General features: G+C 51.8%; 1 protein-coding gene and 2 long non-coding RNA genes across 4 annotated transcripts; 2 read left to right on the forward strand and 1 right to left on the reverse strand.

Moving 5' to 3' along the window:
• Positions 1–4,307: 4,307 nt before the first annotated feature.
• Positions 4,308–6,747, reverse strand: LOC148217886 (uncharacterized). The gene is made up of 2 exons (XR_015800670.1): positions 6,537–6,747; positions 4,308–4,691 (listed from the first exon to the last, which is right to left on the reverse strand). It is a non-coding gene; the product is annotated as an uncharacterized LOC148217886 (long non-coding RNA).
• Positions 6,748–6,887: 140 nt separating this feature from the next.
• On the forward strand, positions 6,888–10,454 carry LOC148217887 (class I histocompatibility antigen, F10 alpha chain-like). 2 transcript variants are annotated; one of them, XM_088158374.1, is made up of 8 exons: positions 6,888–7,045; positions 7,886–8,149; positions 8,476–8,751; positions 8,970–9,242; positions 9,328–9,432; positions 9,531–9,566; positions 9,692–9,724; positions 10,202–10,454. In XM_088158374.1, exons 1-8 carry the CDS (start codon positions 6,970–6,972, stop codon positions 10,213–10,215), a joined length of 1,077 nt encoding a protein of 358 aa, XP_088014500.1. In that variant the 5' UTR covers positions 6,888–6,969; the 3' UTR covers positions 10,216–10,454. The 2 variants fall into 2 exon arrangements, with proteins under 2 accessions (XP_088014500.1, XP_088014501.1); XM_088158375.1 differs by having other exon boundaries at positions 9,538–9,566.
• Positions 10,455–15,607: 5,153 nt separating this feature from the next.
• On the forward strand, positions 15,608–21,246 carry LOC148217888 (uncharacterized). Its single transcript, XR_015800671.1, has 3 exons — positions 15,608–17,750; positions 18,767–18,883; positions 20,629–21,246. It is a non-coding gene; the product is annotated as an uncharacterized LOC148217888 (long non-coding RNA).
• The last annotated feature ends 49,190 nt before the right edge of the window (positions 21,247–70,436 follow it).

Raw genomic sequence — 70,436 nt, forward strand, 5'->3', positions numbered from 1 at the left:
GCCATGACATGGGCACGAGATGGCCGTAAGATGAGAGTGACCATGACACAACCACGGCCCTGACCAAGAGATGATTTGGACCAAGAGATGACCATGGGTTGGCCATGGCAAAACCATGGCTTTGAGGTGACCCTGATGTGGTCGTGGCCATGAGATGACCATGAGGTGACCATGACATGATCATGAGATGACCATTACAGTGAGATGACCACAAGCATAAGATGATGGTGATCAGGAAAGGACCATGACTACAAGATGGCCATGACCATGAGATGACCACAAGATGACCTTGACACCACTATGGCCATGAAATACTGAAGGCTGTGAGATGACCATAACAGGATCTTGACCTAGAGGTGGCCATGAGATGACCCCAACACACCATGGCTGTGTGCTGATCAAGACCATGAGATGATCATGACACAACCATGGCTGCGAGATGATTGTGACCATGAGGTGACTGTGAGGTGACCATTAGGTGACCATGACCATGAGGTAATGGTGATGACCATAACTGTAGGAAATAAGGAACGCCTTAGAGAATAAGGGCCTCTTCTATTTTTGTTAAATCCTGTTCACTATGTTCACTTTTATCCACCAAGAGGCACTCTGGGAAGGGCTCAGCTGCGGGTCAGATGGCCAGAGAGTGGGGTGGTGGTCACCTCGTGTGTGAGGCAGTGATGGGCTGGGGAGATGCGTGGACACCACATGATCAGAGAGCTGACTGGGTCAAGGGACACATCAACAGTGACACTGCAGTGACAGGCAGCCAATGTGGGCTTGTTTCAGTAAAGTTTGGGTTAAATTTCAGTTATGTTTGAATGACACAACATAAATGATGGGCCACCTAACCGGGGAAGGACAATTTAGCCAACCTGAGGAGCAAGCAGCAGCAGTCCCCAGGCAAGTATTCAATGAAGTTAAAAATTTTTGTTAAAAGCATTGGTCCATGTAGCAGATGGCAGCAATCCTAACTCAGAGTATACTAATATTAGGCAAGAGCCAGGAGAGACATACATGGAATTTATAGACCAGTTAAAACAAGCATTGGAAAAACAAATCCCTGATGATAGGACCAGCAACAAACTGTTAGAGACATTGGCAGTAGCTCATGGTAACTCTGAGTGTCCAAAGGTGTTGCACGCCCTGCCACGAGAAACACCACTGATGATCCTCCAGATGATCGAGGCGTGCAATCGTCTCGGGATGAATGTGGCAGCAGGACAGGCCCAGGCCATGGGGCAAGGAGTTGCAAAAGCCCTGGTGGCTGTGCAGTTTCCTTTTAAAGCCCACAATCACAGTACCAACCCACATACTTTGCATTTCTGAAAAGACTGTCCACAGAGAAAAGGGAGATACGCAGTTCCTGGTCAAAACGAACCCCCGGCTAAACAATTTTCTTTTAAAGGCAATTTCCCCAGGCTGCCATCAAAAAAACTTGCACTGGAGCATGAGCCGGCCTCGTGCTGTAACAGAAATCCACAAGCTGATGATGCTGATGACCACCAGTGTTAGTAAAAGAGCCTGAAACAAATCAAATTTTAGGACCATTTCAATTAATAATTGGGGGAAGGGATACAGTTGTGTCTCCACAGATAGAGGACCTCGGTGGATACCAGCCAAAACCATCAAACCTTACCTACAGCCAATAAAGGACGACCCACCAGAAAATTCCAGTACTCACAACTCCTAACAGCAAGTCTTTAGCGAACATAACACACCAGGAGACTTTATGATTATCTGTTCCCACCCCAAATAACCCCTCTTCAACATGGCTGGTAGGTCTGGCAATAGATGAGTGGCCAGTAAATAAAAAGGCCATCTGTAATATGCAAAGGAACAGTCCCATTGGTAAGCTGAAATACAATCCTGTAGATTTTTGAGATTCGTGGCCTCGCAGCCTTCCACATGCACCATTAGAGGCTCAAGAATTGGAACTGTTTGGCTCAGCTCGAATGGATTACTGCTTTACCTTTCATTATAGAAAAAGAGTTCAATTGGTAACATCTAATGGTGCTAAGCCCCAAATTGTAAAACCAGATGAACCAGCACTGTGGGATGTTTCTCCCCACCATCCAAGGTATAAAAATGAGAGCCTATGGTGCAATTATACCTCATGACATCCATCTAAATCGATGCCCCTTTGCAATTACCACCAGGCACGTTTCTTATTTGTGGGGACAGAGCATGGCCTGCCATTCCATCTCGTATTAAAGGCAGCCCATGTAGCCTTGGTAGGCTTGCTTTACTAACTCCCAATGTCACAACACTAATTGGCAATGACAAAAATAGGGAAATAAACCGCTTTGCACATCAGTTCCAATTCGACTGTACCAGTGAAATAGAATTTTGGAATAGAGGACAGAGGATTGTTGTCTCTGCTTTTGTACCGTGGGTAGGTGCTGCACAAGCAATAACGCAATTAGGAAAATTAGGATGTTGGTTATGTAAATAAACCAATGCTACTTCTATCTCTAAATGATCTTTTAACAGATGTTGACAGCCTAAGACACACAACGTTACAAAACAGAGCTGCCATAGATTTCTTGCTGTTGGCACACGGATGCCAAGACCTCGAAGGCATGTGCTGCATGAACCTTTCAGACCATAGTGAGTCTATACACAAAAGTATTCAAGTCCTCAAAGATGGGAGTCAAAAAGTTAAGAATTTATGATGACAAAGACTGGTTTGATGGACTCTTTAAAAGTTGGGAAATCAAGGGGTAGGTGTTGTCTATAATGAATACGGGGTTACTTATCTTCATAATTGTTGTCATTATACTGTGAGTTGTTCCTTGTCTGTTAGGATGTTTTTACAGAGTTTTACAAAAATCTTTCTGTTCTATTTTTACAGTTAAACAGAAAGGGGGAGATGTGGGAGTCAGCCTGACCAGTATCCCAGGACAGGCAACCATCACCAAAGAAAAATTATATCCCAACCCTAAACTTTGGGAGGCATTTGTTTAAGTTGTGGTGACCTCAGAAGAATGTTATGAAGAGTTATGGGATTGCCTATGTTAATACCTCATGCATATTCCTAACCCTCATTTCCCAGTTAATTATCACCTCTCCCAGTTCCAGAATGTTCTCCCTTCCTTGTATCCCCATTGGCCCTCAGCTGATGCAATGTTCCACCCAACCTACCCCATTGGATCCTACCTGCCCTTACTCCACCTCTGCCCCACTTTCCCCTTTCCCCATTGGACCCTAAGCTCAACTCTACCCCCTCCCTTACCCCATATTTACACCTTGGACCTCCCTGTATCTTTGTCTTCAACCCCAGGCTCCTAAAGTGACCTTGTCCTCTCAGTTGTTGTATTTGGATTTTTGGGCCTCATCCCACATTTACTTTCATTATTAATAAATTTTTTTATGTTTCTGAGTTGTGGTTGTTGTTCCGTTCTTCTTTAATTTTTGCCACTTCTGCCCTGATATCCGCAAAGCCTAAAAAGGATTGTTGGGGACCACCCTCGACCCCTGATATGAGATGACCATGACAGAACTGTGGCCATGAGATGACCATGACCATGAGATGACCACGACACAACCATCACCCTGAGATGACTATTACAGTGAGACGACAATGGACATGAGATGATGGGGATCAGGAGATGACCAAGAACAAGAAATAACCATGATGCAACCATGACTGTGAACGAGATGATGGAGATCAGGAGATGACCATGAGGTGACCACTGCTATGAAATAATTGTGGCCACAGGATGACCATGACCATGAGATGATGGCGATAAGCAGATGACCATGACCATGAGATGACCATGACCATGAGGTGACCATTACTGAGAGTTGACCATGAAGATGAGATGATGGATATCAGGAAATAAATGACCATGACTGTGATGATGACATGACTGTGACTGTGAGATGACCAAGAGACGGCCATGACTATGAGAGGACTGTGACCATGAGATGATGATGACACAGCCATGTGGTGCCCAGGATCATGTAGTGACCATGAGATGACCATGACACAACCATGGCCATGAGGTGATCAAGAAATGTCCATGACTGTGACCATGACATGATGATGACTGTGAGATGACCATGGGCATGAGGTATTGTGACCAAGAGATGACCACGGCATGCCCATGACCATAACATGATCCTGGCCATGAGGCGACCATGAGCATGAGATGATGGTGATTGGGAGATGACCATAAGATGACCATGAGTGACCACGTGATGAACATGAGCTGACCACGATCTGGCAATGGTCTGGATCTCCCCAGATCCCATCACTCCTCTCACCTCCCAATTGTTATAAATGAGAGACAAAAGTCTCGATATTCAGCAAAATTTAGATTGCTTTATTTGATATAGACAGATCAAACAGCGTGGGAACGTGAGGGGTCACCGCCCACTCCACGCTCCATCCAACCTTGGTTTACAGCCTCTTCTTATACTATGGTTTCTCATTATAATCATGAATTTTGGTTTTTTTTCTGTCATAATTTTGCCAAGTAAGCAGTGGTGGTCGAATAAACATCTGTATCCAAACTCACAAAGCCTCTGGGCGATAGTCAGTCTCACAGATAAACATCTGGTCTTTGTAGACAACCACCAGGGAAATCTGGAAGTCTGGTCCTTGAGATAGGCAGCAGTGATCAAACAAAGGCAGGAAGGACTATCCGGAAGTGTGATTTTGCAAGCTGGCAGCAGATATAACTTATCTGGGAAACATAACACAACACAACATAACGTAACATGGTGATTTAAAACAGAACGATTTAATCATATATTTTCCTTTATCTAGCGTCCATGCTTCACTTCAGACCTTAGTATTCTGGTTTATACGAACCCCAAGACTTTTGTGATTAACACGAATCTTTTATCAATTACCACAACGGGAACCCCTGAACCCCCATTTTTGGCACGGGGACAGCCCTGTACTCCTTTCCCCTGCACCCCCTTATCCGAGACTGGGATTCCCCCGCACCCCCGTCAGTGCTCTGAGACACCCCTGTACTCCCATTCCCGGCCATGCTGCCCTTCCGAGACCCCAGATGCGCCCTCTTCCTCGGCTTTTGGACCCCCAGATCTCCAAAATTTCTGCGTCTCCCCAGTTCTCCATTCCCGGCGCTTCCTGGAAGGGCGTTTCAGAGGGTCCCCCGGGGTCCCGGGGGGTCCCAGGGGATCTCAGAGGAGATCCAGTGGGAACAGATGAATTCCCTGGAATTCCCCTTTCCTCCCGTCTCGATTTCCCTTCGCCCATCCTGTGTCCCCGGGATCCGCCCGCCTCTCCCAGCCCCAGCTCCCTCTTTCCCGTGACTCAGGGACCCCCTGGACCCCCATTCCTGCCTTTCCCAGCTCTCAAACTCCACTTTTCTCAAAACCGAGGACCCCTGGACCCCTTTCCTGGGCACAGTGACCCGCTGGAGCCCCCATCCCGCCTCTCCCAGTCCTTTCCTTGAACCTTGGAACCTTCCTGAATCTACCAGTTCTGCTCCTGACTCTTGAACGCCCCCAGACCCCCCAGTCTCTGCGTCCACCCCAGTTCTCCACCCTCTGCTCGTCCTGCGGGGGGTCCTGGGAGGTCCCGGAGGGGATTCAGAGGAATTCCCAGGGTTTCCTCTGTCCCCTCCCCCTCCTCGCGTTCCCCGATCACTTTCGCGTCTCCCGAGCTGCGGCTTCGGGATCCGCCCGGGGACCGGTGACCGCCCCCGGCACCGGGACCCCCCTGAAACCCCGTTGCTGGGAACAGGGACCCCCCTGCACTTCCAATTCCGGACGAACTCCCCTTCCTGGGCACAGAGACCCCCTTGAACGTTCATTTCGGGGCACCGAGACCCCCTGTACCCCCTTGCCCAGTCGAAAAATACCCTGAACCCCCTTACCTGGAACGTGGAACCCCCTGAAGCCCCATTCTCGTGCACGGAAACCCCCCCGAAACCCCATTTCCTGGGAACCGGGACCCCCTGAACCCCGAGTTACCGGCATGGGAACTCCTAGAAAATCCCATTTCTGGGCACGAGAACTTCCCTGAATCTTCATTTCGGAGGAACTGAGACCACCTTCCCCAGTTCCGGGACCCCCTGAACCCCCATATTCAGGACCGGAACTCCCCTGAACCCCCAATTCCCGCGCACCAGAACCCCCTGTATCCCCTTATCCAGCACCGGCACCCAACTGAACCCCTTCATCCAGCACCAATGTCCCCCCGCACCCCTTTCCCGACCCTCTCCCTCTCGGAGACCCCAGTCCCCCTTTTCCTCGACTCCGGGAGCCCCTGGACCCCCATTCCTGCCTTTCCCAGCCCCCACTCTCTATTTTCCTCAACCCGTGCCCCCCCTTTCCTGGGCACAGGGACCCTCTGGACCCCCCATTGCCCTCAACCCCCTTTCCTTGATCCTGGGACCCCCTGAACCCCCATTACTGGGCATGAGGACACCCCCTGCACCCCATTATTCGATACTGGGACCCCCTCCTGGATCCCCGTCACGTCTACTGGGACCCCCTGCACCCCCTTCTCGGGCATTTCGCCCTTCCCAGACCCCGGACCCTCCCTTTTCCTTCACCTTTGTACCCCTGGATCTCTCAAATTTCCGTGTCCCTCCAGTTCTCCACTCCCAGAGCTTTCTTAAGGAGGGTTTCAGGGAGTTGCAGGTAGTTCTCAAAGGGCCGCCGGGGGATCGCAGCGGGGATCAGAGGGATCCAGAGGAATTCTCTGGGATTCCGCCGACCCCTCTCCCCACCGCGCTCCCTCGGTCTCTGTCGCTTCTGCGCCCCAACCTGCGAGACCGGGATCTACCCGGCGACTGATGACGTCACTGAGAGATACTGCTGCCATTGGCGGACAGGAACATGCGGCGCCAATGGCGGGGCCGGAGGCCGCCCTGGGGGCGGGGCCAGTGCTGGGGCGAAGCCGGGCGGGGGGAGCCGAGGGGAGCCGGGGGGAGCCGGGCGGGGGGAGCCGGGCGGAGCCGGGCGTGCCCGCAGCGGAGCAGCGCGATGGCTCCAGCGCTGGGTCTGGGGCCGCTTTTGGGGCTCCTGGGGCTCCTCTGGGACCCGGGGGGAGCGACGAAAGGTGAGTGGGACCCCTAAAACCGCGACCGCTCTGAACTTCCATTTCCGGGCTAAACCGTAAAACTTCATTCCTGGACTCGGGAACCTCCCATAGCCACATTTTGGGTTTTGTGACTCCCCCTTCCCCGGCACCGGGACCGCCCTGAACCCCCTCATCAGGCACCGGGACCGCCCTGAACCCCCATTCCTGGGCACTGGGACACCCCTGAATCTCCATTTCAAGGCCTGGGACACCCTGCACCTCCTTTTCGGGCATCCCCCTTTCCCAGACCTCAGTCTCGCCCTTCACCTTTGCCTCGGACCTCCCAACTTTCGTGTCTCCCCCGTTTTCCACTCCCGCCGCTATTTGAAACGGGGTCCCAGAGGGTCCCGGCCGCCCCAGGGGTCTCAGGGGATTCGCAGCGCGAATCCAATAAGATCCAGATGAACTCCCTGGAATTCGGCCTTTCCTTCCGTCCCCTCCCCCACCGCACTTCCTCGGTGTCTTTCCTGTCTCCCAGGCTGCGCCTCCAAGATCCGCTCGCCTCTCCCAGCCCCAGATTCCCCATTCCCCTGAACCAGGGACCCCCTGGACCCCCATTCCTGCCTTTCCCATCTCCGAAACCCCCCCTTTCCCTCAACACCGGGGACTCCTGAGCCCCGTTTCCAGGGCACAGGAATCCCCTGGAACTCCCATCCCACCTCTCACAGTCCTTGTATCCCCCTTTCCTTGATAGTGGGAGTCCCCTGAGCCACCATTCCTGGACACTGGGACCCCATGCACCCCCTTCCCGTCTCTCCCAGTTACCCTTTCATTGATCCATGACCCCCTCAATCCCCTCAAATCTCTGTGTCCCCCCAGTTCTTCACTCCCTGTATTACTTGGATGTGGCGGTGTCAGAGCCCAGCCCAGGGATCCCTCAGTTCATGATGATTGGATACCTGGATGGGATCCCCTTCGTGCGCTATGACAGCGAGCGGGGCCGGATGGAGCCGCTGACGCAGTGGATAAAGGATAGAGTCGGGCCGGGATATTGGGATAGGGAGACCCAGATCTGCGTGGGGAACCAGAACATGGATGCCAGGAACCTGGATATACTGCGGGACCGGTACAACCAGAGCAGGGGTGAGTGGGGGGGATCTGTGGGGCTGGGATAGGATCTGTGGGGTTGGGGTGGCATCCATGGGGCTGGGGTGGGTTTCCATGAGGCTAAGATGGGGATCCATAGGGCTGGAATGGGATTTATGAGGCTTGGATGTGGATTCACAAGGCACCAAGGGGCTGAGATGGGGATCCATTAGGCTGGTATGGGATATCTTGTGATCCATGGGTTGGGATGTGGATCCATGGGGCTGGGATGAGGCTCTGTGGGTCCCCATCAGACTCTGGGGCTCCATAGGGCTGGAATGGGGCTCTGTGGGACTGGGACTCTGTGGGTACAATTCCCCCAGGTCTCCACACCATACAATGGCTTTTTGGCTGTGAGCTCCTATCTGATGGGAGCGTCCGTGGGTCCTTCCGGAATGGCTACGATGGGCGGGAACTCATTTCCTTTGACCTGGGATCCAGGAGATTCGTGGCGGCTGACAGCGCTGCTGAGATCAGCAGGAGGTACTGGGAAAGTGAAACGAACGAGGTTGAGAGGCAGGCGAATTACCTGGAGCATGAATGCCCAGAGTGGCTCCAGAAATACGTCAAATATGGACAGAAGGAGCTGGACCGCAAAGGTGGGAGCAGAATTCATGTGGGATTTGGGAATGGAGGACTTGGGAACGTGATAATTCCGGTGGGAATTCCACGGGCTGATCTCACCCCATCCTATTCCAGTGGAAATTCCATGGGCAGGTCTCACCCCCATCCAATTCCAGTGGGAATTCCAGGGGCAGATCTCACCCATGGACTCAATCGAATTCCATGCATGTCTCTCACCGTTATCCCATTCCAGAGCCCCCTGATGTCCATGTGTCTGGAAAAGAGGAACACGGGACGCTGATCTTGTCCTGCCATGCGTACGGATTCTACCCCAGCTCCATCGCAGTCAACTGGATGAAGGGGGATGAAATCTGGGATCAGGAGACGGAGTGGGGCGGGATCGTTCCCAACAGCGACGGCACCTTCCACACCTGGGCCAGGATCGAGGCGCGGCCGGAGGAGCGGGAGCAGTACCGGTGCCGGGTGGAGCATCCTGGAATGTCAGAGCCCGGGATCTACGCTTGGGGTGAGGCTGGGAATATGGAATGTGGGAATTTGGAATTCCCAAATGGGGATTCCCCTCCCCCTCCTCACCATCCCACATTTTTCAGAGCCAACATCTGGCAGGAATCTCACTGTGGTGGTCGCTGTGTCCATTGCTGCCATCATCATCTTCATTGCCCTCATTGGATTCGTTGTCTGGAAGCGCCAATCCGGTAACGCACGGGATGGGGGTTGGGAAAGGGCATGGATCCACCCAGCACTGTTCTGGGAATCCTGTGCCACCAACGCCGATCCCACTGTTTTTCCACAGGGAGGAGGGACAGGAATGGATGCAACATGGCAGCCGGTGAGTACCAGTGGTGGATCCAGCTCTGAATCCTCTCTGTTTGGATCCCAGGATGGATCCTGGAGTTATTCCCAGTGGATTAACTGGATCTGTGCTGGAATCTCATGGATCTTCTCTTTCTGCAGGAAATGACGTGGGAACCAACGCCTTGAGTGCAGGTACACAATGGGATCAGGGTGGGATTCCAGAGGAGAATCGGGGCAGGATGGACAGACTGGGATCAGGGAGGGATTCTGGATCAATGCAGGGGTCCAGAGCAGGATCAGATGGAATTGTGGAGTGGAATCGGGGCTGGATTCTGGAGTGGGATCAGGTGGGATGGATGGGGCAGGATTGGTGCAGGTTGGATGGAGCAGGGTGAGTTGGGGTGGATGGATGGATGGATGGATGGATGGATGGATGGATGGATGGATGGAGTAGGTGTGGGATGGATGGAGAGGGATTGGGTGGAATTCCAGAGTGGGATTAGGGCAGAATGAATGGGACGGGATCGCGTGGGATGGATGGAGCAAGATTGGGGCGGGATGAGGTGGGATTCCGAAACAGCTCCCACTCTCCATGGGCTCCAGCCAGGTCCATCCTGTGGGATGGGGACATGGAGAGGGTGACACCGTGACCCTCTCTCATCCCGACAGAAATCATTGCCTGAGCAATCCATGGAGCTGGATCTGGCCCCTTCCCTCTTCCCAGGAAACCAGGAGATGCCAGCAGAGCTCATCCCACTGTTCCCATCCACCCACAGCTTTTGCTAACAGATACATTTCCCATTTTCTAGTGTTTTAAAGCTAAGAATTACAAATATTCCCAATGCTTTTTTTCTGGTGTGAAATTATCCTACTTTGGGCAATAAATCCTTCTTGGGGCAATAAATCCGGGTTCCCTCCTCCAGTGGCCGACAGTTCCTCACTGGGAGCCAGGAGTGGGAATAGGGACACTGGGGACAGGGATAAGGACACTGGGGACAGGGATGGGGACATGGGGATTGAGACACCAGGATGGGATAGGGACAGCAAGGGACAGAGATGGGAACAGCAGGAATGGGAATGGGGACAGCAGGAATTGGGACGGGGACACCAGGAGCAGGATGGGAAGACCAGGACTAGGGTGGGGGACACATTCATGGGAATGGGGACACCAGGATCAGTGTGAGGACACCAGGACTGGGATGGGGACACATAAATGGGGACACCAGGACTGGGATGGGGACACCAGGAGCAAAATGAGGGCTTCTCAGCCACACCCAATTCCATCCCCCAGGTTTTGTTTCCTGCTCCATGTCCCATATCCCATGTGTCCCCAGGAGAGTCTGTGTAGCAGTCCATCCTGGAAGGGACGGGCTGGGAACCGGCCCCACAGCAGGTAACAACCCTGGACACTGAGGAGCCAAGACAGACAACATCCAGTCACACTATGGCGAGCAGTAGAGGAGAAGAAAAGGATTATGGGAACTACTGGGCATAACCATGCAAATAGAGACTGCACAAGGGTCTGTGATTGGCTGGAAGCTTTCTAGAACATTCCTTCATAGTCTGTATCAGTGTCTGCTCAACCCCATTTTAGGGTCTTCTAAAGGGGCCTTTGTGCACCCTTTTTATTTCTCCTTACACTTTCAGTTTCTAGCCCTTTAGTCATTCCTGTCCCTTTATTATTTATTTAGCCATTTCACTGACACCAGCCCGGGGTCAGGGCAGGCCAAGCCCTGACAGGTTTGGCCATGTCAGGCTCCTGGAAGGGCAGTGGGATGGGAGAGGGGTCAGGCCAGGCATCGTTGCCCCCAATGGTCCTTGAGTGTTCCAAAACTGGGGCTTGGAGAAGTTCCCTGGCCATGACCATGGCCATGACACAAGTACAAGATGGCCATGGGATGAGAGTGACCATGGCCATGATATGACCATGACACAACCACAACCCTGACCAAGAGATGATTTGGACCAAGAGATGACCATGGGTTGGCTGTGGCACAGCCATGGCCTTGGGGTGACCCTGATGTGATCGTGGCCATGAGATGACCATGAGGTGACAGTGACATGATCATGAGGTGACCATTACAGTGAGATGACCGTGAGCATAAGATGATGGTGATCAGGAAATGACCATGACCATGAGATGGCCGTGACCATGAGATGACCACAAGATGATGGTGACAATGAGATGACCACGAGATTGCCATGACACCACCACGGCCATGAAATGCTGGAGGCCATGAGATGATCATGACTGTGACCATGACACATCTTGACCAAGAGGTGACCACGAGATGACCACAACACACCATGGCTATGTGGTGATCAAGACCATGAGATGATCATGACACAACCATGGCTGTGAGACAATTGTGACCATGAGGTGACTGTGAGGTGACCATGACCATGAGATGATGGTGACCATAACTATAGGAAATAAGAAAAGCCTTACAGAATAAGTGTGGGAAGATAGGTTGAAAGGATAGTGCAGAAGGCAATGTTTCCCAATGAATTACACCTGTACTGATTACTGAGAGGTAGAAACAGCCTTGCCTGCCCAATGGGGATGGGTGTTTTATAAAAGAGTGGGCTAGCTGGCCACTAGTCACAGTTACAGTTGGAGCTTGAGACTGAGGATCTGCTGCAGTTTGGGGTGGAGTCTGCTGGCTGTGCTGTGAGGAGACAAGGGACATGGGGTTGTGCAAGGGGCAGATAAGGTAAGAAGTTGTTGTGACAGACAGGGTTAGGTGGCCAGATAAGGGACAGGCTGGGGTTTAGCCAGTGATGTAGAAGGAAGAAGGAAACTTGCAGAGAGGAGAGAAGGAGTCAGAGCTGTGTGGAGCTGCCTGTAAGAAAGGAGTCAGAGCTGTGTGGAGCTGCCTTTGAGGGAAGGAGTTAGGGTTGGCTGAGAGAAGTCCACAGAAAGAAGGCATGTAGAGTTTTTAATAAAGGATTGATGATGGTATCAGTCCAGTCCGTCTCAACATAGTTACTACATAATGGTGATGCCAACGTGGTTGGACTTGGGCTGTAGGGTGAGGTACAGCCAGAGATGGAGCCCAGGGAAGCTGAGAGCAGTGGGGGAAGCCGCTGGTCTGAACCTGATTGACTGTGACACCTGAAGGGATGCTTATCCAGATGAGCCACTGGCAACAGACTGTTTTATGTGTATTAAAAAAACACTTGGGGAAAAAAAAATATGTTATTAAGATTGATGAAAGTACCGCCTTTAGTGTTAGAGTATGGAAAGAAGTTGGGGAAAGACCGTGGGATGCAGTAGGCAAAAGGGACAAGGCAGCTGCAAATTTGACTGCCACCTGGAGATTGCTCTATGAGACTCTAAAAGAATAGAAAACAGAGCAGGAGGTAGAAGAAGAATCAGAGCTAGAAACTGAAGTTAATGGGGAGCAAGAGAAGAATGAAGTTCAGCTTGAGAATGTGCCTGTCCCTGAAGCAGAGCCTGCTAGAGCTGCCTCTGTGTCCCCCAAAAAGCTGAATTAAGAGTCAAGTTCAAATATGTTACTCCTGCACAGAAGTTAGCTAAAATAATTTTACAAAAGCAACTCAGCTGAAGAAGGAACAAGTGAAGTAATTAAAGGAACAAGATACAGGAAAAGCTGGAGATGGTGGTTCTGCTGTTGAATGCAATGTGTCTATTTGATGCTGAAATATATATATTGTGTTTATGAATTGCAGCTTTCTGCTTCTTGAGCTTTAATAGTATGTACTGTGAGAATCTGGGTAATGTATCAAGCTTAATTCACAAAGGCATTTCAGAGCTAAGAGAATCCTTAGGTTGATGTTCTGTACTGCTAAAAGCCAAACTAAACCAAAGTAAATTAAAAAAGAAAGCTAACAATCAATGAGAAAAGAATGAAGAATCAATCAGAATGAAATGGATGTGGTTGTTATGCTGCTGTAAACTTTCACTTTGGGTAATGAAAACGGAATAAATTGGTTATATGTGAGGAGAAAAGTAATAAGACTCTCGGCTCTGGGAAAAAGTAAATGTCTAATCAATCTACAGCATGCAGACAATTATTTCTTATATAAGAACTTGCTGAAAGAAACAATCATGAAGTAAAGCTAAGCATACTTGTGATATTTGAGAACTGAGATTTCAAGTATATGTTCTTATTGTGATGTGTTGCCCAAACAATTGTATAACTGTTAGTCTGAGGTGAAATATGTGAATGTGTCATCATGTCAATTTATTTTAATTAAATAAAAAAGGGGGAATTTGTGGGAAGATAGGTTGAAAGGCTAGAAGGCAATCTTTCACAATGAATTACACCTGTACTGATTACTGAGGAGTGCAAACAGCCTTGCCTGCCCAATGAGGATGGGTGTTTTATAAAAGAGTGGGCTAGCTGGCCACTAGTCACAGTCACAGCTGGAGCTTGAGACTGAGGATCTGCTGCAGTTTGGGGTGGAGTCTGCTGGCTGTGCTGTGAGGAGAGAAGGGACATGGGGTTGTGCAAGGGCCAGATAAGGTAAGAAGTTGTTGTGACAGACAGGGTTAGGTGGCCAGATAAGGGACAGGCTGGGGTTAGCCAGTGATGTAGAAGGAAGAAGGAAACTTGCAGAGAGGAGAGGAGGAGTCAGAGCTGTGTGATTCTGCCTATGAGGGAAGGAGTCAGAGTTGCCTAAGAGAAGTCCATTGAAATAAGGCATGACAAGTTTTTAATAAAGGACTGCTGATGATGCCAGTCATGTCTATCTCAACATAATTACTACATCCACCCATGTCTCAGTTCAATGTCTTTGTTTTTTATCCCGAGAAGAGCTTCTGTTTTTTTATTTTTACTCCATGAAGAAAAATGAAAAGCAAATCAAGGCCAAAAGAAAGGGATTTCCTTGTCCATGCCAGCTGAGGATCCATGTGCTTTGGTGGGAGGAAAGAACCTGTTTTGGAGGGGTTCCCACCCCACTGTCTCCAAAATCTTGGTCTTTGCTCCAGTTCATCAGTATTTGCTGCAAAAGACACCCTTGGGCAATAGGAAATCAAAATTGTGGAATCACTGAGGTTGGAAAAGATCTCCAAGACTGTTTAGTATTCTTTGATGCCACCAGAAGATAGGACTGAATGCAGAAGATTTTTTTTGGGTTGAAAGTCAACAAATCTGCTCTCCCCAAGGAATTCCCAATGTCAGTTTGGGTCCCAATGGACGTTCCTGCCCCTGCATTCATCCAGGTGTCCACAGGGAGCCAGGAAGATGTGGAGCCCCCCAGCCAGGTGTCTTCCCAACACGGATCACCAGGGTCACTGGGGAATCTCCAACTGATGCCCAGAGAGGCTGGACAGAGTTAAAGGAGTCAAGGAGGTTTTTACTAAAAGGCCTTCAAAGGATTCACCTTGGGCAGTACAAGAGCCCGGCCGTGGCTCTACCCAAGATGGACGAGCAGTCACAGATTTTCACACTTTTATCAGTTTTGGTCAATTTACATCTTGGGGTTAATTGTCCAATTAGAGCTCCAGGTTATGAAGTCTCATTCACCCAGATTGCTCTCCTCAATTCATTGTTGTTCACAATTTTTGGGCCTGAAGCTGCAACGGTGTCCTTGGCTCTCAGACTGGAAAAGGATTGTTTTGTCTAACTAAGCTGTGAAGAGAACTTGCTAACACTTTATTTGAAGTTCAGAGTCACGCACTAGGGCAGCACAGAATCTGAAAAATATGAAAGTTGAAAATTAAGGCATCTTTTCCCCCCTTTAAAGGCTTAACAAGGCCTTTACCTTGTCAAGTCTCTATTCTAAATATCTGCTAATAATAGGTGTTTAATAATGGATAAGTATCTAAAATATAGTAAATAACAATAAGAAATATTTATCAGCAGATAAATATCTAATAATAGATAAATATCTAACAGTAGAAATGTCTTGCACAGTTGGCTATCATGCAAAGAAGAATAATGATTGTTATGAACATTTCTTTGGGCATAAAAGAGGAATAATTGAAAACATATTTTTATCTGCATCAATCTCTGTTCTTTTAGTAGTTTCCGGAGCAGAACCCTTCTTAACTCTGGAGCAGTGAATCCAGGATCCTTTGCCAGCAACTTTGACTGAGGTGAGGGTGGTTAGCAGGACTTGGAATGGTCCTCTCCACTTGGCTTGCAGAGGATCACTGTCCCACCACTTCACATAGACCCAATCTCCAGGCTGGAAGGGATGTGCAGGTGTGTCCAGTCCTATGGGTCTGGATAGCAGGATGTAATTCTGGAGCTTCTGCAATGTGGAGCCAAAGCCATTAGATATCTCTGTGAATCAAGTTTGCCCTTCATGTGAATTTCACCTGGAACATGTGGAATCTGATATGGCTGCCATACAGTATTTCATAGGGACTGATGTTATCCCTCCACCTCGGTTGGATGTGGATACTCAGTAAAGCTTCAGGCAAGGCTTGAACCAATGTCATGGATGTTTCCTGACAAAGTTTGCTAATTTGTGTTTTGAGGGTCCCATGCATACGTTCAATTTCACCACTTGCTTGGGGTCTGTAAGGTGTGTGCAGATCCCAAGTAATTCCCAAAATCTGGCTCCCTTCTTTAACCACTGTTGTGACAAAGTGCTGTTCCCTATCTGATGACATCCCCAAGGGAACCCCAAACCTTGGAATTACATAATTGAGCAAAACTTTCACTCCTTCCTTGGCTGTGTTAGTGCGACAGAGGAAAACTTCTGGCCATCCACTGAAAGTGTCAACTAATACCAGTATGGACCAGTGTCCCTGTTTGCCTGGTAATGCTGCAAAATCCATTTGCCAGTAATCTCCAGGAAGATGCCTGGCCTTTGTTACTCCTAACACAACTCTTTTCCTCATATCAGGGTTGTTTCTACAGCAGATTTCATATTTGCTCACTACTGATTGTACAATGTCAGTAATTCCTTTTCCTATTACCTGTTTTAGATGTTTCAAAAGATTTTCAACACAAAAATGTTGAAATGTTTTCATGTCCTCTCTGGGCTAGCTGCCATCTGTAAAAAGCTCCCGATCTGGATTTTCCAGGGGCACGTCCTTCAGGTCTGGTCAGCTGGAATAGACCTCTTCAATTGTCTGCAAACAGTCCTGATCAGGCACATCGTCAGTTAAGGTGGAGGACAGAAACATGGCAGGCTTAACAACAGAAGTTGTTTCCAAGGTAAACCATCCTGCTCTAATAACAGCGATTGGTATTTAAGCATCCTATTCCCGGCCAGCCAATGTCCCCCCTTTAGTTTGTGTACAGCTGCTGTGGCATGGGGTGCATACACTACAATGTGTCACCCAAGTGAAACACTTAGTCGTAGAGAAATTAGGATTAGTTAAAAGTTAGTTATTTACTAGAGTTTATTAAACGGTGCTGAATAAACATAGGCCTTGCTGAAAATAATTAAGAGATAGAAGTTAGAAGAAACTGGCCTTCAGATGGTTATCTGAAACTTAAATAATTTATTGACTGTCATTTTATGTTTGCTCAGCTGTGCTTGCAACGGGAACAGATGAAACTAGTAAGTAGTTTCAATTGCAAGCAGAAACTTATTCAAAGTCATGAAGGGAGGGAAAATTGGAGTTCTCCCAGAAGCCATTTGTATTGTCGTCGATAGAAAGGGTCGAGAGTTCAGGGCGAGGAAGACTCGCCTTTCTTCCTCTTTTTAAGACCCCTCCCCACAAAAACTACCCCAGACTTAATTCAAGAAGCCAACCACGCATGCTTAATAGCGATTCAAGCTAATTACCACAGGAAGCGGGGGGATGGGAGAGGCTGGTATTATGAATATGTATTTGTTTGATGCTTTTGTCAATAAATCGACTCTGTGATCACCTGTAATTTTGCAGTGTGTATTGGAGGGTTACCTCAGGCTGCTGTCCAGCACTGAATAAACATACACTTTCTAACTTTAAATTGTTAAAGAGTCTTTTGTCCGTCACAGTTGGGTATCAGTAATAGGCCAATACTCTTATTTTGGTAAATCATTTGGTGACCGCAGCAGGACTCTCTTCTCTCTGGCCGAGGGCCAGCGAGGTTCGGGATCCCTCTTGGGCGCCCACCTGGGATCTTCCTAGGAAGAGGGCTCCTTTTCCTCGCTGGCACCCCGGGGGAAAGAACGAGATCTGCCGGAGATACGGACAAAAAAGGTATGGTTAAAAATTAAAGATAACCACTTTTAAGAAAGGCAAACTGATAAGATGCTGCGAGATGTCAAGCGCGCAGTGAAAAAGCCTGAAGTGGATTTGTTTGTAAGTTTCCGTGGAATTTGGCAGTGGTTTGTGTTCCGGGTGAGATCAGTAACAGCCCCAGGAACTCTTGTCCCGAAGCGGGGCCGGTGGCGGCCGCCGGGAGCGGAGCTCGCCCGGCAGCGTGGGCAGAGCTGGGGCAGGGCAATAACAGCGTTCATGGCAGGGCTGTGGTACGGGAGCTGTGGTGGCTCCAGTTCTATCTGTGGTTTAAAAGCAGCGTGGTGGGCTTTTAGCTTGAGGGATCCGTCACGAGTGGTGGTGTGTGGGTGACTCCATTTTTGGGTTGCAGAATATGGTGATCACAGTCTGTGTGCTCCAGATGCGCGTGTGTTCTTGAGCGTGTGGATGGAACTTGTTTTGTGTGCTTAGACTGTGGGTTAGCGGTGTGCTGTATGCACTTTGGTTTGTGTGGTTTTGGGAGCATGTTCGCAAAGTAGTGTATGTGTTTTGAATTTATGTATGTGTAGGTTGTGGAAGAATTTTGAGATTTGCGGCTGATTAGCAGAAGGGATACACCCGGGAGGGCGGAGGAACCCAAAGCACTTGTATTACACTTGAATCGCGGGGGCTGGGGTGGTGTGTGAGCTTTGGCTGTGTGTGTGTGAGTTTTGGCTGTGTGTGTGAGCTTTGGCTGTGTGTGTGAGCTTTGGCTCTGTGTGTGTGTGAGTTTTGGTTGATGCGTGTGAGCTTTGGCTCTGTGTGTGTGCAAGCAGTCAGATTGTGAACGGTGTATTACCGGGTGAGAGCGGCAGTTTTGTGTTTAAGCTGTTTGTTTTGTGTTTAAAGGAAGCGAGCAGTGTGGGTGCGGTTTGAAATTACATCCTGCACACTCCGGAGTAACCCCGGTACCCGGTACTGCGGGTTTGCAGCTTTGAGCAAGATTTCTCGGTTTCCGTCCAACCCCGAAGTTTTAATTGCGGCTGTTTTAACTGCGAGAAAATATAGTTAGTTGTTTGTGAGGCTTTAAAATCACCAGTGTGTGGGGCACTATTCTGACAATTGTTGTTGGTCCCTAGGTGCGGAGGGGAGAGGCAGCGACGTGAGTTCAGAGCTACCCTCCCCCCGCAGAGGAATTGTGCCTTGGCCGAAGTTTGCCGGATTTTCGGCGTGGCTTTGTGAATATTCAGCCCAAGGTACAACGAGAGAGGTTTGGTTTGCCAGCGAACTGTGATCAGAAATTTGAAGGGGGAGAAAACGAATTTTTGTTTTGAATTTTGCCATTTTGTAAAAGTGTTGTGAGTGAAGTGTTTGGAAGTGTTTGGTTGTGATACATTAATTCCTTTAGAGGTGAATAAAAAGGAACTTTTTTTTTTTAGTTGTGTAGTGCGCGTTGTGAGTATTTTAGAAAGATATCGCCATTTTGTGTGGAAAGGTTTCATTCTTTAGGCAACACAGCCATCTTGTGTCAAAGATTATAATTGCAGAGCTTAAGTGATTTGGTTCGCTGCTTTCACTGTTAACCCTTTTCCTTCAGTTGCTTTTATCTTTTCCCTTTCTCTCCTGCTGGTAAAATTATATGCCTAGGAATAGAAGGTTCAGGGAGGGGGATCCCAGGCCAAAGGAACTTTCCTGTCCAAGGGGGAGCTGTGACTGTAACCCGTGGGTTGTGTTTCGTTGTGTAATTTGTCGAGAACTGTGGGTCTGGCAAGTACACAAGTGGAGGATGCCTAGAAATGGAATTTGCGATCTTTGTCACAGAAAGGAATAAAAGGCTACCTAGATAGTTATATGGATTTTATTGGTCACTGGTCAGGAGGCACACGGTAGCAATAGAATATTTGAGCTGTTAGAAAACGGGATTTCAGGAACCCCACAGAAACCAGCACAGATCCTTAGGGGTGAGTGTGCTCAGTGTACCTTTGTACCTGATTATCACCAGGTGAAGCTTCGGAGTTGGGACAAGATTAAAAGGCGTTGAGAGAGGAGGAACTCTCAGCATGGGGGCGAGTGAGAGCAGAGAGATTCCTAAAGACAGCCCCTTGGGATGTATTTTGACACGTTGGAAAGAGCTGGTGGGCTATGGTGGTACAGAAACCAAGAGAGAGTTTGTTAAGCTGTGCCCGCAGTGGTGGCCACTTTAAAGACTTGAGGAGGGGTGAAATGGCCACCAGCCAGGACGCTTGACTGTAAAAATTTGTTACAGCTAATGCTTTTACTTAGGCGTGAACAAAAATTGCAGGAGGTTATTATGCTGATGTTTTCCACCCTTTGGAATCACTACAAGTGGCAAAGGGATTGTGGGATTAGGCCACCATCTGACCCTTCAGTGTTGGCTCTGGAAAAAGATAATAAAGCTAACGGGGGAAAATCCAAGCGATGTTGCAGTAAGTGTTCAATAAACCAAAGATGCACACATCCTGACAAGATACATAGTATGGAAGCTCAGGAAAAAGAAACAGAAGAATTGCTTAAAACACCCTCTAAAAGGCAGGAAAGGGGAGGGGTGATAGAGAAAGTAGATTCAGAGTAGCCATCAACTCCAGCCTCTATCCCCACTTCATCCCCTGCATCACCTTCCCTCGGGAGAACAGGAATTAAAGCAGGATTTCCCCCAATTCCCAAAGCATGAGAGCCAACCTGACTGTACCCACCGTCACCCCCAGTGACAGTGAGGAGGAAGGGCCCTCCCCACAGGGTCCCACAGCATCAAGGACCTGAAAACAAATTAGAGAGGCTCCTCTGAGGGAGACAGTAACCTCTGAGGGAACAACAGTGCCAGTTAAAGTTCCCTTTTCTGCATTGGATCTGGATTCCTGGGAAAAGATTGCTAAGAGTTATCAGAGCGATCCAATGGGTGTTGCTAAGAGAATGAAGTTTATGGTTAGACAGCACAGGCCTGGTTGGACTGACCTCCAGCTACTGCTTGATTCTCTAACAGACTCAGAGAAGCAGTTGGCTTTGAAGGTGGCTGAAGATCTGGCTGAGGATGATTGCAGAACAACACAGGAGGACATTAAGGATTTATTTCCCCTTCAGGATCCAGGTTGGAATGCTAATAGATCAGAGGGAGCAGCACAGCTAACAAAATACCAGGAATTAATAGTGAAGGGGCTGGAAAGAGCAATTCCTAGAACCATAAACTGGTCAGCCCTGTATGCTATTAAACAGGGTCCCTTCTGAATTTCTAGACCCGTTGTGAGAGGCAATGCACCGACACACCACCCTGGATCCTGAATCCGCTGACGGAACACAACAGTTAATCACAAAGCAAGAGGCCTTGGATTGTTCCAGGGGGTCACAGAGACCTGATGAAGACTCTCCTGACTTCATCCTTTGAGACCACTGACCCAATTCAAGAGAAGAACTGCGCACACGTGAAGGACGAATGGGCTCATTTTAATATGGGATGGGGATGGGAGGTGCTGGGGTTATGCACATGTATTGTATGTAAGATCTTGGGCAATAAATAGAGGGCAAAGAACCTTGTTCGGGGCGGTCACGCCTTTGGGAGGTGACTCCCGTGCCGGTGAATAAACACACCACTTTGTAACTTTAATTAGTTAGAGGGTCTCCGTCCGTGATTATTCCGGTTTTTAAGGATTCAGGCCCCGGCTCAGGGGGTATCACAGCCCCCCCGTTCCCCGCTGTGGCGCTTTCCCACCCCCCTTTCGGGTGGCTGCAGCCCCCGCTGCTCAGCGCCGCCGGCTCAGGCTCCCGTTCTCCCCGCGGGGCCCGGAGCTCCCCCCCCGCCGTCTGCTGCCCGACTTGGGAGCTGCCTCTGCACTGCAGCCACAGGCGGCTGTGCGCTCATTTCGTCCCAAATCATTTTCCGGTGATGATTATCCACTTCTTCACTGATTTGAGGCTTATCAGCTGTTGCAGACACTGGGATGATGGTACAATGTTGTAGTGCTTGGTAATCCTGTAATTTCAGATGTGTTATTAATTATATCTGTTATCAGAAATGTTTTATATTGTTGTATCTGAATTATTCCCGATTGCTGTAAGTGTTTGGTTTTACTATATATATTGTTTTGTTTTGATGTTCCCTTCATGTTCAGTGCAAGAGTCACGCATGCTGTTTTTAAAACAAAGAAGGGGAAATTAACTCCTAAGGAAATATGAATAATGCAATATTTATACAAAAAAAAAAAGAAAATATTTTTAGGTAAACCTCATCAATTGAATTTACAAAGACTAATTAAGTCATTAACTTAAGGAGAAGGTATGCATGTGTTTTTATCATCAACAACTTCAAAGTAGTCACCTGTTCATTCAGCCAAACATCAGTTGCCTCCAAGAAAATGAAGCCCAGTGAGAAGAAAAAGAACCTAATCACCATGCAGCCTTCGTGGCCAGAACAAAACCAGAAGCAGGACTGCCAAGACATGGCTGTGTCTGGAAATTTACAGGCAAATTGCCAACAAAAGCCTTGTGTCAACATCATGGTATAGTGTTCCTACTAACCTTCCTCAGTTATTCCCTGTTCCAGGATCCAAGAGCACTTGGATTCAGTGATGTCAAAGATCAACATTTCCAGCTAATGGACTATTTGGACTTTAAAACAATGGTCATTTATTCCCATTTCCCTAGGAGACACTGGACATTATTCTTTTGTTTTCTCATGCTGTGAAACCCTGTGTCAATGACATGATAGAATTTGCTAAGTTTTGTTGATTGTAATCGGTCTTTTGTGTATCTTATCCCATATCTAACAGATAACCAGTGATAACCTTAATGAGATAACACCCTCACAAGAGAGAGCTATTTTATCATCAGAACATATGAGCCTTCCTTGAATTAATGAAAAAGGGTGAGATGTTGCAGTCAGGTAGACAAATTATAAAAGACTTCATAAAATCAGGTCTTGCTCTCTGCTAAATTAATAGCTAGCCTGTCATTTCTATGTGCAGCTAAGTTACTTGCTTGTTCCCAGTTGAAAACAATCTTAAGCATGAAAACAATTAACACAACAAGCTATTCTGGTAAGAGAACCGTTTGCACCTGCAAGAAATAAGAAATCTGTCGTGCTGGGGACAAGGACGTTCATTCCCTTCCAGGAGCCCAATGCCCGGCTGGGGCTCCAGGGCAGGGGGTCCTTGAGCAGCTGCCCCAGAACCTCCGCCAGGGTCTCCCAGCGCAGCCGGAGCCGCTCGGCCTGGGGTCCCCAAAGGCCTCAGCGAGCCCCAAGTCCCTGCCAGGAACCCTCAACTCCCTCCAAGCCAGCATCCCCCACAGCCCCTGCAAGTTCCCCCCATGGCACCGGCCGTGGCCGTGTCCCCACATGTCACTGGCCATGTCCCACCATGTCCTCACCCATGGCTGTGTCCCCACCATGTTTCCATCCCTGTCACTGTCCCCCACATCTCCATCCATGTCTGTGTCCCCCCATGTCCCCACGGATGGCCACGTCCCCCTCCATGTCCATGTGTCCCCATGTCACTCTCCATGTCTGTGTCCCACCATGTCATTGTCCCCCCGTGTCCCCACCCATGTCTCAGTTCAGTGTCTTTATTTTTACCCCGTGTTGGATGTTTTAAAGGGATGAAGAGAAATGAAAAGCAAATCAAGGCCAAAATAAAAGAATTTCTGTGTCTGTGCGAGCTGAGGATCCACGTGCTTGGGAGGGAGGGAAGAACATTTTTGGAGGAGTTTCCACCCCACTGTCTCCAAAATCTTGGTCTTTGCCCCAGTCAATCACCATTTGGCTCCAGAAGATACCCTTGGGTAATAGGAAATCAAAATCCTGGAATCACTGAGGTTAAATGTAGTAGTTTTGGTTCATTAATTTGAATTTTTTTGTTGTGAGAGAGGATTAAGAAGTAGAGAAAAACCAGGTTTTACTTTAAATGGTATAGAGAGAAATTTTATTACTAGAAACTATAAGAAAAAACCCTTAGAAGAAAACTTTAGGCTACAGCTTTTTCTTCAATACATTTTTTTTAATACTAAACACGTACAAAAACAACTCAGTCTACCATCTCTAAAATAGTTTTTCACTCATTTACTTGAAAGAGGAGACTTTTTTTCAGTCTATGGAGATTTCTTCATAAGAAAACGGATTCTTCTTGTTTTGATATTACAGTGATTAGCTTCCCAGGAGAATGGAAATCTGATTACTATCTAAAAATCCTTTATACAGACTAACAATTTTTCTCATAACTTTTATTGAGGACTATATTAACTTCTGATGCACAGTTTAAGGATTATAACAGTTTAAACAAAACCTTACTTCATTTTTGAGAATAGAGTTTCTTCCTTTTTGTTTTATTGGGGGGGACAGCAGGGGTTTTCTTATTATTTAAACCTAGGAGATTACTGCAATTTTAACATTTGTTTACTTTAATATTAATGCTTTTCTTTATATGTACAGTTGGAACAGTCATATTCACTTCAAAATATTTTTACATGTTTTAGAGGAAACAAGAGTTTTTTCTCCATAGTTTAAAAAAAAGAGAAATGTTAGTTCATGACTTTTCTCCATTCTTTATTTCGAAGCTGACTATTCCTTTTGTTTGATTTTGGTGTTTTTATATTGCTTCTGTGCGTATCACTATTTTGGTGGGTTTTTGGTTTTGGTTTTTTGGGTTTCTTTTGTTGTTTTGTTTGTTTGTTTGGGGGGGTTTTTTGTTTGTTTGTTGTGTTTTTGTGTTTTTTTCTACCATCCAACACCAATCCTCCCATTGGGGATGGAGCTGGAGCAGAGCACGAAGCTCTTCCCACACTCGGGGCACTCACAGGGCTTCCCTTAGTGGAGACTCCGTTGGTGTCGGGTCAAGGCTGAGCTGTCTGAGAAGCTCTTCCCACACTCAGGACACTCGTAGGGCCTCTCCCCAGTGTGGATGCGCCGGTGCCTGATGAGGGTGCAGTTGTGCTTGAATCCCTTCCTGCAGTCGGGGCAGCGGAAGGGCCTCTCCTCTGTGTGAATCCGCTCATGTTTGAGGAGATTGGAGCTGGTCTGAAACCTCTTCCCACACTTGGGACACTCGTAGGGCCTCTCCCCACTGTGGATGCGCTGGTGGCTTCTCAGGTGGGAACTCTGCCCAAAGCTCTTCCCACATTGCAAGCAGGTGTAGGGCCGTTCCCCTGTGTGGATCACCTGGTGCTCCATCAGATGAGAAATAGTCCTGAAGCTCTTCCTGCATTTCCCACACTCATAGGGCCGTTCTCCAGTGTGCATCATCTGGTGCCGGATCAGCTGGGACCTGTAGCTGAAACCCTTCCCACATTCCAAGCACTTGTGGGGCTTCTCTCCTCCAGGAGACTTCTCCACCAGCTCTGAGCTCTGCCTGGATCTCCGGCCGCCTTCCCGGCTCAGGGAGGGTCTTTCCTCCTCGCAGCTCCCTGGGCTGGGTTTGCAGCCCTCCTCGTGAGGGATCTCTGGGGCTTTTCCTCCTCCATCTACCCACGGCATGGGAATGACAAATCCTAGTTTGAGGGGAAAAAAAAAAAAGAGCACCTTGGGCTGGGGGTTCCTCCTTCCAAAGTTCATCTCAGGAAGTCATTTGGCATCTTGTGTCTATAAGAACCTCCAAAACACCACGATTCAGCACAAAAATTATCCAAACATCAAGACATAGATCAAACACTCCCCAAAAAGTAAGTTGCAGCCCAAATCCCCTCCAAAATATAAAGATTCAGCCCCTGCAAAAAACCAAAGCACCAACATTTAGCCCTATAAAGCTCACAAACACCAAGATTCACCCCTGTGAAAATCATGGATCATCCTCTTCGGTCACTTGCTGCATATGGGGGGAGCAACGCTCCTGGGGCTGTGGGAGAGGCTACAGATACAGGGAGGGGTGGAACATTGTGCTGCTTCTCATTTCTGACCCTCCTGCGGTGTCCCTACTCTTCCTCACACTCCCGCCCATTATTCTTCTTTCTCCTGCACAATCCCACCTGCTCCTTCCACAGGCATCGTTTGACCATTTTGTTCTTCAACCCCGCTTCTCCTTCCCTTCTCCTGCTGCCCCCAGGCCCAGCACCCACTGCCGGCTCCCTCTTCCCCCCAAACCCACAGCATCCCAGCGCAGGGGCAGCGATGGAGCTGGGGCAGCTCGGGCTGGGGCAGCGCTGGGCTCTCGGCCGCTCCCGCCCGCACTCGCTCCCCACTGCAGCCGCTGCCGCCACCACAGCGCGGGGGGGCCCGGCCTTGGCGCTCCCCCCCTCCCACCTCCCCAAATTCCCCTGCCGGGGGGCGCTGGGGCCCGGGCCGGGCGCAGGTGGCTCCAGGTGGGCAACGCTGGGAGCTGCGGCTCTGCCTGGACACTGCTGCGTCATCACCGCCGCGCGCTCTCATTGGCTCAGCGCTGCCCGAGGGGCGGGGCTGCACCAAGCCGGGACACCCTGCTCCAGGGGGGATGGCCCCAAAACGGGGGACCCCCATGCAAGGAACAACAGCAAAGGGTCTCTACAAACACAGGCTGCGAATCCGCTTGGACACAGGACCGGGGACGCGGACATAAGGAAGTGACAGCAGAAGCCATCAGGGTCAGAAAATGTTATTAATTGACCACACAGACTGCTGCTCAGCCAAGGTCCTGCTCAATTCATGAACTCCCAGAGGAAGAACAAACACTTAACAGAGCCATGAATATCGCTAGCTATTCAAAAGTGGGGTGCATATTAACGGGGGGGGGGGGGGGGGGAATACAGCAGGTGCATTGGAAAGTCTGTACCTCTCAAGAAGTTCAGCCAATGGGAAAAGAGAGAGGGAGATGCAGCTGGGAAAATTAGGATGAAAAGGATGCTCTGTCTACTAACAATTGCAGAGACCCCTTGGGAAATGGCCCATTGACTCTCCCTTTTTTTTTGAATGAAATTACTTTTACAGGACTCCTCTGTCTTCTTTGTGCACAGAATCCTCTGGTGATGTGAATTGTCCCACACACCTTGGGACTCGACCGGAATTCCTTGCCCCGTCCGGGGCGGGGGGGCAGTGAATGGAGCTGAAGGTGCCTCACCCAGTTTGGGTGACCGGCTCCCTTGTGTGGCTGCGGCGCCGGGCATGGACTGGGTACCCGAGAGTGACCAGGAGACAGACGAGTGACAGATCAGGGGGGCTGGGAAGAGTCGGCAGCCAGAGAGCACTGAAAATCTCAGCAGGGACTACAGTGGGATCTTCGGGGACTAAACATGGAAGGGCACCCATGGAGGGTAGAAAGGGAAAGCCACGAAGGGATCCCGGCAAAAGGGATGATGATTCCAAAATATCTCTGAAGGGTCCCTTGCGAGCATGGTGAGGGAGTTTGCACATTCTCCCAGAGGTAATCAAGGACATGGACACCTAGGGAGTCAATAACGGAAGTCCAGAAGGGATTTAGACAACAGGGAATGGATGGTGTTGGTGTGCTGGGAAGGGATTGGGTGAAGGGGAGTGTGCAGGAATATGGTTCAGGAAAGAGGCAGCAGGAAAAATCTATGTGGGAAGAAAATGGATGATGGAAAAGAGGAGGAAGAGAAAAATACTGAGGATGGGGATGTTTTTCAGCAGGCTCTCATCCTCAAGAGTTGCCAGCTGCTGCAGATCCTTTGTATCCCCGGTTGCCAGGACAGGCACACAAGGAGGTCAGGATTGCAGGGGGTTTCTCTGTGCTGGGCAGCGGCAGGAGCGGGCGCAGAGGGGCGGCACCGGGAGCACGGGCTGGGGGCCTGTGGGGAGCTGCGGGGCCGGGCCGGGGCTGTGGGGCAGCCGGGGCTCAGCGCCGGGCGCTGCCTGAGCCCAGCACCCCCCGGCAATTGCAGGCCCGGCAGTGGCCCCCGGCCCCCAGGAGGCTGCGGGACGCCCCGGCCGCTGCCCGGCCCCGTGGAGCTGCCGGCCCTGCCCGCCGGGGGGGCCGCGTTTGGACACTGCGGCAGGACAGGCACCGGCTCTGGGATACGGGCTGGCCACGGCAGCCACAGCACAAGGAGCAGCACGAAGGAACAGCTGGGAAATGGGCATTGGACGTGCAAGCACCGAGAGGAGCTTTTAAGCATTTTTCTTGGGTCACTGCAGAAAGGAATGATTTAGCAGAAAGCTCAGCAGCTGTCAGAGGATGAGCACCCCCAGGCACTGAGGGGGCTGCAGGAGGGGCAGAAGAAGCCCCTGGAGCACTTGGTCACAAAGGCACAGCAGGGGAATGCAAGAAGGGATGAGGAAAAGGCCAAGGGGTAGGCAAAGGCCATGGCAGAGTTTCTACAGCCCCTGAGGGATGAACCCCAGGGCCCAAGGGGGCCCCAGCACCCAGGGGACGGGGTCGGCCACAAGGACCTGGCAGAGGCATTGCCCTCCCCGGCAGGGGAGAGCCAACCCAAACAGTCCCTGGGAAGGAATCAGGGTTCCATTTGCAGGGCAGAAGGACAATGGAAGCAGATACAGGAGCACCCTCAGGAGGAGCAAGTCCAGCCCTTGATGGACATTCATTGTCAGGGGTGTCACAGCTCCCATTACACCAGGGACACAGAGCATTGGGGCCCTTGAGAACATTCAGGGTGGATCTGGATCGAGAGGAGGCCTTTCCTGATGGACACAGAGACCTCTCCATCCACTCCCAATCTTAGATTTAAGGTGACAAAACGCCAAAAATTATTCAGGGGATAAATGGGAAAGGTGAGCTGGTGTGTTTTATTCAACCGCTGTTAGCAGATGTGGGGGATGGGTTTGTAATTTAGGATTTTTTATTTCCTCCTAATTGTGATTGTAATTTACTGGGAAGGGATTTGATGGCTAAATTGGGAATGCAAATTGATATTGGAAAAGGTGATACAGAGGCTTGTTGTGCCTTTGTGTCCAATGTCTGGCAAGGCCTATGCTGAAGTGAAACCAGAAGTGTGGGCAGCTCCAGGAAAATAGGGAAATTAGATATGGAGCCTCTCCAAAGTACTTTGAAGCAACAAGGACAACTGGAGTCTGAAAGCAATACCCTATTCCAAGGGAGGGAAGCAAGGGCTTAGAGCCTCTTACTGAGTCCCTGCTAAAGGCAGGGCTTTTGGAGCCAGGGATTTCTTCCTAAGACATTCCTGTCTTGCCAGTCAAGAAACTGGAGGGATGGACAGCAGGAGGAAAGCAGAATTTTCAAGTGTTAAAAAGCAGATTAACTGAACCTCCTGCCCTGGCCCTACCACAAAGGGAAAAAGAATTTGAATTGTATGAGAATGCTAAACAGGGCCATGCCAAAGGAATTCTCATGCTAAAATGTTTAACCCAGTGGCCAGAGTGGCCTCATTGTCTGCAGAATTGTGCAGCCACAGCTTTAATGGGACCTGAGGCCCAAAAACTGCTGGAAGGAGGATCTCCTGTTGGTCAAGTCTTGCATCAAATTAAAGCTTTGATAACCAAAAGAGTGCCTGCACTCCCACAGCTGCTGGGGAAGACAATGGCAGAATTCCACTCTGCCTCTCAGTTACACTCACACACTGGCCTGCCCGGGATTCCACTGTTGGAAAATATACCTTGTTTAAATTTTTAAAAGTTATTTCTCAACTCAGGCTTGTTTTGCCTTTGCACTGGGGAAAGAGGGGAAAGAAATTTTAAAGAACTTTTTAAGGGGTGTTACACCAGTCAATAGGGATGAGTTTAACATGTCAACAGACTGGGAAAAGCCCAAAAGATATCCACAAAGAGAATGCCCATCAACAAAACCTCAACGAAACATCAGCAAATATCAAAGAACACCCACCCCAGACACTGCCCCCGGCATAGAGCACAGATGGAGACACCTGGTCTGGAAAAGGCTGAGAAGGAAATCCAGGAGTTCGGACCTAATTAACATCACAAGAGGAGAAATCCGGGTCTGCTAAGAAACAAAATACTAAGAACCACACAACTTTGATGTAATGAGGAATAGACGAGTGGATTTCTATGGGTTCAGGCTGTAAAACCTTTATGAAAATCTAGTAAAACTCACGTGTCATGGTATCATTTTCTTGGCACATCCGGGCTATGTGTGGATTAAATGATTTCTGTTGCACACCCCGACCAGAATCAAGTAAAACCTTGACTCTCTAACACTAAAGATATTATTGGAGAGTTTTGTTTTTCCTGCAGTTTAACTGACAAGATTACTCCATTAGAAAAAAATTTCATAATAATCCCACATTTATATTATCAGTTAGGATTGGTCCAGGGTTGTGACAATTTTTACTCCCAGGAAAAGCAGAAAAAACTTGATTGCATTGGAATATTTTTGTACATATTTGCAGGAGGCTCTTAATGATGGCAGAATGTCGGAATGGATTTTTGGATGCACATCTTTAGGTTGCATCTGGCAAAACTAGAAGAGTATTAATGGTGAGACTTTAATGCATAACCAGTTAATACAGAATCGTTTAGAAAAAAAGCAAAGCAAAACAAAACAAAACAAAACAAGCAGGTTGTGGGGGTGCACATGTGAATCACCAAACGGCAGCTCTGGAAGAGAAGAATCGGTTCGAGGCAGCCGTGAGGGGAGCTTTAGAAATGCAAATTACCTGAAGCAAAGTGTGGACAATGCCCCAGGATCTTCTTGCCTGGGGGAGGAATTTGGCCGATTCTCTCTGCCCCTCACCCCAAGCTCTGCCTGCTTGCACAGATGGAATTTGCACAACTAAAGGCAGAGCCCATAGTGAGGATATCTGACTGCAACAGAAATTGGTTAAGCTGCAAAGGGAAACGGCAAACGCAGAATGTTGGGAAAACTTCATGAAAAAAACCGGGGGGAAAATCATCCCTCTCCTCACTCCAACATGTGCTGCCACTGTCCAGGCTATATAGGGCATATCAGAAATGTATTTTCTTGCCCAGAGAAATCAGTTTGGTATCCAAGTATTTGAGGATTTAATTAGAAAAAAGTTGTCAATTGATTCTTCCCCGGCTGGAGGGAGCACCCAAAATAAGAAAAAGATGAAGAGACACCAGAACAAATCCTACAACACCATGGAGTAGCCCTTGGAAACCCTAACGAATTCATATCAGGACACAGAAAATCCATCCATAATTTGAGTGGCATAATTAGCTTAAAAACTGTCCTTGAAATAATAACCAAGCAGACAGCTCCAGCTCCTGAACTTCCTGCCGACCAAACCACTGACATGAGGAATGAGACATTTCACCATGGGATGGGATCAGATTATCTATTAAAAGAGGGAGCCGGACTTTGTGGGAAATTAATTACTCAAATTGCTGTTAGCGACTAGATGATAACCGAAAAGTGGTGAAACAGATAACAAAGGAAATAAGAAATTAGCTCATGTACCAGTCCAAACAGGGAAAGGATGGGAATGGGACACGTTTTCGTGGTTCCCTGGCAGACCGTGGCTTAAAGAAATGCTGCTCCTCCTCTGACGTGCTGCAGCAACTCTCAGCTTTTTACCATGCACGACACCTTGCGTCAAACAGGACGCAGGAAAAGAGATTGAGACAATGGAAATTAAAAGTTCGTAAGCGCTATGCTTGAGAAAATGAGAGAAGGAGGGATTGAAAGCAGTAAGATTAATATCGTAGTAGGGGTGCATATTAACGAGGACATGGAGTAGGTGGATCGGGAACTCTGAACCTTCCAAGTTCCTCACCCAGAGGGGAATGGGAGAGGGAGATGCAGACGGGAAAATGAGGATAAAAAGGAGGCTGCGTTTTAGAGACCGCATGGCAAATGCCGCATGGCCTCTCTCTTTGTTCATCAATAAAGTCACTTTTACAGGACTCCTCTGTCTCCTGCGGGCACACAAACCTCTGGCCACGGGAATTTTCCCGCACAGCCCCGGGCACAGGGCAGACACCTCTGTGCCACCCACAGCAACCGGGACGAGCCAGCGCTGCTCCGGCACCGGCTCCTGCCGAGGCCCCAGCGGGAAGGAGACCGCGGGCAGCCGCTCCCGCAGCGCCCTCAGCCCAGCGCCAACACGGGCCGGCACCGGCACAACCAACCCGCCAGAGCCCCCTGCCGCCCCCTCGGCCCGCAGCGAGCCCCGAGCCCCCGCACAACCGAGCGCGGCTCCCACCTGCGCTGGGGCCGCCTCCGAGCTCCGCCGCCGCCTCCCCGGGCTCCGGCCGCTGCCGCCGCTGCCGGGCCCGCACAGACGCTGCCACAATGGCGCCTTTGCTGCTCTGCCCAATCAGCGCGCGACAACCAGGAGTGACATTGGCACAATCAGCCAATGGCAGCGAGGGGCGGGCTCTGCACACGGCCCAGCCTCGGCCCGCGCTCTCAGGGCCCCCCGGGCTGTGGGAGGGCAAAGGCGGAGATGAGGAACAGCCCTGGAACGGGCCCGGGCCCGAGCCGCCATTGGCCTGGAAACACAAACAAAGTTCTCCGCAGCTCCCGGCACGCCTTTCCCAGCCCTGCGTGTTCGCTGGCTCCGGCTCAGCGGGCAGCCCTGGAGTCTCACTTCTCCTACCCCTAATTAGGAGCGTCAGTGCATGGCTTTGATTTCCCCACAATGGGAAAACTGCTCCAAACCCCTGTGGATGAGTGGAGGGGAGAGATTGCTGGCAAAAACTCCAGAAACTCAAAGCAGGACAATGAGGAGTAAATGAAGACCCTTCAAACCAGCTTTCCCTCACCCCTCCCTCCTTCCAGCTGCACCTCTTACCTCGGCAGTGCAGGGTGGGACAAACAACGCTCACTTTTTAACATTTTATGAGGTTTATTAAATCTTAGCATGAAAATACAACAAGAGACTGAGAAAGGAGAAAAATCAGCACTGGAAGTACAGGACTAAACCCCCACGTGCTCACCTACAGAATGGATGTTCTGCCTTTTATGGCCCTGGGCCCTCCCAAAGTCTTGTCGCCGAATTCCTTCTCTGCCATCCATTGCTGGAGACTCCTTTCTTACATCGGCACTGGAGGTCAGGTGTAGGAACAAGCCGGCCCTCCCCAAATGCCCCCAGTACCTGAGCCATGTTGTGACAACAATGCAAGGGAGAGGGGAAAGAGGACTATGGGAGGATATATTACAATAACATCACTATACATCCACAAAACTTATCTTAACATACACACACTGTTCATCCTTTAATTGTGAGAGCCAACCACCACATTGCTCATCTGTAACAACAGCGACTGCACTGGCCCCCCTAGATCAGAGGGGGATGGAGCCAGTGCCAGTCCCCCCGAATCGGTGAGGGCAGAGACTACCCCCTGCCCACCTGGGTATTGCATCAGCCCAATACATATTTACAAAAGGCTATACATATTCCAACACTTAAACTGAGTTTCTCCCCTATCCTACCTTTTTCAAGCATGTGCAGTTTTCCCAGTCCTCATCATTTGTTACTTTTCAATACATTCAACAGGTGTGAATTCCTTCACTGGTTAAATGTTAACATTACAACAACTCCTCAGCAACATTCACAACACAACATTTGCATTAAAAGATCTCTAAACTTTAGGAAAACTTCTTTTACGGAAGTCAACCTTATGAAACACATGGTATTCACTCTAACAATTGCTAAAGCCGACAGTGTAATATATTTATCACAGTGATCTTGAGTTCAGAGCCAGGATTGGGCTAGGGAGTGTGACTGGGGCTGCCATTGGGCTTAGGACTAAGAACAGTGTTGGCCTTAGGGCAGGAATTGGGGCTGAGCTTGGGAATTCAAGCTAAAGCTGGCATTGGAGTGTGGGCTGGCACTCAAAGCTGCACTTAGGGCTTGAGACTGCCATTGGGATTGGGCTTAGAGTTGCAATTGGGGCTGGCTTTGGGCATAGGGCTAAACGTGGCATTTGGTTTAGGGCTGAGCATGTGGTAGGGTCTGGAATTGGGGCTGGGCTTTGCAGTTAGAGATGGGTTTTAGATTAGAGCTGGAATTGGGGTTAAGGCTAAATGTGCCATTTGCCTTAGGCCTGGCCTTGAGATTGGCTCTGGGGCTGCACGAGTCTGGCACTGGGATGAGATTAAATCCAGGAGAGTGAGTGTGTCTCAACATGGAGTGAGATTGAGATCAGGATCAGGATGAGCTTTGGGACCGAGCGCACGCCCAGACGGACAGGGGAGATGTCACTGCAGGATGTCCCTGGCATCGTCACAGCCCTGCTCAGGCACCACCAAAAGGCAGCAGGAGCTGGCTGGTCCAACATCCAGGTGCTCCCAGCACCGACAATATCCCTCTGTCCAGTCCCTTGGGCTGTCCTGGACAGGCTCCCTCCGGGCTCTTTGTCACCTCCTCGATGGCAGAGCATGGGATATTGAGTGGCTTCTAGGACCCTGCAGAGTCCTTGAGGAGGGCAAGCCTTGCTTAGCAACAACCAAATTCTCTCCCTGTCATACACAGCATTCCCATCCTGCATCCAATCCCATCCCTGTGCCACTTTCTGGGAAGAAATGAAGCCCAGTCAAATCCAGAACAGTGGGAACTTTCAGACAGTTCTTGAGAAAATCCTCATTTATTTAACACTAATGCTCCTAAGAAATCAGATCTTGATCTGTAAAAACATTCCTGGTAGTCCAGCTTTGCTTTCAAGGACCTGTAATTGTCTGTCGGGAAGGCTGCTTTTGTTGTGAGAACCGGTGATTGGCGGGAAGAATGGGACTAAGAGCAAGAAAGGAATTCACTAGGGGAAAAAGAAATGGAAATATGTCAACAGATAGACCCTTAAATAGCCCCCCGGGAAGAAAACTAGCCGGGTGGAAATATGACTCCAACACCAAAGAACTTAAGATGATATAGAGTTGTGTAATAGAATAGACTAAGAGAGTAATTAAGTCCAAATATGTTTACTGGTCGAGGGATGAGTCACATGAGCAAAGGATATGTCAGGTTTTAAACATCCATGTAAAAGCTAAAGAACAGCTCTTGTACAGATGTGGGAGAGGGGATTTCTCACTGAAAAACCTTTCTAGCTCTGGCCTCTCAGTCCTGAATCTCAAGGGAAAGCTACTCTGCACCCCATTCCCTACAAACAGAAAATCCTGGATTTGGGAAAAACACTGGCTTGGGGTGTGCTTTCTTTTCCTCTTCTCTTTTGCTACCTCCTGACTTTTCTCTCTCTCTGTGAACACTAATTTTGCTGTACACTTTCCCTCTGATAATTGAACTGCTTACCACATCAAATGTAACAGTTGTTCTTCACCCAAATTAAACACAAGAAGGTGCTACTTCTCTTTCATGTTGAAATCAGAGCTTGAATGCAGGGATTTCAAAGTGAATAAATTACCTTTCCCTCTTTCAGTCCAAAGTGAGCTACTGCCACCTGCACTTGCCCTTCCCTTCCTCTCCTGAACCACCGAGCAGCCCCACTGGGATGGCAGGAGCTGGGCCTGGGAACTGCTGCCTTTGGAGTTGCATCTTCTCCTCCCGTGGCCGCTGCTCAGAGCCCAGAAGTGCTCTGAGAACTTGAAGTTCTGGCAGCTGGGTTAGAGCCTACATGGGAGGAAGAGAAGGTTCACCAGAGCCCTTCTCCTGCCGTGCCAGCTCCAGGGCAAGGAGTGCAATGGAAGCCAGCCAATGTCCAAAGCCCATCTGCTCTGCCAGTTCCTGTGGGAATGAGCTGCTGCAGAGGGGAAGATTTGGGTGGGAATGTGGTTCTCTAAGAAGGCCATAACTAAATGCTTGCATGGGGAGTTTGGCTTCTGGAGCAGTGGGGTAGGGCTGTTGTTGGTTCCTACCCCTCCATCCCAGGATGATGTAAGGGGTGAGGGATGCCATGTGTGCTGTGCACTGGCAGTGATCCTCAAGAAATCCTTCTAATCCTCTCCTTCAAACTAGTCAAGCTCCTGGGAAAGATAGGACCGAAAAGAAAAAAGCATTCTCAGTTTTGTGTCCTCCTGCCCTTGTGGGGTGAGGGGCAGGAGGCAGAGATCCAGCTTGGTCTCTCTCTGACCTTTCCTTTGAGACAACACTGTCTGCTCCCACCACAAAGGCACAGAGGGTGCTCTTTGCCCCCACCAGTGGGAAGTGGCTCTGCTGACCCCACTAAGAGTGCTAGAAGATTAGTCTGTGAACGAAATAGTTGAATATTGCCTGGAGGGGGGTAGCAGGCAGTAGATGTGCCACCATTCTCTTTCCAGGACCCCACTGGGAGTACTTGAACTATCGACGATGAGAGAGAGACGGGGACACTGAATGGTGATCAAAATCCAATTTTTAATGAGCACTACATGTGCTTATATACCATTTACAGGAAGGCTGGCAATATTTTACTGCAATCACATAGACAAACCTTACATAGAAAACTCTCACATAGACAAACTTTACATTTGGACTTAGTAAAATCTTATTTCCCATAACCCAGACTTGATCCAGTCCTCTTGCAGTCAGGTCTCTGTTTGCTCTTGCCAGGCATCCTCGTTGTCAGGCTGCATTTGCTGATTAAATCTGCAGTACTATCAGGCTCATTTGCATTACCCATATCCACACCTCCCCCGTTTCTTTTAACTAAAAATACACTCTTCAGCGATTTGTCAATTAAATTCTTAACACCCTGTAAAATACAAGGAATAACTACTACAATGCATAATATGATGCCTAATACATACAAACCTATTTGAACTAAATTCCTAACCCAGCCAGTGAGTCCCCAGTGCCCTAAGAGCCAGTTCAGCCAGTCGTACCCATTATCTACCCGAAGTTAATTCACACCTTCTTTCAGGGCTTGAATGCTGGCATAGATGGGCTGGGAGTGGTCAGAAAGGTTAAGGCAACACATCCCATCGAATTCCTCAGCCACAGCGGCGGCGGAGCTCGGAGGCGGCCCCAGCGCAGGTGGGAGTCGCGCTCGGTTGTGCGGGGGCTCGGGGCTCGCTGCGGGCCGAGGGGGCGGCAGGGGGCTCTGGCGGGTTGGTTGTGCCGGTGCCGGCCCGTGTTGGCGCTGGGCTGAGGGCGCTGCGGGAGCGGCTGCCCGCGGTCTCCTTCCCGCTGGGGCCTCGGCAGGAGCCGGTGCCGGAGCAGCGTTGGCTCGTCCCGGTTGCTGTGGGTGGCACAGAGGTGTCTGCCCTGTGCCCGGGGCTGTGCGGGAAAATTCCCGTGGCCAGAGGTTTGTGTGCCCGCAGGAGACAGAGGAGTCCTGTAAAAGTGACTTTATTGATGAACAAAGAGAGAGGCCATGCGGCATTTGCCATGCGGTCTCTAAAGCGCAGCCTCCTTTTTATCCTCATTTTCCCGTCTGCATCTCCCTCTCCCATTCCCCTCTGGCTGAGATACTTGGAAGGTTCAGACTTCCCGATCCACCTACTGCATGTCCCTCTTAATATGCACCCCTACTACGATATTAATCTTACTGCTTTAAATCCTTCCTTTTCTCATATTCTCAAGAATTGCCTTTACAAACTTTTAATTTCCATTGACTCAATTTTTTTTCCTGCATCCTCTTTGGTGCAAGGTGTCGTGCATGGTAAAAAGCTGAGAGTTGCTGCAGCACGTCAGAGGAGCAGCAGCATTCGTTTAAGCCGTGGTCTGCCAGAGAAACGCGAAAATTTGTCCCATTCCCATCCTTTCTCCGGAATACGAGATATTTTCTTATTTCCTTTGTTATCTGTTTCACCACTTTTCGGTTATCATCTGTTTGCAAACAGCCGTTTGTGTCACTTAATTTTCCACAAACTCCTCCTTCTTCTGTAAGTAGATAATCTGATTCCATCCCATGGTGAAATGTCTCGTTCCTCATTTCAGCAGCTTGGTCAGCAGGAAGGTCAGGAGCTGGAGCTGTCTCCTTGGTTATTATTTCAAGGATACTTTTAAACCTAATTATGCCACTCAAATTATGGATGGATTTTCTGTGTCCTGATATGAATTCGTTAGGGATCCCAGGGGCTGGTCCATGGTGTTGTAGCATTTGTTCTGGTGGCCGTTCATCTTTTTCCCTTTTTGGGGTGCTCCCTCCAGCCAGGTCTGCATCAATTGAACACTTTTATCTTATGAAATGATAAAATGTTTGGATTCTCAAGTGATTTCTCTGGACTAGCAAAAACACCTCATTGCTTTGGGGAGAGGGATGATCCCCCCCACACACACACTTTTTTTCATGAAATTTGCTCAATATTCTCCGTTTGCTGTTTCCCTTTGCAGCTTAACCAATTTCTGTTGCAGTCAGATATCCTCACTATGGGCTCTGCCTTTAGTTGTGCAAATTCCATCTGTGCAAGCAGGCAGAGCTGGGGTGAGGGGCAGATGGACTCAGGGAAATTCCTCCCTCAGGTAAGAAGGCCCTTGGTCATTGTCCACACTTCTCCAGAGCAATGTTAATTTGCATTTCTAAAACTCCTCTCCTGGCTGCCTGGAACTAGGATTTTCTTCCAGAGCAGCCTTTAGGTGATTCACACGTCCACCCTCACAATCTGCTTTATTTTTCTTTATTATTTTTTTTAACGATTTTTTATTAACAGTTTATGCGTTAAAGCCTCACCATTTGTACTCTTCTAGGTTTGCAAAATGCAACTTAAAGGTGAGCTTCTAAAGATCCATTCCGAAATTCTGCCGTCATTAAGAGCCACCACAAATATATAGAAAAATATTCCAATGCAATCAAGTCTTTTCTGCCTCTTCTCCTAGGAGTAAAAATTGCTTGTCACACCCCTGGCCCAAACCTAACTGACAATCTAAAAGTAGGATTAATGTGAAAAATTTTTCTCATGGTGTAATCTTGTCACTGAAACTGCAGGGACAATAAAAATCTCTCCAACAATATCTTTAGTGTTAGAGAGTTAAGGCATTACTTGATCCTGGTCAGGATGTGCAACAGAAGTAATTTCATCCACACATAGCCCGGGTGTACAGAGAAAATCATTCCATGACATGTGAGTTTTACTAGATTTTCCCTTAACTTTTTACAGTCCGAACCCATTGAAATCCATTGGTTTAGTGTTCATTGCTTTAAAGTTGTGTAGTTCTTAGTGTTTGGTTTCCTATTGCACACGGATTTCTCCTCTTCTGATGTTAATTAGATCCACATTCCTGGATTTCCTTCTCAGTCTTTTCCAGACCAGGTGTCTACATCTATGCCGGGGCAGTGTCTGGGGTGGGTGTTTCTTGATGTTTGCTGATGTTTCTTTGATGTTTTGTTGAATGTTGTTATCTTTCTGGGAATCTTTTGGGCTATTCCCAGTCTGTTGAGATGTTAAACTCATCTCTGTTGAGTGGTGCAACATCCCTTAAAAAAAACCTTTTAAAATTTCTTTCCTGATAGAAAGGCAAGCCGAGCCTGACTAGTAAAATGAAATGTAAAAAAATTTAAATTTGGTATATTTTCCAGCAGTGGAATCGCAGGCAGCCCAGTGTGTGAGTGTAATTGAGAGGCAGAGTCCTGGGTGGATGCTGTGAACAGCAAAGTGCCAAGGCAGGCTCTGTGCCAGCCCAGCTTCCTGTGGCAGAGATTTCACAAGAGACAGGATTCTGGCCACAGACTGCTTGAAATACACATCCCTTATCTCCAGCCCGCACTAGGTGGAGAATTACCAGGGTAAGGAATTGCAAAGATCAATTCCAAGGGAGAGAATTGAATATCTGCCCTGGCTCTGGCCAAAGGTTATAATGGCCGGATGCTTGGCCTTCAGCCAAGGGCACACACTGACTCAGAAAACACTTCCTAACTGCAGCAACATGTTGCATATTCATAGACCTTCATGCATTATTCACAATCATTCCCCTCCAACCTGTAAATCACTGTTTTTGCCTTCCCTGGGGTTCTGGTGTCCCATAATCCAGGAATGTGAAGAATTTCCTGATTTATCTTCTTTACCATTTTCCAAGTTTGTTACATGAACAAAAGATTTTTACGTTACACTCCAAGAAAAATATATTTATCACACAACTGTTTATAAGTTTTGTTAATTGCAGAACTAAAAGAAACTATATTCATACAGCAATGTTTTCCAGCATATAGGATTCATTTTAATATTTGCAAAGTCTCAATAATATAATGTACACTTATAACACACCTAGAATTCATTTTTCTTTTTCTCTGTCTGGAGGAGACATAGCTGGTGGTCCAGTCATTTTGTTGTTTTTCATTTTCTCAGGTTTTTTTCCTTTTCTCCTGTCCATAGCACAACACTGAGGATATTTGGATTTAAAAAGTCATAAAATGTTGTGGCTAGAGCAGAGAATCTTCAATCCAGGTCCTGCAATTTCCTCTTAATCCTCAGAATTCTTGCACCTGCTTTTTAGTCCTGGATTACTTCTGAGATTCCCTGGTCCCTCTCTGGGTCAATACACCACAAACCCTCAGTCAAAATATGTCCCAAATATTTAACTCTTTTCTCCAAAATTTCCTCTTTTATTTCAAATACTCAAAGATGCTTTTTAGCCTGAACATTCAGCCATTTCACAGAGGCTTCTTCTGCCACTTCTTGTCCTCCTGATTGCAGCAAGTCATCCCCATCCTGCATTAACCCAATCCCTGGGGTGGGGTAAATTCTTGTGATATTTTCTGCAAGGCTTGCCCCAATAAGGCTGGTGCTTCCGTGCATCCCTGTCGAAGGACCGTCCATGTATTTTCCATTTTCCCTTCTATCTCTTATTCCCACTAAAAGGCAAATACTAGTTTTCCATACTGTGTACGTGGGCATCACCAGGAAGCATCTTTGCCATCAAGGACTGAATGGTGTCAGTGTGAGGAGGGCACCTGGTTGAAGATGGTGTAAGGATCTGAGACTGTTAGGTACCTGGGTTGGATAATCTCATTTATTTTCCTTAGGTCCTGCAGCATTCTATCGATTCCATCTGATATCTTGACCGGCAGGATAGGAGCATTACAGGGAGAGATCCCTGGCTTCAAAAGCCCTGCCTTTAGCAGGGACTCAATAAGAGGCTGAAAGCTCTGCCTTCCCTCTCTTGGAGCAGGGTACTGCTTTTAGACACCGCTTGTCCTGGTTGCTTCAAAGAGCTTTGGAGAGGCTCCATATCTCATTTTCCCTATTTTTCTGGAGCTGCCCAAACTTCTGAGTTCACATCAGCTTAGGCCTTGCCAGATATTTGACACAAAGGCAAAACAGAACTTGACTCTGTAACACCTTTTGCAATGTTAATTTGCATTCGAATTTAGCTATCAAATCTCTTCTCAGTACATTACAATCACAGTTAGGTGCAAATGAAAATTCTTGCATTTCAAACTCAGTCCCCTGGGTGCTGGAGCCCCCTTGGGCCCTGGGGTTTATCCCTCAGGGGCTGTAGAAACTCTGCCATGGCCTTTGCCTTCCCCTTGGCCTTTTCCTCCTCCCTTCTTGCATTCCCCTGCTGTGCCTTTGTGACCAAGTGCTCCAGGGGCTTCTTCTGCCCCTCCTGCAGCCCCCTCAGTGCCTGGGGGTGCTCATCCTCTGACAGCTGCTGAGCTTTCTGCTAAATCATTCCTTTCTGCACTGACCCAGAGAAAGTCCTTAAAAGCTAATCTGGATGCTTGCATGTCCAATCCCCATTTCCCAGCTGTTCCTTTGTCCTGCTGCTCCTTGTGCTGTGGCTGCCGTGGCCAGCCCGTATCCCAGAGCCGGTGCCTGTCCTGCCGCAGTGTCCAAACGCGGCCCCCCCGGCGGGCAGGGCCGGCAGCTCCACGGGGCCGGGCAGCGGCCGGGGCGTCCCGCAGCCTCCTGGGGGCCGGGGGCCACTGCCGGGCCTGCAATTGCCGGGGGGTGCTGGGCTCAGGCAGCGCCCGGCGCTGAGCCCCGGCTGCCCCACAGCCCCGGCCCGGCCCCGCAGCTCCCCACAGGCCCCCAGCCCGTGCTCCCGGTGCCGCCCCTCTGCGCCCGCTCCTGCCGCTGCCCAGCACAGAGAAACCCCCTGCAATCCTGACCTCCTTGTGTGCCTGTCCTGGCAACCGGGGATACAAAGGATCTGCATCAGCTGGCGACTTCTGAGGATAAGAGCCTGCTGAAAAACATCCCCATCCTCAGTATTTTTCTCTTTCTCCTCTGTTCCATTATCCTTTTTCTTCCCACATAGATTCCTCCTTTTGCTTCTTGCCTGAACCATATTCCTTCCTGCACACTCTCCCCTTCACCCAGTCCCTTCCCAGCACACCAACACCATTTATCTCCTGTTGTCTAAATCCCTTAAGGACTTCCCTTATTGCCCCTCTGGGTGTCCATGTCCTTGATTACCTCTGGGAGAATGTGCAAACTCCCTCAACATGCTCCCAAGGAGCCCTTCAGAGATATTTTGGCATCATTATCCCTTTTTCCGGGTTTCCTTCGTGGCTTTCCCTTTCTACCCTCCATGGGTGCCCTGCCATGTTTAGTCCCCGAAGACCCCACTGTAGTCCCTGATGAGATTTTCAGTGCTCTCTGGCTGCCGACTGTTCCCAGCCCCCCTGATCTGTCACTCGTCTGTCTCCTGGTCACTCTCGGGTACCAAATCCATGCCCGGTGCCGCCGCCACCCAAGGGAGCCGATCACCCAAACTGGGTGAGGCACCTTCAGCTCCACTCACTGCCCCTCACCCCGGACGGGGGAAGGAATTCTGGCCGAGTCCCAAGGTGTGTGGAAAAATTCACATCACCAGATGTTTCTGTCTGCTAGGATGACAGAGGAGTCCTGTAAAAGTGATTTAATTCATAAAAAAAGGAAGAGGCCGTGGGCCATTTCCCATGGGGTCTCTGCAGTTGTTAGTAGACACAGCCTCCTTTTCATCCTAATTTTCCCGGCTGCATCTCCCTCTCCCTTTTCCCACTGGCTGAAGTACTTGAGAGGTACAGACTTTCCAATGCACCTGCTGAATTTCCGCCCCCCCCCCGTTAATATGCACCCCACTATTGTATATCTAACGATATTCACGGCTCTGTTAAGTGTTTGTTCTTCTTCTGGGAGTTCACGAATTGAGCAGGACCTTGGCTGAGCAGCAGTCTGTGTGGTCAATTAATAACATTTTCTGACCCTGATGGCTTCTGCTGTCACTTCCTTATGTCCGCGTCCCCGGTCCTGTGTCCAAGCGGATTCTCATCATGTGTTTGTAGAGACCCTTTGCTGTTGTTCCTTGCATGGGGGTCCCCCGTTTTGGGGCCATCCCCCCTGGAGCAGGGTGTCCCGGCTTGGTGCAGCCCCGCCCCTCGGGCAGCGCTGAGCCAATGAGAGCGCGCGGCGGTGATGACGCAACAGTGTCCAGGCAGAGCCGCAGCTCCCAGCGTTGCCCACCTGGAGCCACCTGCGCCCGGCCCGGGCCCCAGCGCCCCCCGGCAGGGGAATTTGGGGAGGTGGGAGGGGGGGAGCGCCAAGGCCGGGCCCCCCCGCGCTGTGGTGGCGGCAGCGGCTGCAGTGGGGAGCGAGTGCGGGCGGGAGCGGCCGAGAGCCCAGCGCTGCCCCAGCCCGAGCTGCCCCAGCTCCATCGCTGCCCCTGCGCTGGGATGCTGTGGGTTTGGGGGGAAGAGGGAGCCGGCAGTGGGTGCTAGGCCTGGGGGCAGCAGGAGAAGGGAAGGAAAAGCAGAGTTGAACAACAAAATGGTCAAATACTGCACGTGGGAGGAGAAGGTGGGATTGTTCCGAAGGAGGAATAGTAGGAGGAAGAGGACTGTGAGGAAATTTGGCGAAAACAGAGGAGGAGGATGAGCAGAAACGGGAAGCAGCACAAGGTTCCACCATTCCCTGTATGTGCAGCCTCCCCTCCAGCCCCAGGAGTGTTGTTCCCCCCACATGCAGCAGGTGACAGGGGAGAGGGTTCCACGATTTTCACAGGGATGAATCTTGGTGTTTTGGAGGTTTTACACACAGACACAAGATGCTCAGTGACTTCCTGAGATGATCTTGGGAAAGGAGAAGCCCCCAGCTCAAGTACCTCTTATCTTGTTCTTTTCCTCAAACCAGGACTTGTCATTCCGAAGGTGTGGGCAAATGGAGGAGGAGGAAAAGCCCCAGAGATCCCTCACGAGGAGGGACTGCAAACCCAGCCCAGGGAGCTGCGATGAGGAAAGACCCTCCCTGAGCCAGGAAGGCGGCCGGAGATCCAGGCAGAGCTCAGAGCTGGTGGAGAAGCCTCCTGGAGGGGAGAAGCCCCACAAGTGCTTGGAATGTGGGAAGGGTTTCAGCTACATCTCTGAGCTGATCCGGCACCAGAGGATCCACACCGGGGAGAAGCCCTACGAGTGTGGGAAATGTGGGAAGGGCTTCAGCGACAGCTCCAGCCTGATACAACACCAGGTGATCCACACAGGGGAACGGCCCTACACCTGCTTGGAATGTGGGAAGAGCTTTGGGCGGAGCTCCAACCTGAGAAGCCACCAGCGCATCCACACTGGGGAGAGGCCCTATGAGTGTCCTAAGTGTGGGAAGAGGTTTCAGACCAGCTCCAATCTCCTTGTACATGAGCAGATTCACACCGAGGAGAGGCCCTTCCGCTGCCCCGACTGCAGGAAGGGCTTCAAGCACAACTCCAACCTCATCAGGCACCGGCGCATCCACACTGGGGAGAGGCCTTACGAGTGTCCTGAGTGTGGGAAGAGCTTCTCACAGAACTCTCACTTGACCCAACACCAACGGAGGCACCACTAAGGGAAGCCCTGTGAGTGTCCCGAGTGTGGGAAGAGCTTCGTGCTCTGCTCCAGCTCCATCCCCCATGGGAGGATCGGTGTTGGATGATCCCCAGTGACCCCCGTTGGGCAGAGCCCTGGTGATCTGTGTTCCTGGTGATCCGTGTTGGGTGGGGGGAAGGAATTGGAGAGATCTTTTCACTCTCCTTGTTTTTGAGCTATTTGGTTGGTAATAAATTTCCTCCCTGTTCCCAGGCTGGGTCTGTGATGCCTGTTCTGCTGTTTATGGACGATCTCTCCCTGTCTTAATCTGACCCAGAAATTCTCTTTTAAATTTTCTCTCCTCTGTGCACCTGGAGGGGCAGGGTCAGAGTGGCTTTGGTGGGTGCCTGGCATCGGGCCAGCGTCACTCAGGCCATGGGCACCCCTGAGATCCCAGTGTGGTGATGCATTCCCCCACTCCTAGAGAAAGTGCCCACCCAGACTGAGGTCAAGATGAAACATGGTTATGACTGGAGCCCACTCTCTTGTGACCCTCTCAACAGAAATCCAAAAGGAGACCTTTGAGCTCTCCTGGGCCACCGTGGGCTGTGACCAGCAGTCTCCCTCTGAGGGGCCTCTCAGAGCCAGCAAACCCTCGGCTTTGCTGTGCCTGGAGGATCGCTGAAACACGACTTGTCCTGGGCCCATACCCTCACTGCTCAAGGCCCCATCCTTCGGCCAGTGGGAGAGGCAAAAACATCTGAAGGGAGGATTTCACTGAGCTCTGGGGGAATTGCCTGTACTGACTGTTCTGTCTGTGTGTGTGCACCTGAACATATGCTACAGCAAATCTGGGAGAAATACAGCTTTCCTAGATGTGGAAGTACCTTGGATATCTAAGTTAGGCCGGTAAGCAAGGTTTAGTTATAGTTATGAACTTACACCCACCCACACTCCCCTAGGGAGTTCTCAGTTCATTTCTGGTTTGGTTGCCTGGATTTTGTTTGGTTTTGTTGTTGCTTGCTTTCCCTTGTTGTGCCTTAGCTGTCCTGTAGGCAGTAGAGTGAATTTTGCCACCAAACTTGTGCTTTGTCGCTCAATATTAAATCTGACTTTTGTTCATGCCCTTGTCACCAATTTTTAAGCGATCTTAAATACTCTCATTGATGATGAGTGGATAAATGGATTTCAATGGATTTCAATCTCATTCATGACAGCACCACAATGTCCCGCATCACCGAGGGCCCTGACACACGCCCGTGTCACAAAGGGCCACCCCCGGCAGCCAAGAGCAGAGGGACAGCCTGGAAGCGGCCCGGAGCAGCCCCGGCCTCGTGGCCTTGTAGCCCCTGGCGTGGCCAGAGCCCTGGGAGGCTTTGGCCACGGTGGGAGCCGGCAGCCCCAGCCCCGGCCTGCAGAGCCCTGGGGCTGCAGCCCGGGCTGGCCGGGGCAGGAGGAATTGGCCGGGCCGGACGTGCCAGGGCCTTGTGGGCAGTGGCTCCGTGTCCCGCGGGAGGCCGGGGACGAGGGGTGTCCCTCAGGGCTGTGCCCGGGCACCGGGGCTCGTCAGTGCCTCGCTCAGTGACACCCAGGGGCACCGAGCGCAGCCTCGGCGCCTTTGCAGGGCACGGGGAGCTGAGCGGGGCAGGGGCACCACGGAAACACCGAGTGCCTGCCCGGGGCAGAGCCGGGGCAAAGCCGGGCTGGAGAGCCGGGAGAGGCTGCTCAGAGCTGGCCCGGGCACTTGGGCACCTGGGAGACAGAGCCCGGCTCTGGGCTGACACTGAGCCCAATACCTGAGAAATCACAGCCGGCTTTTGTAAACACACTTCATATTGTATTTCTCAACGTGACTTTCTATCTTTTTCAATGTTCATTTTACTCTATTTTTTACCCTTTAGAAAGAATTCCATTGTATTTTGTTATGTGTGAGGGGGGATGTGCTGGGAAAGGTTGTGGTAATGGAGTTTTTTATTCAATATATTTTCAAATCTGAGATGTGCCAAGTCCAGACTTTGACTCCAGCAGCAGTGTCTGGTTCCAGACTGCTCTGCTTTTCACAGTGACATCTCAGTTCATTCAATTCCAGCAGTCAAAGCCCTGGAAACACGAAAAAGCTGGGAATGAGGTTAAAGACCTTGGAGGCTTTTCTGTGTCCGTACATTCCCCATCTCTCCTGGGGTCCGTTCAGCCTCTCCACTCCTGTCCTAGAGCACATTGCTGGATCCAGAGTGCAGTACGTGCTTTTATAGATAGATATTTACATGTGATTATTGTATACACGATTCTCTTGCAGTGAGTTACTGTGATGGTAATTCCATGATCCTCTGCTTTGTGCCCAAAGAATGGTTATTGTATCTAAACCCCGGCAGCCCGGGAGGGGATGTGTGCGGGGCTGGGGCGGGGAGAGGCTCCTTGTTCATTCCGCGGGCGTTTTGAAGCCTCGCTGCTCGGGTTTTCCGCGGCTCTCTCTGTGCACCGTGGGTTTCTGTTTGGCTGAGAAGCGGTTTTGCCCCAAGCCAACAAAGGATTTTTCTCCTTTTCTTGGCTCGGAGAGGCTGCAGGGGCAGCCTTGCCGTGCCTGGAGGCGAACTGAGCAGCTGCTGTGTCGCAGCCCGGGGGCTCCGCGCCGGCAGGAGCGGAGCGGCGCCGCTGCAGCCCAAAGCCGCTGCGAGCCGGGCCGAGCCGGGAGAGAAAACAGCCCGAGGCTTCAGCCCCGCTGCTTCGCCTGCCGGGACCGTGCCCGCGGAGCCCGGCTGGGGAGGAGTTCAAGGGCAGGCGAGCCCCGGGCTTTCGTCTCCTTCGGGACAGCCCCTGGTTGGTTTTCCCCCTGGGGAAGAAGTCGGCGGCTGTACCGTGTGTCATGAGCGGGGATTTCTCTGGCATTTTGGGTCTTTTGTCCCAGGTGTTTGTGTGGGATAAGATCGGACAATTTAATATCTAGCAATTATTTTCATTTTTTTCCTTGCCTTGTGGGCTTACTGTTTGTTAATAAAGTGATGGAGTTTTTTCCACTTTCATCTATTAATATTAATTTCGTATTTGTGGAAAGGGATTATTGGAACCCTGTAGAGGAGATGATACTCACTCCAGAGTGTCCTCTTAAAAATCACAACTCAAACTGTGACACCCTACAAGAGCTTAGAACATGGAATGAGCTCCACCCTGAGCTCCCACTTGATTCGGCACCAGGAAATCCAAACTAAGAAATATCCCTGCTGGTGCTTGGAAGGCGGGAAGAGCTTCAGCAAGAGCCCCCACAGCATCAAGGACCTCAAGATTCACTCTGGGGAGAGGCCCTAGGAATGCCCCGAGCGTGGGAAGAGCTTCTTGCTCTGCTCCAGCTCCATCCCCCATGGGAGGATCGGTGTTGGATGATCCCCAGTGACGCCCGTTGGGCAGAGCCCTGGTGATCCGTGATCCTGGTGATTCCGGTTGGGTGGGGGGAAGGGGTTGAAGAGATTTCTTTCCCTTCTCCTTGTCCCGCTGTGATTTGGTTGGTAATAAATTCCCTCGCTGTGCCCAGGCTGGCTCTGTTGTTCCCGTGCCGGTGCTCGGGGTGGGATCTCTCCTGTTCCTTCTCTCAACGCCCGGGCCTCTCCTCAGCCAATCAGAAAATGCGATGAAGAAGATTCAGCCAATCAGAGAGAGGAGCTGTGATGACTCACCGGTTGCCGGGCAGACCCGCAGCACCCAGTGTTCCCCACCTGGACCCGCCCTCCCCGCCCAGTCACGATCCCCCCGCGGGGTCCCCCCAAGTCCTTTCCCTGTCCCGCCCCACAATAAACGGGACGGGGCGAACTGGGAAACTTTACTGGGAACACTGGGAGCAGCCGGGCTGGGGCAGAGTGACAGCAGGGCTGGGGGGAACACATGACCCCCCCAAAATCAGCGTGGGGACGGAGCGGGGGGGTCCCGGCCGCACCCGAGGCCATGGGGAGGGGCTGCAGCAGCTGCTGGGTCGGGAGCTCTGTGGGCCGAGAAAAGGGGGTAGCACCTGACTGGGGGCCCCATGGGGAGCGCACACGCTCCGGGGTCGGAACACGACCCCCGGGACCCTCCCCTCACCCTTCTTGCACAGGTAGAAGCCGAGCCCCAGCTCCAGGAAGACGAAGCCCAACACGGAGCCCCCGATCCCCATCAGCACCTTGCTTCTGGCGGTGTCCGGCGGCATCTCTGGGCGTCCACAGGCGTTAAGACCTCCCAAAATCTCTCACTGACACCCCAAGCTACTCCAATCACCCTCCCAGTCACCTCTACCCCCCCAGGACTTCTTGAATCCTCCTCCCAATCTCTTCCCGGTCTCCCCAGGACCCACCAACGCTCCTCCTGTCCCTCTCACGATCCCATAAACCCCTCCCAGTTGCCCCCCACCACCCCAGGACCCCAAACCCTTTCCCAGTCCCTGCCCGGTGTCACCAGGACTCACCAGGACTCCTCACAGTCTCTTCCCATCACAGCCAATCTCATTCCAACCTTTGCTTTCCAGCTCCACATCTTTCTCCAACCCCTCCAGGCTCTCTCAAATCCCTCTCTGTTCCCCCCAGCTGATCCCACTGTGTCCCCACTCTCTCCCAGTGCCCTCCAGTGTGTCCATCTCACTGTGGCCCTCGAGCTCCCAGCCCGGCCCCACCTCCCTGCTCTGCTCCATGGATTTCTACCCTGCTGAGATCCAGGTGAGGTGGTTCCAGGGCCAGCAGGAGCTCTCAGGGCATGTGGTGGCCACCAGGACCAGGTCCCCAGCAGGAGAGGGCTGGTGTGGTCCTGAGAGGGACTGGGAATGAAATTGGAGAGAGTGGAGGAACACTGGGAGAGAGTGGATTGGATTGGGGCAATGGGAGAGAGGGTGGAGGTTTGGGAGTGGAGTTAGAAGGACTGGGAGTGGGAATGGAATGGCTGTGGACTGAGAGGAATTCGGAGGGACTCTGGTGACAATGAGAGGGACCATGAGGACGCCGAGACAGACTGGGATGGACTGGGAGAACCACCGGAGTCACTTGGGGTGAGGGGCAGGAGGCCCCGGGGATGGGCACAAGAAGGGCTGACGTGTCTCGGGTGATTCCCAGGGAGGTTTTGAGGGGCTCCAGGGTCATTCCCAGGGCAGGGCCCGAGGGGACACGCTCTGCCCCACGCTCACCTCTGCGCTCCACGAGGAACGGGCTGGACAACTCGTAGTTGTGCCGGCAGTGCCTGTCCACCGCAGCCCGTCTGTACTCCATCCATTGCGGGTCGCTGTTCCAGTGCCTGGCAGCCTTGTCCCCAAAGGAGGTGTCCCCACGTGCAGCCCCACATCGCTGCCCAAGTGCAGGAACTGCTCCCGCTTGGAGATGTTCCTCTCCACGAACCTCAGCCGGTCGGTGCCGTGAATGCAGTGACACTCGGACTAAACCATCTCCTGGAACAGCGCTGTGTGTGCAGGACACAGGTCCGGGGGTGTCCCCCCAGCAGCCCCCCAGCAGCCCACAGTAGCCAAGGGCTCCGGGCCCCCGCCACACGCCCCATGGCCAGCGCCGGGCAGGGTCTGACACCTCCCCCTGTTGGAACCCTGGAAATTGAGGGGTTTGGGCTTTCTCTGCTGACAGGCATTGACCTCCAGGAAAACACTGCTTTTTACCAGAGGCTGTGAAGAAGCTTTCCAGAATTGTGTGATAGAACTGGGATCACTGGTGTGTAGTTTGAATAGAAGTGTGTAATGTCCCATGGTGGAAAATTTAGAATTTTCGGTTTTAGAATATATTAGTATATATAAAGCAAGATGGAGGTTTTAGGGTACAATTTTCTTTCTTTTTCACCTTCTGCACGGGTCTAGGTGGTACTTTTGTAATTAGATAGAAAATTCCACATTGCGGGTCACAGGTGATTGGTTGTTGGGTTAAAAGTAAAAAGAATTTAGCTGTCTGTTCTTAATTGGACAGATTGGCCCTTAAAAGGCCTTGTGGAGAGAGAGATACGTGTCCATTTTTAGCCTGTTAGCTAGAACTGCTGTAGAACTCACTGTAATATGGATAAGAATTAATAAATATCTGAGTCTGAACACGAAATTCCGTCTCTCGAGCATTTAATCTCGACTCTGGAAGAACACAAAAGAAGATAAAACGCGATACCCCCTCCCCAAATTCTCCTGGCGGGGGGCGCTGGGGGCGGGGCGCGGGTGGAGTCCAGGTGAGGAGCTCTGGGCGCTCTGGGACTGCCTGAGGAGTCATCAGCGCCGCGCGCTCTGATTGGCTCAATTATTTTGGTGCCTTCTCTCATTGGCTGAGGAGAGGCCCGGGAGTTGAGAGGAGGACCGGGAGAGATCCTGCCCCAGGCTAGCGGTGGAAGAACATCCAATTAACAAGGCATGCAGATCATTTCCCAGTGGTGCCCACACTCCTGTAGGAACTAAATGCACCGAGGATCTCACGAGGGTCACCAACTCTCTGGCGGCCAAATCCAGCCCTGCGCTCCCTGCGGGTGCGGGCACTCTGGGAAGGGCTCAGCTGCGGGTCAGATGGCCGGAGAGTGGCTTGGTGGTCACCTCGTGTGTGAGGCACTGATGGGCTGGGGAGATGCGTGGACACTGCACATAATCACTTCCAAGCAAAAATCATTCCAGGAAGGAGTAACAGCTTCTGACAGAGACCAAGTGTTGCCACCAGGTGCTCCTGCCAACAGCCGCCTGCAGAAAGGAGCACACACACCAATGCACGTGGGCTTTGGCTGTCCTCTGGCAGAGAAGTCCCCAGGGGACACAGGTCTCTGTGGCAGGAGCAGGCACCAGCATTGGCAGGCCTTGGGGGCGGCAGGTCTCCTTTGGCAGGGACTCTGCCACACCTGCTGATTTCACTGCTCCCAGGACTCAGAGCAGCATTCGTGCCCTGGGCCATACGTCCCGTGTCTGTGTCACACTCCTGTATGTGTGACGGCCACCCAGCACCGGGTCTTGTCCCAAAGAGGCCCTGGCAACTGCTGTGGAAGGCCCCGATGCCCTTCCTGCTGCAGCTGCATCGGCAACCGTGGGGGCTCCTTCTGCTGCCCTGAGCAGGCAGAGCAGAGGAGCATCTGCTTGTTGTTTGAGCCATTCCTAAAGTTCCTGTTGGGCTGTCCTCGAACCTTGGGGGAACGTCTTCGTTGCAAGCTGAGCCACTTTGTGGGGGGCTGGGGGTGTCCCCAGGGCACGTGGAGGTGTGTCCTAGGGCTCTTTGTGACACAGTGCACCGTGGTCACCGTGCAATAGGAAAGGGACAGAGCGTACAAGGGTGACCCTTTGTGACACGTCGTGACATAGGTGCTGGCGGTGACACGGCCACACCACAGTGCTCGGTGCACTCGTCGGGACAGGACGGAGAGAGCGGTGCTGTGAGGAGCCCCCACACAGCCAGCTTGTTCCCTACTGACCTGGAGCTTTCCCAAAGCGTTTCCTCTGCAGGTGGCCTCGAGGACAGACTGCAGGACACGGTGTCCTGTAGCCTTCCCAAGACTTCTCTGTTGCAGCTGCCTACAAGGCACAACTGCAGCACTTGCCCATCTGGAGCTTTTCCAAGACATCTCTCCTGCAAGCAGTCCCAACTCCATACAGTGACATGGAGCAGACACCACCCAGAGTGCCCAAGCTGGCCTGGGTGAAGGAGGAGGAGGAGGCTGCAGCTCCCTCAGCACAGCAGCCTGAAGAGCTGGAGCAGATCCAGCTGCTGGAGGAGGGTGAGTAGCAGAGCTGGGTCACAGGGCTGGTGCCTGCAGCCAGCTTAGCCCCACCCCACCCCATCCCATCCCATCCCATCCCATCCCATCCCATCCCATCCCATCCCATCCCATCCCATCCCATCCCATCCCATCCCATCCCATCCCATCCCATGCCATCCCATCCAACATGCCCATGGATAGGACAGAAGAGGGCCTGTGCCTCAACCCCCTGGCAGCCACACCCCATCCCTGGAGCATCCCAGGGCTGTCCCTGCCTGGGAATGCAGGGCTGGCCTGTGTTCTCCGGCCTCTCCCACAGCCCCTCAGCCCTGGCTGCGCTCGCTCTTTGCCAGGTGCCGCCATGGACCCGACACAAGAGCAGGACCCTGCCCGTGGCCGCTTCCGCAGAACAGCGCAGGTACTGCAGCCATCCCCACCTGGGCTGGGCCTGCTGTCACTGCTCAGCCCAGCACCGTGCTTGGAGCACTCCATGGATTCTCCCTCTCTTCCTGCCCTTCTCCTGCAGATGATCTATGAATTCATCATGTGCATTTGGTGGGAAGAGACCACCGGTGTGGGCACTGGGCTCTTGGCAAACTTTCCCCTCTTCAATGCTGAGACCGGGGCTGCCATGCTGGATTTGCTTGTGGAGAAGGGGGTCTCCAATCCAAAGCAAGTAAGCAGCCTGTGGCCAGGAATTGTGTGGCGCCTCAAGCCAGCTCTGCTGGGTTCCTTCAGTCTTTGAGGCCCAGCCCAATAGGGTGGGAAGGGCAGCACTTCTCAAGGGAAGCTGGGGAACCTGCTGCTCGGGCAGGTGTCCAAGTCTCCCCGGGCCTTCTGCAGGTGCCAGCCATGGTGAGGTACATCCACAAGTGGCTCACGGCCAATGAGTCTGCTGGGCACAGGCTGGACAAGGCCCTTCTGGAGCTGACCAGGGAATACCCCTGCGATGTGCTGATGACTCTCTTGCGCTGGGCCCCATCGGGTGACAGGTACGGCAGCCCCACCTGCCTTGAGGGTTTAGGGTTCCCCGGCCCGTTACCCTGTAGAGCCTGTCCCTGGTGACTGCCAGACAGGGGGACAGTCCCAGGAGCCTCTGGCTCCTCCGTTTGCCAGTGCTGCCATGTCAGCCCCTGAGCGTGCTGCCACGCTCCCTCCCTGCCCCTCAAGATGCCTGCACCCCCGTGGGCTGGCTGGGTGCTGCCAGCGAGGGCCGGTGGGCAGAGGCAGGGCTGACGGCCAGCGCGGGCCCCTGCAGCAGCCCAGGCCACAGTGCTGTGGCCCAGACCCCCCTGACACAGAGCTCTGACCCCACAGAGCTGCTACGGCCATGTGGGGAGTGATCATGTCCTCCACTGGGACTGCGGAGCCGGCGCTGCAGATACTCCTCAATGTGCTGAACGCCTGGCCAGTGGACAGTGTGTACACCTCCGATGGGGACAGCACAGGAGTCTTTGCCCTGGCTGTGAGTTCCTGCAACTGACCTTGGCTTGCCCCTAGGCCACCTCTCCAGCAGCTAGCTCTCTGTCCTCCCCCCAGCTGCATCTCTCTGCCTCAGGCACTGCGCTGAAACCTGCCTTAGGGGCAAGGTTCAGGGGCACCAGGCTGGGTGACCCCGAGGTGTCTCCCCCGGCCTCTCCCTGGCATGCTCGGGCCCTGCCACACGGATGTCTTGGCACTGAGTGTTGTCTCTGGGTGGTTCATTCTTTCCAGGCAACTGTGACACTGTGGAGTGTCTTCAACCTGACCTGGTGCCCACCTATAGTGTTGGAGTATTTTCCCCGTCTCCTTCTGTGTCTGCTCTTCCAAGTTTACATCAGCGCACTGGATACGCCAGAGGAGGTTGATACCTTCTGGAAGGGGTGCCAGGAGCAACTGGGCCTTGCCACCAACCCCCAAAGGTGCTCCATCCCAGTCCACCCAGTCTCCCCATCCCTTCCAAGGCAGGAGCCAGGGCTGCCAGCATCACCTGGGCTTTGCTCTGCACACAGGTTTTCGGGTGCAGACCCTGAAGGTCCTGCTCTGCCGAGTGCAGTGTGAGCGTGTTGTGGTAGCCATGGAAGGCAAGGCTGCCTGGGACACGCTGCTCTGTACTGACACCCACCACTATGCAGTGGGACTCCTGGCCAGGTGAGACCCCCTTCTCCCTGCTGCCCCCGGCACTTGTGCCCAGGGTGCCCCACACAGTTCCCATGGGCATGGGTGAGAGGGCTTTGTCACAAAGAGACGGACGAGCAGACTGGAAAAGGCTGGCACAGGAGGGTGCCCGGGAACAGCCGCCTCCCAAAGCGCCCACGGGGTGTTTGGGAAAAGACCAGAGCTCCGTGGGTCACTCCTGGGAGAGCTTTGCCCTCCCGGCTCAGGGGCAATGATGCCTTTTCCCCTCCACCAGGGAGATGCGCTGTGTCTCCATGATCTGGTGTTGCAGCTTCATCTCCTGCCTCTTGGAGCTCCTCAGCCAAGACATTTCAGACTGGCAGCTGCCCGCCATGGCGTTCCTTGTGGAGGTGAGCCCCATGGGCAGCACAGCTGAGCTGCCTCCCACCTCTCTGCCCTCTCACAGCCGCAGCTGCCTGGGACGGTGCCCGTGCCCTGTGCTGCTGCCTTGGCTCAGGCCTGTGCAGTTCTGAGCTCCTGCCAGCTGGGCACCCCGGTCACTGCTTTGTGCCTTTCAGGTCCTGGACCTCCTGGACATCAAAGAATGCGGTGACAGCGTCCTGGAGATCATGGCAAGGCGCCTGCAGAGCACGTCCAGGGAGATGCGTCGCCTGGTGCTCAGAGGCCTCGTGCAGCTCAGCAAGGACCCCTCGATGGTGAGAAGACAGCAGCGGCTGAAGCTGTGCTGGCAGCGTGGGGCTGGGGAAAGCAGCCCCTTGGGCTTGGCTGGGCTTTGGGAGCTGTGGCAGCTGCTCCCAGCTCTCCTGCGTTGCTGTTCAGCTGCCCGAGTGCTTCAGGACAGGCCTTCGGCCCCTGGGCTCCACGGCAGCAGCAGCAGCAGCGTGGGCTTGCCCTGCCTTGTCTTCCATGCAGAGCATTAGAATGTACAGCCTGACAGAAAGCCTTGTGGACCTGTTGCGGGATGCAGATGAAGACATCGTTGAGATGACCGTCGCGGTGCTCAGCTTTCTGCTCTCGCACAGACACCTCGCAATACCCAGCCCCATCGCCCTGCGGCTGGCTGGCGCGCTCTGGCCACTGCTGGACAACGTAAGGCTCTGTGCCCCCAGCCACGGCCACTGGGTGCTGTCCCCAAGTCTGGGGCCCCATGGATTTTTGGGCCTGTGCACAGAGGGGTCTGGAGCAGCTGATGAGGAGGGCTTTTGCTTCCTTTCCAACAGGACAACCGCCATGTGCAGCTGCTCTCCATTCGCCTCTTCCAAGAGGTGATGAGGTTGGTAGCGGCCAAGGGTAAAAAGCCCCTCAAGATGCTTGTGAGCAAGAGCCTGCTGCCACTCTTCTTCAACTGCCACGATGAGAACATGCGTGTGGCAGAGGTGAGGACTCCTGGGCGCTGCTGTCCTCCTGGCAGGGGGCTCAGCTGTCTCCCTGCACCTCATGGGCACCTCATGGGCTCCAGCCTCCTCCTGGCCTTGGCACAGGGAGGCAGGTCCTGTGCCCTGGGCTGCGGTGCCATCTCTGGGTCTCTGCTGCTCTGCAGGCCTCTTGTGAAACGCTGCTTTCAGCACTAAGCTTCCTGAAGAGGAGAGATCTTGAGCACCTGCTGATGGCGGATCAGATGTGGAGGTTTGGCGAGTGCTTGGTGAGAACGCTGCTCCCTTCCCTGGGCTGCCCACGCGGGCTCTTCTCCAGGCTCCTCTGGCCCCAGGGCCGGAGCTGATGGAGCCCCGAGCTCCATCAAGCCCGCGCCTTGCCGGGCCCTCTGCCCCGCTCAGGGCTGTGCGGGCAGGGCAGGCCGGGGCCAAGGGACAGAGCCCGCGCCAACCCTTCCCTCCGTGCCCTGCCGCTCTCTCCAGCTGGCACAGGACAGGAGCCGAGCGGCCGAGCTGCTGCGCCAGGCGCTGCCGTACCTGCGGAGCCCACAGGAGCCCCTGCGAGAGGCGGCCCTCAGGTTTCTTGGTGAGCCACAAGCCCGGCTCCCTCCCCGCCCCGCCGCAGCTCGGCCCCAGCCCCGCCTGCTGCCCCGGCAGCGCCATCCGGGCCGGGGCTCTGGAGCCCCGCCTGCCCTCGGCGCCGCTGCCGCCCTCTCGCAGCCGTGTCCTTGGGCGTCAGGATGCGGCGAGGGCCGGGCCTGAGCCCTGCCGGGGAAGGCGCTGCTGTGGCCGCAGGGCTGGCAGCGCCGCTGCGGGGCAGCTGTGCGGCTGGGGCCGTGACAGGCTCTGTGTTGGCAGGGATGGCCGGGCGGTTCCTGAGAGAGCAGCAGCGAGAGTTGCAGCTCATGTGCAGGGGTGAGTGAGGCCAGCGGGCTGTCAGCGGGGGCTGGCGCTGGCAGCTGCGTTCCCTGCCCCGGCTGGGAGGGCTCTGCTCCCTGCGCGCACGAGGGGCGGCGTGGGCAGAGCACAGAGACCTTCCAGGGGCCTGCGGGAGGGACATTCGTGGCCAGCGCCTTCCAGCTGATCCTTGCTGTCTCCTGCTTCCTCCAGGCCATGGCAAGAGCTGCCGTGTGGGAGGGATGGGGCAGGAGGGTCTCCCCAGGTCCCTGCAGATGCAGGCTCTGACTGTGGCTCTGTTCCTCTCTCTTCCAGCCCTTCAGGACATGACAGATGACACCAGCCCTGCCATCTCATGCCTGGCTCTTCAGACTCTGTACATCAACAGAGTTGTACAGAGCATTCCCTCCTCCCGACTCCAGCAGATGTGAGATGGATTCCGCCGTCTCTGGAAGTCACGGCCTTCCCTGTGTCACAGGGGCTGGTTGTCCTGCGTGAGCACCATGGAGAACTGATCTGGGAGGCTGCGTCTGCTGGGGCCACCTGAGCCTGCAGGGAACACCTCTGCTCTGCAAGCACTTTGTTTCACCCCACCGTAGGATTAGTAAATTGCTGTTGTCATACACAGAGGTCCAGGAGCTTTCTTTTGGTGCCCAGAGTCTTCAGGCCAATGGGGAAGAGGGCAAAAAGGGTGCTTGTGCTCGCCAAGTTGGCCAAGCGTGCGGAGTGGAAGGGAAAGTGGCCAAAAGGCCCTTGGCCTTTGGTGGTTCTGTGGAAGCCTTAAGGCTTCCGACAGAGCGGGCGGGCAGAGGCCGGAGCTGCGGCGGGGATCCCTGAGAGACCGGTCCCTGGAGATGGCCAGCACCCCTCTGCCAGCCTGGAAGCGCCATCTGTGTCCTGCCCGTGTGTTGCTGGCTGGATTGCTGAGGGCTTTGAGGTGCCTCTTGATGGGGCTCCTCTGGAGCTCCTTCAGCAGCCAGGCAGGCCTGGGGGAGGCGTGGAGGGCACGGGACAGTGGGAGGCCATGAAGGGCTGCGGTGCTGCCAAGGCCTGCCCGGAGAAGGCAGACCCCACTAAAAATTCTGTCCCATCTTTTTTACAAGCCCCCTTAACGTACTGAAACGCAGCAATCAGGTCTCCCTGGAGCCTTCTCTCTTCCAGGATGAACACCCCCAGCTTCCCAGCCTGTTTCCAAAGCAGAGAGGCTCCAGCCCTCAGTTCATTTTGTCCCTCCTCTGGACTAGCTCCAACAGGACCATGTCCTTCCGGTGTTGGGACCCAGAGCTGGATGCAGTACTCCAGGTGGGGTCTCATCAGACCAGAGGGGTGGAATCACCTCCTTCAACATTCACTCCTTTGGATGTGTCATTGCTGGCTCATGTCCTGCCTCTCATCTAGCAGCACCCACAAGCCCTTCCCGGCAGAGCTGCTCTCCATCCCTTCATCCCCCAGGATGTGAGATCAGCTGGGCTGGGACTGTGTCACAGCCCTTGGACAGAGCTGCTGGGCAGGATGAGCTCCCTCCCAAAGAACATAAATCCCACTCCCCACAAAATTCCACCCTCGCTGTGAGGTCACAGCAGGCTCTGGGGTCCCAGAAGTGCCAGAGCCCCGTGGTTGCACAGCACCACAGGCACCGAGCAGTCAGGCCTTGAGCACAACTGCTGCGGCAGCAGCGGCGGCGGCGGCAGTGGTGCTGACATTGGGACAGCGGTGTCAGGACAGCGGGGGCAGCAAGAGCTGCGGGACTGGCACAGGGCAAGGCACCATGGCCCTTGCTCTGCGCCTCTTCCTCCTGCTCCTCCTGGCACTGGCCCTGCCTGCCAGGGCTGCCCAGGCAGCTCCGTGGAGAGCACAGGGAGCAGGTGAGCTGGGGGCCTGGCTCCCCTTTCCTGGGACAGCGCTCCCTTCTCCCCAGGGAGCGTTTGGGATGGTTTTCCATAGGGCTTTAGGGAGGCTTTCCTCAGTGGGAGGCAGAGCCCACACAGGCCCTGGGCTGGCCCGGTTTTCCCTCCAGAGATGTTGAACAGGGCATGGAGAGAGTGTGCAGAGTGACCAGAGCCAGCCCAGAGCCTCCCAGGCCCCTCTGCAGCTTTGGCCATGTCCATTCACATCTGGTTCCCACAGCCTCACCCTATGCATATACATGAAGTGCAACTGTTTTGCTCTAAGGTCGTCCAAAAGCCAAGAGCCAAGACACAGGAGACCAGAAATCTCTGGAGGCAGCCAAACATCTGGACCAGATGCTAAGTGATCTGGAGAGACACCGTGGTGGCTGCATTTCCTTTCCTTGCACTGCCTAGTTCCCGAAGGCAGAAGGGGATCCCAGCACACCATGGAAATGGTTCTCATCTGTGCTCCCTTCTAGGTGAGGTTCCTGGGAAGGCTTCTCAAGGAAGTTGGGTGGAAGATGATTTGGAACTCCTGGGAGCTTCTGCAGGTAAGTTCTTAACTTCCCCTCACAGCACAATCATTGACAACCTGGCAGGAACCAGGTGACAGAAGCTTGTGTGGCTGTTGAGTTACAGGTGTGTCTGCAGGGAGCACTTTGGCAGCTCCAGGGCTGGATGCTGTGTCCAAATCCAATTCCCATAGCAGGAGTGAGTAGTGTGTACCTGCTGACCCCACAAGCTGAGCACTGCTTTTGTGGAATCCATCCACATGAAGTTGAATCACTTTGCTCTAAGATCCACCAACAGGCAAGGCCCAAGAAACAGGAAACAAGAAATCCCTCGAGGCAGCCAAACTGCTGGAGCAGATGCTGAGTGATCTGCAGAGACGCCGTGGTGGGTGCATTTCCCTCAGCCTTCTCCTGACACTCAGCAGCCGGGGGCTTTCTCTGCACATCTGGACACGCCGTGCCCGGCACAGCGGGAAGGGATCCATGGCAGCCTCGCTGTCCCACTGCTGCTGTCACAGCCTGCAGGGCTGTTTCCCAGCCTGGCCTGGCTGCAGCTTCTCCCCAGTCTCTGCAGGAAGGCAAGGGAGCCCAAAGTGCCCCACAGGCCATGCACACCCTGAGGATCCCTGAAATTTCCTGGTCTTGGGGTAGATCAGGAGGAGTGGCTGTTTGGAGGAGGGAGGGCCCAGTGGCAACCCCAAGAGCCTGGGCCTTTTCCTGATCCTTATCCATGTCTTTGACAAATATTACTTACTGAAGATGCCCCCTCCCCAACGGGGAATGGTTCCATCTGATCCAGCTGTGCCTCTTCCTTTCTCCAGAGGTGGACCAAAAGGCCTTGGTGAAGGCAGCGCTTCCTGGAGGAAGCAATGGCTCCGTGCCAGCCCCTGGTACACAAAGGGAGGAGATGCCAGGCAGAGCCACAGAAGGTGATTGCTGTGCCAGGCTCAGCCAGGCTGAGCAATCCTGCTGGGATCCCTCCGTGGGAGACACCGCCCGAAACCTGGGAGGGGCTGCAAGGGGTGACCATGGTGGGGAAAGAGCAGAGGGGGAGAGCAGGGCTCCAGTGTGTCCTGACAGGGCCTGGCTCTGTCCCCTTGGGCTGGGGGAGCTGTCACGGGGCAGGGAGGGTCGGGGCTGGCAGTGGCTGCTCAGGGATGGGTTGGGCGCGGCTCCCTGGAAGCAGCGACTGCCCAAGCAGCTGCGCTGGCCCCGGGCTCTCCTCCCGGCCTCCTGGGCTTTGTTGGGTGGCACAGCCTGTGCCAAGGGGTGCCAAGGTGCCTGCAGGCCCCAGCTCTGGGGCAAACAGAGAACGTCCTGGCCGTATGCAGCGAGCTGCCAGCTCAGCAGTGGAGCACAGCACGGGCTCACGCTCCCCATTGCTCCCACAGAAGGGATTGGCAAGTCAGATACAGATGCTAAGAATCCACAGAGCACCCCAAGAATTGTCTGCCCCCAGGATGTGCGCAGGTCCTGCATGATCGGCACAGTAGTGACAATGTTCACTGTGCCACTTTCCATGGTTCTGTGCTATGTCGGGTTCCGGTGGTGGAAGGAAAGGAAAGCAAACAGTAAGTTGTTGTTGTTGTTGTTGTTGTTGTCGTTGTTGTTGTTGTTGATCTCCACCCTCCAGCTTCTTTAAAGGCAGCTGATAGGAAACATTCCCAGTGAGGCTGCTATGGAGGTGTGGCAGATCCATGGTTGTCCACATAGTTCTGCTGAGGGTTCTGCTGCTGCCCAGTGCTTTAATTGGCCTCTTAATTGCTGGGCCTTGTCCTGGGGAGCCCGCTGGGGCTGCAGCCAGTGCTGGCTCCCACTGAGGCTGCGTGGCCAAGAGCAGCCCCAGGAGCAGCAGGGCAGAGGCAGAGCAAGGTGGGGAGGAGAAAGAGCAGGGACCAGATGGCCCTTGGAAGGCAGACGCGCTCTGGGGCCCACTCCTGGCCAGGGACCCTGCCCAGAGCCATCCCCTGCTCGCCAGGGCCTTGAGGGGCAGCTGTCCAGCTGGCCCAAGGTGTGCCAGCAGCTCCAGCCGCGCTGGGGAGCCTTGCCAGCTCTGGGCCCTGCTGTGCAGGAGGGTCCCTGTGTGAGCTGGGGCCTCAGCCACTCCTCTCTCCACACTCACCCTGCTGCAGCTCCACCATCCTGGCCAAGAAGGCGCGACTCTCCCTCGCCCCCAGGGAGCCCAAGGACCGTCCGGTTTGACAGCTCTCACACACGGCCTCAGCAGCAGCAGTCGCCCAGGAAAGCAGAGCACCAGCCCTCCCTGCCTCTCCCACGGCCCCCCAGCCCGGCCGTGAAGCGGAAGCCCCCCGAGATCCCCCCACCTCCTCCCCTGCCCAGTCAGCCACCCTGGTCCAGCTAGGACTGAAACTGGGCCAGCCACGGCAGGACTTGGGCCACCAACAGCTTGGGGCATCTGCTCTTCTCTACAAATAACACGTGTTAGCTATGGATAACATCCAGAGGCAGTTTTCATACTGTTGTGCCTTCAACAGGAAGGGCTGAAAATGCTTCCCGTGCCCTGCCTCATCCTTTGCTTTTTTGACTTGCATACAGCTGGGTCCTGGCTGAATCTCTTCAAAGAACTTTTCTAGCACTGCATGATTTACCCCACCTCTCACGGGAAAGCAATAAAAATATTCTTCAGTTCAGACTTCATTTTTAGTGTGGTTGGCCACTCACATTTTGAGCAATTAATTTTCCATGGCACCTCTTCCCTTTCCCTTACTATCCATAAAAAGTACATCTGGACATGGAAATCACCACTATTACTGAGATTCACCTCAAAGCCCAGAGGAGAATCTAGCACAAAATATTCTCCCTGTGTACTGCACAACAAGAAATATTCAGGGGAAAACACAGTGGCAGCTGAGGCTTGTGGAACTCGCAGAATACTGAGCCTGCAGAGGAGGCAAACAGCCCTGGCAGTGCCTGAGGGGACTTCTCCTCACAGACTCCTCTCAAAGTGTGTCACTTCAGCAGGGGAAGGCTTTCAAACCTTTGCCTTTCCTTCCTCCTGTGCTAAAATTTAAGGCTCCTCCTGAGAAAATACTGAGCTACAAACAATTCTCCATTCCTCAACAAAGCAACTCAGGTGCTCGACTTAAGAAAGAGCAAAACCAAAGGTGGTCAGAAATTTTTCATCAAGGCCTATTTGCAGAGAAACCCCACCATATGGGAGCAAATATTTATTAGCATCAGTTCACTCAAAAGAAACCCAACCCTGTATTAAGCAGCGTTTTAAACGAACTTGAATTCTTTTTCCTCACATATCAGCTGGACTGGTTTGCTCCTTTTTTATCCTAGAGAGAATGTTAGAACGATTTGCTCTTGACAGGACTCCTTGGGTGGCCCCCAGGCCTGGCTCCTCACCACGCCTTGCCTGGGCTGTTAACGCAGCCTGTCAGCACCACCTGACTTTGGCAGCCTGTTCAGACCTCGGGCACGGCTGGTGCCACGGTCCCCTCTGGTGCCACGGTCCCCTCTGGCTCCTGGCGTGTCCCTGCTGCTGGAGGAGCCCTGCTCGTGCTGCTGCCTGCGTTCAATAACGCCGGTCCTGCTCCCCAGGCAAAGAGAGACCAAAATCACTGCTTTGGGCAGCTCGTTTGAGCGAGTTGAACACTTGCTCATCTCTAACACAGACCTCTTAACATCCACACACCAACACCAGGAAGTCACCTCATCTACAGAGGTGAGGAAGTCTGAGCGAACAGAAGGTCGACGTTCAAGCACATCAGGTTTTTAATTTAGTGGAAGCACTCACTCGTTCACAAGCCTTACTTGTCAAACTGGATTGTGCGATGCTATTGTCTTGCTTGTGTCAGAGAGAAATCAGGGAGAAATTAGCTAAGAAATAAGAACCACACTTGGGGCTCGGGCTTGTCAGACAAAGGGAGCAGGGCGGCACCTGCCCGCTTTGCCCGAGTCCCTGCTCCTGCCGGACAAAGGCGGACGCGGCTCCGTGCGGGGCGAGCCGGGCGCTCCGTGCCGGGGCCGGGGCCGAGCGCTCGGGCGGGCGGCGCTCAGGATGCTCGGGCAGCGCCGCGGACCGGGCGGGCGCGATGGAGCCGCCTGAGGGCTGGGACCCCTCCGGGCGGCCGGCCCGGCGCACGCAGTGGCTGCTCAGCGCCCTCGCCCACCGCTACGGGCTGGAGCGCGGCGTGGAGAACGAGATGGTCGTGCTGGCCAGCGGCCCGGAGCAGTCCCTGCAGGAGATCTTCCAGCAGCGGGACTGCGCCGGGCCGGGCCGCATCCCCGGCGAGGAGTCCCGCACGCTGTGCCGGGCGCTGGCGCCGGAGGAGGCGGCGGAGCCCGAGGAGTGCGCGGGGCTGTGGGACGGGCTCTGGGCCGAGCTCACCTTCCGCCAGCTCCACGCGCGGCTCTGCGGCCACTTCAGCACCCGCGCGGGGCCGCGGCTGCCGCTGGGCCGGGAGGGCGAGCACATCGAGAGCCACATCCGCCCGCGCAGCCCCCGCCGAGCCCGAGCGGCGGCCGCCGGGGCCCTGCTCCCGAGAGCGCTGCGAGGAGATGGTGGCGCTGGAGCGGGCCGAGGAGCGCATGGCCGAGCTGCAGCAGGAGAAGGGCAGCCTGCGGCAGCTGCTGGAGGACGTGCGGGCCGCCCTGCAGAGCAGCGATGCGCGGTGCCCGGCGCTGCGGCTGAGTCCGGGCCGGCTTCTGCACCGCGCTCCCGGCGGCGCCTCGGGTGGCCCCGAGCGCTTCAGGAGAGATGCTGCTCTCGGAAAGTCAGTGTTTAGAACCCCTCCACCTCCGGACTGAGACCGAAGTTGCTCCTTCATCCTCGGTATTAATTTCTAGCAAAGTTTAGTTACAAGGGAGGCTAATAGGAGAAATCTATGGCACCGGTGTGCCATTAAATATGTTTGTGATGAGCACTGTTCAAAGTGTAGGGGAGTTCAGCTTAACAAACCCACGTGTACAATGCTGCTGCTGCTTCTCCTGCACGTGCAGCCAGGATGTGCTGACAGCAGATGCTGGGTATGCACTGCTGCAGGATTTTTCCTGAAGTAAGAAAGAACTTTGGGATTCTTACCTGCACAAGGACGTGCAGTGCCTCAGTCATAAGTGCCTCAGAAATATCAGAAGTGTGTCTTCTTCAGAGCGTGGTCACAAGGGTTCAGAGTTGGAGCCAGTTCTGCGGGCAGGCTGATGAATAGTCTGGGGCTCCTCTGCAGAGCCCCATTCATTCTGGGGCTGCTTTCTGCTGGTTCTGCTGGACTGGCTCGAGTGAAACACACACCCAATTAACAGCAGTTAAATTACTCTGGCATGAAACAGTGGGGAACAGGCAGAGCAGTGAAGGGCAGCATGGACCAGTTGTTCTGGCAAGTCTGACGAGGTCTGATTTGATACAGCACTCACAGAACTCTGCTCCACCTGTGACACTTCCACTTGCAGTAGATGACTCTTCCTCTTCACAATATCCAGCAAGGCAGGTCAAAGACACTTTTACCATTTTCATCTTCAAAAGGGAGAGGAAATCAGCAGCAAACATGAAGTAACCAGTCAGAGGTCCCAGGAAGAAACAAAAGAACAAAGAGTGGTGCAAAAAACGAGGTGGAGCAGTGATCCTTATCTGTGTGGGAGATATCCTCTGCTAATGGGCCATCTGTTAAAACCAGGTGGGGCAGTGTTCTTTATCTTTTCCACAACCCATCCTTCCTCCAGGAAGATATCTTCTGTTAATGGGCCATTGAGTGCCACTGCATGACTGATAAAATTCCATCATCCCATTGGGAGATGCTCCAGCCAGGGGGAGGAGCCAAGCCTTTCCTACCTAGATAAAATCTGAGATTTGGAGCACCAAGGCAGCCCTTACCCACTGGATTCCAGAGGACAAGAGCTACCAGACCTTTCTACAGCATCACTACAACAAGACCACTTCATCGGGACTGCTACCACCACCCTAACTAGCGGGGTGTCAGGTTGCATTCTGATTCTGTCAGGTGTTTTGTACTATTGCATGTATTTTATTTCTCTTCTCTCTTTTCCTATGAAATTGTATTTCTGCCTTGGAGCCTCTCACTGGTTTTGCTTTCAACCCAGCACAATTTTGGAGGGGATTTTGGCTGAATCTTGATATTTGGGGAGTTTTTGATCCGTGTGTTAAAGTTTGGAGGATTTTGGGTGGGAATCTTGGTGTTTGGGAGGTTATTACAGACACAAGATGCTCAATGACTTCCAGAGATGAACTTGGGCGAGGAGGAACACCCAGTTTATGGAGCTCTCTTCTTGTTATTTCCCCCTAAACCAGGAATTTTCATTCCTCAGGTGTGCAGGGATGGAGAAGGCTGAAAAGCCCTGGAGATCTCTCACGAGGAGGGGCTGCAAACCCAGCCCAGGGAGCTGTGAGAAGGAAAGACCCTCCCTGAGCCGGGAAGGCGGCCGGAGATCCAGGCAGAGCTCAGAGCTGGTGGAGAAGCCTCCTGGAGGGGAGAAGCCCCACAAGTGCTTGGAATGTGGGAAGGGTTTCAGGCGGAGCTCCAACCTGATCCGGCACCAGGTGACCCACACTGGAGAAAAGCCCTATGAGTGTGGGAAATGCAGGAAGAGCTTCAGGAGTATTTCTCATCTGATGGAGCACCAGGTGATCCACACAGGGGAACAGCCCTACACCTGCTTGGAATGTGGGAAGAGCTTTGGATGGAGCTCTGCCCTGAGAAGACACCAGCATCCACACTGGGGAGAGGCCCTACGAGTGTCCCAAGTGTGGGAAGAGCTTCTCAGACAACTCAGTCTTGACCTGACACCAACGGAGTCTCCACTAAGGGAAGCCCTGTGAGTGCCCCGAGTGTGGGAAGAGCTTCGTGCTCTGCTGCAGCTCCATCCCCCATGGGAGGATTGGTGTTGGATGGTCGAAAAAACCACAAAAACACAAAAACCAACCAACCAAACAAAAAACCCCAACAAACAAACAAGCAACCCCCCCCAAAAACCCCCAAAAAACAAAAACAAAAAGCCACCAAAATAGTGATACACACAGAAACAATATAAAAACACTGAAATCAAACAAAAAGAATAGTCAACTTCGAAATAAAGAATGGAGAAATGTCATGAACTGGCATTTCTCCTTTTTTAAACTATGGAGAAAAAACTCTTGTTTCCTCTAAAACATGTAAAGATATTTTGAAGTGAATATGACTGTTCTAACTGTACATATAAAGAAAAGCATTAATATTAAAGTAAACAAATGTTAAAATTGCAGTAATCTCCTAGGTTTACGTAATAAAAAAACCCTGCTTTCCCCCCAAAGAAAAGAAAAAGGAAAAAACTCTATTCTCAAAAATAAATTAAGCTTTTGTTTAAACTGTTATAATCCTTAAACTGTGCATCAGAAGTTAATATAGTCCTCAATAAAAGTTATGAGAAAAACTGTTAGTCTGTATGAAGGATTTTTAGATAGTAATCAGATTTTCATTCTCCTGGGAAGCTAATCACTGTAACACCAAAACAAAAAGAATCAGTTTTCTTGTGGAGGAATCTCCATAGACTGAAAAAAAGTCTCCTCTTTCAAGTAAATGAGTAAAAAACTATTTTAGAGATGGTAGACTAACTGAGTTGTTTTTGTATGTGTTTAGTATTAAAAAAAATGTATGGAAGAAAAAGCAGTAGCCTCAAGTTTTCTTCTAAGGGTTTTTTCTTATAGTTTCTAGTAATAAAATTTCTCTCTATACCATTTAAAGTAAAACCTGGTTTTTCTCTACTTCTTAATCCTCTCTCACAACAAAAAAATTCAAATTAATGAACCAAAACTACTACATTTAACCTCAGTGATTCCAGGATTTTGATTTCCTATTGCCCAGGGGTGTCTTCTGCAGCCAAATGGTGATGGACTGGGGCAAAGACCAAGATTTTGGAGACAGTGGGGTGGAAACTCCTCCAAAAATGTTCTCCCCTCCCTCCCTCCCAAGCATGTGGATCTTCAGCTTGCACAGACACAGAAATTCTTTTATTTTGGCCTTGATTTGCTTTTCATTTCTCTTCATCCCTTTAAAACATCCAACACTGGCTTGAAAATAAAGACTCTGAACTGAGACATGGGTGGGGACATGGGGGGACAATGACATGGTGGGGACACAGACATGGAGAGTGACATGGGGACACATGGACATGGAGGGGGATGTGGCCATCCGTGGGGACATAGGGGGACACAGGCATGGATGGAGATGTGGGGGACAGTGACAGGGATGGAAACATGGTGGGGACACAGCCATGGGTGAGGACATGGTGGGACATGGCCAGTGACATGTGGGGACACGGCCACGGCCGGTGCCATGGGGGGAACTTGCAGGGGCTGTGGGGGATGCTGGCTTGGAGGGAGTTGAGGGTTCCTGGCAGGGACTTGGGGCTCGCTGAGGCCTTTGGGGACCCCAGGCCGAGCGGCTCCGGCTGCGCTGGGAGACCCTGGCGGAGGTTCTGGGGCAGCTGCTCAAGGACCCCCTGCCCTGGAGCCCCAGCCGGGCATTGGGCTCCTGGAAGGGAATGAACGTCCTTGTCCCCAGCAGGACAGATTTCTTATTTCTTGCAAGTGCAAATGGTTCTCTTACCAGAATAGCTTGTTGTGTTCATTGTTTTCAGGTTTAAGATTGTTTTCACCTGGGAACAAGCAAGTAACTTAGCTGCACATAGAAGAAGTGACAGGCTAGCTATTAATTAGCAGAGAGCAAGACCTGATTTTATGAAGCCTTTTATAATTTGTCTACCTGACTGCAACCTCTCACCCTTTTTCGTTAATTCAAAAAAGGCTCATATGTTCTGATGATAAAATAGCTCTCTCTTGTGAGGGTGTTATCTCATTAAGGTTATCACTGGTTATCTCTTAGATATGGGATAGGATACATAAAAGACAGATTACAATCAACAAAACTTAGCAAATTCTATCATGTCATTGACACAGGGTTTCACAGCATGATAAATAAAAGAATAATGTCCAATGTCTCCTAGGCAAATGGGAATAAATGACCATTGTTTTAAAGTCCAAATAGTCCATTAGCTGGAAATGTTGATCTTTGACATCACTGAATGTGCTCTTGGATCCTGGAACAGGGAATAACTGAAGAAGGTTAGTAGGAACACTATACAATGATGATGACACAAGGCTTTTGTTGGCAATTTGCCTGTAAATTTCCAGACACAGCGATGTCTTGGCAGTCCTACTTCTGATTTTGTTCTGGCCACGAAGGCTGCATGGTGATTAGGTTCCTTTTCTTCTCACTGGGCTTCATTTTCTTGGAGGCAATTGATGTTTGGCTGAATGAACAGGTGACTACTTTGAACTTGTTGATGATAAAAACATATGCATACCTTCTCCTTAAGTTAATGAATTAATTAGACTTTGTCATTGTACCTTCAATTGAAGAGCCTTTCATTAAAATATTTTAATTTTTTTTGGTATAAATATTGCAAATAAAATTTATAAATATATAAATATTTAAGAGCTAATTCCCCCTTCCTTGTTTTAAAAACAGCATTCGTGACTCTTGCCATGAACCTGAAGGGAAGTTCAAAACAAAACAATACATGTAGTAAAACCAAAAACTTAGAGTAATTGGGAATAATTCTGATACAACAATCCAAAACATTTCCTATAACAGATATAATTAATAACACCTGTGAAATTAGATTATTACCAAACATTAAAACATTGTACCATCATCCCAGTGCCTGCAACAGCTGATAAACCTCAAATCAGTGAAGAACTGGATGAGCGTCTGTTGGGGGTTGTTTTTTCCTTTCCTCTCTGCCTGTGGAATTTTTTCCCATTGACATGCTAAGAAGCACTGATGGTTAGGTCCCAGCACCAGGGAGAGCCTCCCTGTTTTTTTGGGAGTTTCTCTCGGAGGGTGGGGGGAGGGAAAGGGGGAACACGGTGAGATTGGAAGCAGGTAAAGGAGGGTGGGGGGCAGTTGCTGGCTCTCGCTCGCTTTTGGCTCTCGGAGCAGAAAGGTCATTGCTACCCCCCCACCATCCCAACGCCGGGAGCTGCCTCTCTGTTTTGGACCCCGCAGCCCTGCTTGGACGCCCTCCTGCTTCAGCTTGCTGTTTTCCCAGCATCCTGCCTCTCCTCCATCCCTTCCCATCTGGGACACAGCTGCCATCACCCCCAGCCCCTGCAGGTGCCGGGATCGTCACATCTGCCCCGTCCACCGGGAATCTGCCAGCGCTCACTGCCAGCGGTGACGGTGACTGCAGCACAGGGGAAAAGTGCCTGAGGCCCAGAAGGACTGGAACTGGGTTCCTGTTCTGCTTCTTGTTAATTCCAGAGTTGTTGTTCTGTTTGCCTTCTTAGATATACTAGTAAAGAACTGTCATTCCTGTCCCCATATCTTGGCCTGAGAGCCCCTTAATTTCAAAATTATACTCATTCAGAGGGAGGGATTTGCTTTCTCCATTTCAAGGGAAGGCCCTGCTTTCCCTAGCACACACCTGTCTTTTATTCAAATCAGGAGTGATTTTGGCACCCAACGGTAAAACCTGTGGACATTGAGTGGAAAAGCTGGAAAAGCAATAACAGTTCTTGAGTGACCTGATTTTGTGTTTTAGGTGGCACCATGCTGTCCAGCTTACCCTGGTTTGGGCTGCACGTGGTCACAGCTACATCTCTGCCATTTGCAGGCCCTTATTTGAACATGGGTCCTATCACTAAGGCTACTGTGACTATTATCCAGTTCATTTTGTGGGTTGATAAGGTGAGGAATTCATGGGTTTTTAACTTCCTCTGGAAGATGGCAACGTGGGTTCAGAGCTATTGCACTCTAACTGTGTGTTTTTGGGGTTACTTCAATAATGGTACTTACTGTGAGGAAAATAGCATGGGAAATTTTCTCCCTTCCCTTCATCCAGTCCACCGTTTAGGTCCACCCCACCAGTTTTCAAAGGCTTCAAAGGCTTCAAATCTTCTCTAAATGCTAATGCATTTACAGTGGCTGGTGTTGCTGATATGCCTGTTAAACCTGTTCTATTTAACATTCAGAGATAAGGGGAGATTGATTTGGATAACAACCCTGATACCTACCCCAGGAAATTGGGATGCTGCTGCAGAGACTGACCCTGCCCCACAGCCCACTTCAGAAATGAAACACCCGGATTGGGTGGGTGTTTTAGTGAAGGAGATGTGTGAGATGGGCCAGATGCTGAAGGAGTACCTTGACCCAGCTGGTGAGAAACCCTCCCCCTGCCTTCAAGAGGGAGAGTCTGATGGTGCAGCAGTGGAACCCACAGACATTACATCTGTCCAGGTTCCAGCTGAACTGCAAGGGCACTCACAGAGAGCAATAGTCACCCCTGTGGAAACAAAGAAGTCTAAGATGAAAACAAGGCACCTAGTTAATAAGGATAAGAAAGGAGGGCCCTCACAACCAGCAGGGGAGCCAGAGGTTGAGATCATCACCACGTCCCTGTCATACAAAAGTCTCCATACTCTGCAAAAAGACATTGAGTGACGAGGCCGTGAGGCTTTTACCACCTGGTTACTGCAGGTGTGAGACCTTATGGGTCCAGGTGTGCAACTGGATGGTACTGAGGCAAGGAATTTGGGACCCTTGACCCAGGACTCAGGTGTGAATCAGGTATTTGTAAGGCAGCCAGGCCTCCTTTCCCTCTGGGAGTGGCTTTTAATGAGTGTGAGAGAGAGGTTTGTCCACAGAGAGAGAATGCAGGAGCACCATCATAGAATGTGCTGGAAGACCCTTGAGGAAGGGATCCAAGAGCTGAGAGAAGTGGCAGTGCTGGAGGTGCTCTTTGGGAGGGATGGACAGCATGACAATGACCCTGACAAGGTCAGGTGCACAGGGCAGATGTTGTGGAATCTGGCAGACCTGGGCCCATCTCAATACACCACCTTCATTGCAACAATTAATGCTGATAATAACAGAGACAGTGGGTTCTGTTGCTAATAAGCAACAAGCTTAGAAATTTTGAGAGTGTAATCAAGGCCCAATGCAGGCTCA

This window comes from Sturnus vulgaris, unplaced genomic scaffold (assembly GCF_052056855.1).
Source record: "Sturnus vulgaris isolate bStuVul1 unplaced genomic scaffold, bStuVul1.hap1 Scaffold_198, whole genome shotgun sequence".
In the NCBI taxonomy this organism is placed as follows: Eukaryota; Metazoa; Chordata; class Aves; order Passeriformes; family Sturnidae; genus Sturnus; species Sturnus vulgaris.

Coding starts and splice junctions, on each gene's coding strand:
- LOC148217887 (XM_088158374.1), top strand. CDS start 6,970: ATGGCTCCAGCGCTGGGTCTGGGGCCGCTTTTGGGGCTCCTGGGGCTC. Junction 9,243..9,327: donor GCCCGGGATCTACGCTTGGG/GTGAGGCTGGGA, acceptor CACATTTTTCAG/AGCCAACATCTGGCAGGAAT. Junction 9,433..9,530: donor TGTCTGGAAGCGCCAATCCG/GTAACGCACGGG, acceptor GTTTTTCCACAG/GGAGGAGGGACAGGAATGGA.